A 71843-nucleotide genomic window follows, 5' to 3' on the forward strand; every position below is an offset into this window, starting at 1 on the left:
CCTTTACTGGCTTTCCTGTGAGTGAACCGAATACAGTGGAAGAGAAGAGGTTTGTGCTTCTATGGAAGGTATCCATTTGCCCATTCTGGACTTCTTTTTTTTTTACTTCCTTTGCCGTTTTAATAGCTTACATTCCTTACAGTCTTTAATTATTGCACATTTCTCATTCCAAACCAGCTGCCATCCATAAAGTGGTCTAGCAATTATTTCTCTGGCTTCAGAAAATGGCTATCATGAATTCAACGGCACTAGGAACAGGTGGACTGCAGAATGCCTGTTTGATTTTTGGTAAACAGCATTACAAAATTGGCACTTTGACTCAGTCCCTCTAACAGACTAGTTGTACAGCTTCTGTTAATAAGATACTGCATATTTTCCGTTGTCACAGCATACGTTATTTGTCGTTGCAAGACATTCACTGCTTTTTTTTTTTTCTTTCAGAAACATGTGTAAAGTTAATAATGTGTATGAAATACCCATGGGATGGAAATCTTTCCAAAACGCACAGTGGTTCTTGGTTGGAGAGAACCCTTTGGGAATAAGGGAGGGTGCAGATGAGCAGGCAGAGTCAGAGCAGGCTGAGCCCAGCATATGGAGCCAGCACAGATGCTCTGCTCTGTGCAGTTCCTGTTCTGTGCCCAAAAATTGTGCTCCGAGACACTTTGCGCTTGTCGGACAGTTTAGCCTAATAGAGAGCTGGTAACTTGGCACATCAGAATCCTGTGGTCTGTTCTTGGCTCTGTGCAGCCCTCCTGGGTGAGCTTATAGAAGATGCGATAACAACCTCAGTCCTCTGCAAAATGGGGTTTCTAATCTTCTGGTCCTGTACACAGGCTGTGCAAGCTACAGAGGAAATTCACAGAATCATTTGAATTGGAAGGGGCCCTTAAAGGCCATCTAGTCCAACTACCCTGCAATGAACAGGGGCATCTACAGCTCCATCACGTGCTTAGAGCCCATCCAGCCTGACCTTGGATATCTCTGTGGATGGGGCCTCCACCACCTCTCTGGGAACCTACGCCAGCACCTTATTGCTGTTACTGTAAAATACTTCTCCTTATATCCAGTCTAAATTTCCCATTTTAGTTTGAAACCATTTCTCCTTGTCCTGTCACTGTAGACCCTGCTGCAAAGTCTGCCCCTTTCCTTCTTATAGCGGATCTTCTGCTACTACCTGCCCAAGGACGCAGAAGATGTAGCGTGCCTTAGTTACTTTGCTGCCTTCTCCGTGTCACCTGGCAGAGCAAGGAGTAGGCAGAAGAGCAGCCTTCATGTCTGTAGGGCAGCTCCTTGAGAGCACTGTGCAGAACTCATTCTTCATTTCGGGTTCAAAGGAGCAGTAAATAGGCTCCTTTCTTACAGCACCTCAGGAATGGCTGCTTAGTGGTGACAGGGGAGATGATGCTATGGCACTGCTCCACGTACATGCAGGGAGCCTGTTCCTTGAGTAGTAAGGAAGGGAAAGATGCAAACTATTCTTCTTTTCCAGGAAGCTAGAGATTTGCTTCTTGCGTGTTAGCAGCTCTTCCTAGGACAGCAAGCTGATGGTTCTTTATCTTAAGGGCAAGCTGGGTGACAAAGGTGGGCTGATAGCAGCTTTTTGCAATGTCTGATAGATATTACATGGAAGAAAGTACTGTTCCTGCCCACTGGGACACCTGAGAAGCCTGTTCTCTGCTCCACGTGCTAGCAGTGCAGCTGTACAAACTCTGGAACATTTTTGGACAAAGAGCGCTATGTTCCTATGAGACTTTAAACATGAATTAATAGAACATTGATTTAACTTACTGGCTTTTTGCAGTGCCTTTGTTTCCAGGCACTAAAAATCTGCTTGCCAGTTGTCCAGTCAGAAGCCAATATCTATGAAAACCTGCCCCAGGCTGTTTGTGGAGGGCCGCAGTTAATTAAGATATGCATTCTCATCCCTGCTCAGGGTTGCGTGTGAGAGAATGTAAAAAGCACAACTAGACAACTGTCTGTTCCTCCTGTTTTGAGACTCATTCTTGATCCCACAGTGATTGCCAGCAGCAGACAAGGAACAGAGCCAGAAGAGTGAAAATTAATAGCAGTGGCATCTGAAATCCCCATTTGTGAACTTAAAAAGTGCCTGCTTCAGATTTGGACTTTATTTGCAGGGGGGACGTCTCATTCCCTCCAGTATGAGTGCTGGAGAAATCAAAAAGTACTGTTTAAAGACGCCTGCTGCCATGCTGCACAAAGCTTCAGACAGCACATGAGCTTCTTTGTGATCAAATGGGATATGTCCTGTTGTTTGCATGGCTGTGTCTATTCAGCCATATGCCTTTTATAAACTGATTGTGTTCTTAATAGTCAAGGGTAAAATGGCATCTTGAAGGGTTTCTCCTCACATATTAAAGCCTTTTGGTTATTGATATGCAGCCTTTGTGAATTGGAAAGCATCAGCACTTTGTTTTCAGTGTCTACATCTTCTCACTTTGTTGCCATCTTCTTCTTCCTAAATGATGCGTGTTGGCTTGAGTTCTTACAAGGAACGTGCTACAGATGGAAGGCTGGTGAAGGAAGCAGGACTGTGGAATGGAGCAGGGTGTATGCTGATGGTACAAATCCTCTGGGTACCACTTGGTCAGGGAACTCATGGGCTTGTGTCCTTGAAGAAAAGGCAGACTGGGGAAGGTCAGTGAGGGGATGTGGCTGTGGTAAGGTGTCCACCACCCCTCATTGACCATCAGAAGCTTCTCTGGAAGTATGTTCCTTGAGCTGTTATGGTTCAGTGTAACTGAAAGGCAGTTGAGGAGAACTCTGAAGGCATTCAGCAGCTCCGGAGCCATCCATTCCCCAAGGAGGAAGGTAAGCTCCTAAGTCCTGGATAAAATGCTCATCACTTAGACAAATGAACAGAGATCCTCAAAGCCTCCCTGGAAATAGGGGATTGTAATATTAAACATAATTATGAACTGTCTGCAGAGCTGCAGCTACAGATGGAGCTTTACGACTGGTTTGCAGTGATGCTGCACCAGCATCAATTATCTCCAGCAAATGTGCAGAGATATTTTTGGGGGTGGTATTTTCATTTTATGGCGTCACTCAGTCACTTGCAGCCACTGGCCAGGTGCCTCTCCATTAGCACCCAAGCATGCAGCGTTCTCTCAGCAATGCAAGGTCTGTCCTGTCCTGTTGCCTCAATAATCAGCAGCTCAGATGAACAGCTCAGGTGCCCTACTTAGGCACGTACACTGTCAAAACTACTGTGAATGAGAGTCCCTGCCTATTGCTACTGCAGCTGTGAATATTAGCTACAGAGTAGCACTAAATCTTGTTTAAGCTACAGTCATTCCACCCAGTGATGAATGTCACTACCTGAATAATTTGGGTAATTTCCTGCAGCTCTAGTGTACTAGCAGAGAAATGAAAGTTAATTTACTGCTAATTTAGTGTACTAACCCTTAATTAGCGACGAGCAAGTCTGAAATATTGGATTCTGAAAGCTCATCAAACTTTTACCAAAAAAAAAGGAAAAAAAAAAAAGAAAAAAAATCACCCCTCCCAGCTGAACTCTTCACTCTATTTGAGGTTATTAGCAAAATGCTCTGGGAGTGCTGTTCATTACCTCTCACTAGGATATATGTAGCTGGGAACACCCCCATTTACCACTCTTGCTGCAGAAATCCATTAGGAAGATTCTTGCTCTCACGCAGTATATTCAGCCGCTGTATTGCCATGTGCAGGTATGTGCTGCAGCTTCAGTGACAGGCAGAATTAATGGCACAGATTATCAATGACTGGTGGCTAGAAAGGTGAAAGAAGGGCTGAGTGAGTCTAATGGGCTGGGTCATTGCTACAGGAGGCAGCACATGTCTACATAAAAAAGCTGAATGTGACATGACTACATCATCCTCTACTTTCTTCTGTGGACTGAGTCACATTTAGTCTGTCCTGCTTGAGAGCCCCACTGATCTTTGGTTTGATAACTTGCATAGTAAGGCAGAATGCAGCCTGGCTAGGGGTCTGTGTGTCCAGAGTGGGGCACCTCACGAAGCCCTTTGGTGAATGGGGTATGTGTGTGCAATGGGATAAATGATGGAGAGTTGGGGGGGCAGTGGGAGAAGGGATGCTGGAGAAACGGAGGGGCTGCCAAAGGAGAATTGAAGAAAGATGTGTGTGTCAGCTGAACTGCTGGAGCCAAACCAAACACTAGGCTGGGCAGTGGGCCAGCACATGACTTATCCATGCCTCCGTGTCAGTGCTACAGTATTTTTGCACAGGAAAGTACAAACCATCAGGTGAGTCTTGGTGATGGTGGAAATGGGGTGGGGTAAAGTCCCATAACTCTAGAGAGCTCTGCTGATGTCCAGTGCTATTTCACCTGCTGCACAGGATTGTTCAAGTATCACGTGGCTGAATAGTTTTGTAATGAATAGAAGGACTTCTAATGGTAAAGAAAGGATTCACCTTCCTTGTCCCCCACCCAAAATACAGACCTGTCTCAGAGTAGAGACAGGGTGGGAGCCAGCTGTGTTGCCACACACTGGGAGAGGTTACCAAGTTTCCCACATCCATGAAATAATGAATTTTCCTGTTTCCATCTCTTCGGTCTTGTCCTTTTTGTGCATTTGCTGAGTCTTTCTTCCACAGGCTTTAGTTTTCTTGGGGAAAACTTTTCCATTCTCAAAAGAGACATTTTGTAAAGTACAGAAGTGTAAAGTGTAGCTGTGATCTTCTCCTCCCCCCTTGGCAGAAAGGGGATGAGATGTTGATATTCATCTTCTACTCTCATTTTGTGGTGCTGACCACATTGTAGAACGGAATGACCATCTGTGTGCCTCTTTTTGGAAGGAGCTTATTCCATCAAGCTATTCATTGCAGAGAGCTGGGAGAGCCTCTTACTCCCTCTTGTCTTGTTGCACACATGTAAGAGCAGAATCTGACATCAAAATTAGCTCTTAAAATCCATAATTCAAAGAAGTATGCACTTCCATATTTATGTGGTGGTGTTTTGCTGCTGGAGGACTTTAATAAGGGCATACATGTTGTACTGTATCTATATGCAGTGTATCATTTAGACTCATCTAACCTGATGTAGCTGTGTTTGGACACTTCAGCTTCTCCTGCAGTCAGTGGAAGGAAATGGGCACTTCATGGTGCCGTCCAAAAATAGGTATCTATGGCAGTGAACGTGAAAGGAACCTTAAGAGCCCCCTTGATCACTAAGGGCACTGAAGGTGCCAGACAAAGGGGGCACAGTAAGGTTGAGTACCATCATGCACCACAGCCTTCTGCAGAACTCCGGGAAGGAAAGGGTCCTAATGAACTGGGGGAACAAAATGCTAGATTTTAAGATGTGAGAATCATAGATTCATAGGATTGTTAAGGTTGCAAAGATCAGTAAGATCATCCAGTGTAACCATCAACCCATGCCTGTTGCTCTAGACTACGGCACTCGGTGCAGTGTGTGTGCATTTGTAGTTACTGTTTTGCGTAACAGATATCTTCACTTTAAGATCTGTTTTACTATGGCCAAGCAGAAATCAGTAGTCAAGCTCACAGAGTGGGAATTGCTGATCCTGGAAACGGTGATTAAAGCAGGACTTGGAGCATAGTTTGGGTAATCCGTGAGATGGGAGAAGTCTGACATGACATGAAGGGATACTGCAGCGCATTGCATGTATTGACATAGCTGTCAGAAGGATGCTGCTGCCCCAGTTTTGGCATTGGGAGCAACTATGTCCCAAGCTTGAGAAGCATGCTTTGCTTTGCTTTGCTAGATGAGCTGCTGTAGTTCCAAGAAGGATTAATTCAGGAAAGTTTGTGCTGTTCAGTAGGTCAATACAGCTGATCACAACAGACTCCATGGGAAAAACGACTGTGTTTCCATAAATCACGGCTGTGGTTTTGTCCACATGGTTTGGATGTGGGCTCTTGTTTGCTAATCTTGTCTTGTAAAGTCTTTAAGCAGAAATTTAAATTTTCTTTCTGGAAGCTCTTTAAAATTGATTCCCCAGTAAACCCAGCTTCAGGAAATCCAGGACAATGCCAGTTAATTAATTAAGGCGCTTAACAAGTAAACTGGTGCTTCCTTCCACTGTGGGCGAGCAGTTGGCATTTTAGCAAACTTTGCCTCATAATAATAGCAATATTTCTTGGGGCTGTCACACTGTCCTCCTCCACCTCCACCCTTTCCCAATTATAATTCTCTTCTTTTGATCTGGGAAATGTTTTTTTTATTATTATTATTTTATCTAAAATATGCTGCTTAGAGATGGCATTTCATGTAATGCTCATTTTAATTATACTGGGATGGTTATCACTGCAGGGATGTTGGCATTGGCTTTCAATGCAAAATCCTTATTTTCTGCTGATTATATCTAGGAAAGCTCTTCAAGCCTTAGGCACCTGGAAATTGTAATGCATCATTGTTCACTGCTGCGAATGGCAGGAAACAGAAATTAAAGCAGAAGTGGAGAGCAGTGATGGTTGAGATGGTTGGTATGCAGATGTGCTGCTCTTGACCCAGAGTGGGACCCATGGCTATGTCCTGTGCACATACTGAGGGATGAGGGAGGTGGTAATAGCCAAGCTACTCTGCTGGTTGCTAAGTGGGGAGGTGGAGAAAGGCAGCAAGGAATGGCTTCCAGATGGGAGAACACAGATACTAGCCTCCCTGCATATCTAATTCTACTTGAGGCTTTTATTTTTCTCAGTGGGACTGCCTGAATATGTAAGAGCTCCTTGATACAGGTAAAGATGTAGCAATCTAAGAACCCAGTGCTTAGCTTCAGCGCTGTCATCAGGAGGTATGGATAAAGCTGCTGCACAGCTGCTACTCCATGTTACCTTTCATCCTGTCCCACTGGATAATACTGTGCGTGGTGGGGATGGGTTGATGGTTGGACAAATGATCTTAGTGGTCCTTTCCAACCTTAACTGACTCTATGATATGATTCTGTGATAGTATACTAAGAAGTTGTGCCCAGGCGTTGACCATACAACACTATTGCAGCTTGGAGAGATTCCCAGTGCTGTCAGGTGAAGTTTCCTGTTGCTGTGCCCTGGTTTTAAATTTGGCCCAGAGCATCTAGATCAGCATTTCTGCTCTTATGCCTACCTGTAAGGGTTGTCTGGTGAACCCCACAGCTGTAAGACCTCCTTGGAGCCAATATGGTACTTGGTACAGAGATCTAAGATTGGAACTCTTGCAGAACAAACACGTGACTGATGATATTCCTTCCCTAAGGATCCTCTGTTAGATTCCTCTGAGGATTATCAAAAAACTTCTGGTTTCCTACTGGGGTGAAGACAGAGTGAGCAGATGTGGATATTCTAGATCAGTACTAGAAACAAAGAATTGGCTAGGTAGGATGAACAGTGGTGGTTTAGTGGCCAAAAAGAGATGCTCCATACTCAGTACTTAGTTGTGCTTCTTTAATTTTTAAAACTGTCCTGTCTTTTGAAAACCCAGCTCAATATTTAATTTCAGAATGGCATTTAAAAATTAATGGTGTTGACAGTTTGTTTCCTTTTTGGGGCTAGAGGAAGGGGAAGGGATGACAGAAACCACTCATTACGAATCATTTTGGTTCTTTCATTTCTGTTTTTCAAGAAATTTCTTGTTCAGAAAAATTAATAGATCTCCAGTGAAATAAATAAGATAAAATTAGGCCTGTCTGTCTAATGCTGCCCAGCTGTTTTGCTGCCATGGAAATGATATAATGAGTTTCATTCATAAATTCAAAAAGAATGTGAGAGCAGGGCCTAAGTTGCTGCTGTTGCAGCACAGGCAAACTTGGATGCAACCAAACAACGACTGCATCAAGGCAATCATCACTGAAAGATTAGCTGAGACTTTTCTTTATTATTAAGAAAAAACTGTTTTCAAGTGTTAAAAGGCTTTGAGCATCTTTAAGAAGCAAAGCATGTATCACTTGGAGAAGAAAGCTGTCGATCGGAAAGTTCAGCTTTAAACCCCTTTTGTCTCAACACAAAAGCACATTCCTAAGAAAAAGAAAAAGCCCTCCGTTTCTTCTGCAGTAGTGCTTTCTGCCTAATTTGGTGTGTTCTAGGAGCAGAAGAGCATGCGTTGCAGGGGGTAAATACACAGGGCAGTTGCTTTCTTCTGTCTGGAGCAGGGGTGCAGGCATCCTTTAAGGCTTTCAAGGCAGCATAATGGGATAGCATGGGAGGAGGATGGATGTTGGGAAAGAATTCTTCTCCGAGAGAGTGACTGAGCACTGGCACAGGCTGCCCAGGTAGTGGTGGAGTCACCTGGAGGTGTCACAGAAATGCGTGGATGTGGTACTTAGGGACATGGGATTAGCAGGCAATATTGGTGGTAGGTGGATGGTTGGACTAGATGATCCTTGAGGGCTTTTCCAACCTTAATGATTCTATGAGGAGGTGTTAAAATTCAGGACTGCCCGACAGCCCTTCCAGCAGAGTGTCCTCACCTGCAGCTCCACAGCTCGTGCACTGCTTGCTTGTTATAAAATTGAAAAGAACTATTAGCTAACTACCTGGAAAACTAATTAACCTCTTGTAGCACTAATCCCGGATTTACTGTTAATCTTACTGAAGGAGTCCTTCTGGCAGGGTTTGTCCCAGAGCTTAGCACTGGGAGCAGGGGGAGCTGGAAGCGTTCGGCACCTTTGAAATGGAGACCGCATGCGGGCAGCCCGCATTAGCGGTGGCTGGAGAGTAATCCCCTGGCACATTAGCTCATGGATGTGTGTGTTGGCAGAGATCACGTCTGTGAATCATGCTGAGCCGCTGAGGTCACCACAAAACCCACTTTCTGTAAAATCACACCGGCTTTTTTTTAAATCCATGTTTATTTCCTGCTTTCGGGCACTTTCGTGTGTATTGATCTGATCAATGCGAGTAACTTTTTTGACAAACAGGCTCCTTTAAATGCCTTAAAAGCTTCATTATTAAGATAATGGAACTGAAGTCAAAAACAAATCAAACAATGCACGTGTAAAAGGTTTCCCCCAGACAGCTTGAAAATAAATTGAAAACAAATTCAATTAAAATAACAATCAACCTTTTTGTTCCTTCAGTGGTATGATTTCTCTGAGGCAGGTACGCAATGATAAGAGGTTTCTTTGAAATGCTTGGGATAGCGCACCCATAGGCAGAGCTAGGAGAGATCAAAGCAGTGTTTTTCCTAAAGAACAGCCTGCTACTATTAAGTTACTACTTTAAGGTGTGAAACGTTTATTTTTTTCCTCCTTTTGTGGATTTTTTTTGTGTGTGTTTTTTTTTTTTTCCTTGGGGGGCGGGGGGGGTTTTTGTTTTGGTTTGGTTTTTTTTTGGCTTTGGTTTCTTGGTTTATTTATTTATTTTGGTCCCAGATCCTCTTGTATCTGTTTCTTCTCTTTCCTCTCGCCTTTTACCTTTCTAAACTAGATCCTAAAATCTTGACCCAAAGGAAATGTCTATTAAAATATATTTTGGACAGTATTGCTTTCTCCCTGGTCTCTGTAATCAATAGTTTTCTATGGTGCTGGGGCACTGAAACACGCTTTCAGGGCCTTCCATGGTCCCCTTGAGAATATTTTGTTGCTCTAAGTACAATTACAGGTGGGTGGAGTATTAGCTTCTCCATTATTTGGCATCGTGCTTGTGGCCCCCCACCTCTGCAGCAAAGGTAAAAGTAATGAAGGCTACTCCTAATGGGCTGTTTGCAAATGATTGTGCTGTATTGGCTCACAGTGATAAAGACATCTAGTTACTTACTGATTGCTTTCTGTGTGCTACAAAGCACCTCAACCTTGCAGCGCTCTGAAAAAGGCATATTTTCTGTTTCAGCCAAGATCTTGTAGTGCAGGAACCATCCCCGTGTTATCCATTGATTAGGGGCCTCTCAGGACTGCCTGTGCACGGGCTCTTGTGAAATAGGAGCCTCTCAGGCTAGCGATGCTCTGGATAGATTACAGCCCTATCTACAGACAGCATGTGGTGGTGTTTGCAAAAAGACTTGCTGCTTTGTTCAGAGTTCTTGCTGCACATTTTCTCAATGGCTGCTCTTCACTGCTAAAGCACCTTTTATTCCCTGAGGAAGCTGATGAGCTTTCTGTTGTGAAGATCCACTGAAATAAGATATGAACTTCTTCCCTCTGTCATCTACTGTGTGCTTGAATGTGATGTTCCTGGACCTTTAGTTGGAATTGTTTTGGATTGCTGCTCGATAACACTTGAGTGTTTGGCTATGTCTTGCTTGGTTTGAAGGGATGGTGTCACACTAGTGTGTTACTGGTCAAAGGAAGAGTTTGTCTTGTTCTGAATGTGAAGTGTATCCTTGTTATTCTCGGCATTGTCGCTTCCACACTCACAGACTGTCTTTTGAGTCATCAGAATTGATTTTCATGCCCCACTAATTACTGCCATGCCTGTTCCTTGGAAACCATGGGTAGCAAAGGCGTTCATGGGCGTTGAACTAGTACAGTTTATTCTGAGATGAGTTAATATCTTACTTGAATCATATTTGATCTTAAATAGCTGGAGAGATCTTTGAAGGTTTCTTGCTGCTTTAGGAAGTGATTAGCTTACAGTTGCCTTTCTGCAGTTCTTCTGTTTGCTCTTCTCTTCATTACATAGTTCAGACAAACTGCAAATCAGCTGGCATCATCTGCTGTTATGCAGGCCCTGTGTGTTACTGGTTTCATTAAGGACTCCCAGTAACACGGTGTTTTTAAGATAAGTTTATGAAGATGTTTCCTCTCTGTCAACTCTTGTCAGTAGATCTGCCAGAATATTAATAAGAAATTGGACCAGTTATAGTTTTAGAGCTATGCTTGAATACATCGAGGAAGAGTCAGAATAATACACTGGCAGGAAAAAAACAAACAAACAAACAACAACGTTGTATTCTTCTGCAAACGCAGCCACATCTGCCTCATAGTCCAAGCTGGGAGTATGTGGTTGCCAGAGCAAGTTCTGCGAATGGGGAGGTCTGGGGAATTAAATTGATGGTGTTGGACAAGAATACAGTGGGGATATCATGTGAGCTAAATGGGTGGTCTTAATACATGTCACTGCAGCAAATCAAACAGAAACACAGTTCTTGGATTTATTTATCTTTTAAACAAGCATGATTTTTAGTACGACTTTATTTACAGGGTTTTTTGGGACACTGTGCTACTTTCACCATTTACCAGGCCTTGCTTTTTTTAAGCATTTGGATTGTAAGTTTATATGGAATTGAAATGAAGCTACTGGTTTTCAGCACGTATGATTAGGAGAGAAACTGAAGCAAGCCAGCTCTTAACAAGTTCTTCTCCGTGGATAACTCAAATCTTTGGCCAAATTTGAAAGCTGAACTTGAATCTAAATTTTACAAATAACCTTCACCTTTTCAAGTGGCTGAACCAATGTTTCAGGCCGTGCAAGCACTGGCTCTGAATGTTACAGCTCGACCCCATCTATGGCAATGTAAAGGAATCTGTTTATCTCTCCACAGAGTGCAGTCATTCCTCAGTGAAATGGCTGGAAGCCCTTCTTAGCAGCATAAAGTACAATTTTAGGTAGGAAAGCAAATGATTCTGCAGCCTACTCTGAAAGTAATTAACAGAAGCAGGGTGTAAACACTGGCTTCTGTGCTCTCTGAAGTAAACAAAATAAGAATTTATGCTACTGACCTTGTTAAGTAACTAACGTTTTCCCTCCTCTGCAATAGCTTTTGCTTTCTCCCTCAGTTCAAAAGCCCCCTGAGCCCAGGGCTGCGTGCTACACTGAAACGTTCAATCCTGCATTTGAATAAGCTGAATCAAGCCAGCCATACTGCTAAACATATGGTAAGTAATAGCATCATTAACAATAGCATAGTGCACGTTTGACAGCCGAAGGGATTTGGCTGCGGTTTGCTGCGGGAGTGGCAGCAGAGGAGCAGAGCTGGTGCCCCTGCCAGGATGCCAGCCTCCCTCCGCCCCTGCTCTGACCTTCTGGAAATCTGAAAGGCTGCCCGTCTTCCTGCCTCCTCTTCAGGCTCTTATCTTCTGCTGGCAGCTCCAGGGCTGGGTAGCACCAGTTGTGTTTCGCCATTAAAAGCTGCGATTCGTTCTCCTTGGGGTGAGCTCCTGGTGGAGAGGAGAGAGACCCGAAGCCAGGAGATCAGCAGACCAGGGGGACACATTTCAGTTTTGAATTTGTTCTGAGGAAAGCACACCATTCTGTTTCTATGCTCCCTGGCCTATCCCAAAGGCACAAGGGCTGTGGTCGCTGCCCAGTGCTGGGGACAGGCACCATGTCCTGCCCATCCATGTGCTCCTAGTCCTTAGGGTGCCTTGGCCCCAAGTGCGTCATTCTTTAGACCACCAGTATGGGGTCACAGCTGACTGACTTTTTGTTGCTCCTGTTGCAGTCACAAACACCTTGTAACTCCTTCCCCTTATGCCCCTGCTGCCCTTCTTTCCTTGCAGTCTCCATCTTTGCTTCCCCTCCAGGCTGTCCTTCCCCCATTCTCCTTATCAGATGTGAAATCCATCAACCTGCTGTGGATGAAACTTGTCCCATGTTGATAGCCAGTTTTGTACTCTTTTTTTTTTTTTTTTGTACTCAGTATTCTTTTTGTCTCTTGCCCATGGAAACAGCGGAGATGGCTCCTGATCAAGGACTCTCTATCAGTATAATGCTCAATGCTAGGGAGAAGTGTTAATATTGCTGCTTTACTATGCATCCTGGGTGCATAGAGTTCACTTAATCACTTTCAGGTTTGAAAGCATCCGTGAGCATTAAGTTTAAGGAACAAAGTCCCACCGTTTAGATATTGTACTCAGCCTCTGCTAGTCAGTGGGTTAAAAAAAACATCTCCATAAATGATTTTTTTTCTTTATTTTCAGCATGGAGACTTCCTACATAAATGAACGTTGCCCTGAAGCACTTGTAGTCCAGTTGTTACTGCTTTGTGCTGATAGTGAAAGACCCCAAAGAGAATGGAGTATAAGGTAATGATATCCTAAAATGAAAACAAACCCAGGAAGTTTCTGTATTTCTTACTGGCTGAGCTCGTAGAAATGCAGGAATAAAACAGAGGATCAGAAACAGGGAATGAAATGCAAGTGCTGCTTTTTTTTTTTTTTAATTTGAATCATTGAGTATGCTCTGAAAAAACACTTGAGGCAATGACTATTTTTCTTAAGTAGGAAATTTTAAAGACGTTATTCTGATGCAAAACTGTGTAATGTTGCTAGAGAAAGACACCACTTCAGTGATCTTACCTGTGCTTTTTTTAAAGGGATGTGTCTGGGGGGCAGAGGTGCTCCTGGCCTGTTTTGCAAAGATCAAAAGCTAATAAGCTGTATGGTTTTGGCTGTGCCTTTGGTTTGGTTTTTTTTCTATGTAGCTGTCTGAGAAGCTGGAAGAGAGAGCAATGGGCGAGAGTCATTAGTAAGAAAACTGTTTAGTGCTGTGAGCTGAAAATAAGGAAAAGATTTATCTGTAAACAGGGAATGGTGTTTTAACCAAAAGGGATGGTTGGAAAATGTGTTGTTAGACGGGGGGCTGCGATTTGTACCTGCAGTGTAGGCTGTACATCTGGAGCAGCAGCGGAGGTGTGTGCATTTGCATGGAGCCTTGCATAGGAGTTGGGGATGACAGCGTGCTATGGATATTTGGGTCCTTCTATTTACGAGGCCATGGTTTGTGTCCCAGTGCGTGCTACAAGGACAGCATGTGTTCAGCCAGCGTGCATTTGCCTGACTTTACAGATTTAATGCTATAACGTCAGCCATCAGTCTGCCTCTGATGTATGGCTCCCGGTGAATATTCCAGCCCTGTCCGTCGTGCGGGAGCCCAGCAGATGGAGCAGTGTTCCTGTGCATGAGGAGGTGTGGGGCCGCATCCGGAGCTGCGCTGTGCAGTCGAGCCGATCTGCCCCAGTGCATCTATGAAGCACGGAATAAAAGGCTCACTGTAAGAAATATATGTGAGATTGCCACTTTCTGCATGCGTGGTGTTTTGTGATATATGTGTAAGATTAGTGGAATGGTTTATGTAGAAATATATCAGCTTTTCTAAACTTTGTATGCTCTACTGTAGATTGTTTTTATCTGAGCCCTAATTTACAGCTAAAATTCAGACAAGGGCATGTGAAAGTAATCCTTCTGATCACATTGCTATTTTATGATAACAATATGCTTTATTATTTTTAATAAACCAGTGATAGCTTCTGTTGCCGTGTTCCCACAGCAGCAGCCATGAACAGTGGCACAAACAAGAACAGAAAATCCTTCTCCATCTCTTTTTCTTTTTTTCTCCTTAATAAATAATTGAAGGAGAAAACAAGAAAAATATGGTGTAGGATCTAAACAATAAACAAAAACCAGGGTCAGAGCACAGGGCACATGCTTTCTTCTCCTTTAAACCCGACTGCTCATATTTTTTTTCCTTGCTGTGACAGAGAAATGTACTCAACTCTTTTTGTACTGAATTGTATCTCAGAAAAACATTTTTATATATGGAGGGCTGAGTGGTGTAACATTTTTAATGGCACATTTTCATCTGCTTTGCAGTGATGGAACTGAGCTCTGCTGCTGTGCAAGCACAGCCTGGCCAGGTTATGTGCTCTGTCTGCCCTTAACCACCTGCCGTGAATCTCAGCTGGTGCACTCAGGTAAGTCTAGAATAAAGGGGGTCAGTGCCTGGAACCTTAAAGCTAATGAGAATTAAGCCACTTCATAGGCTTTCTCATCTCTTTCTTAATTTCAATGGAGCGACAACACCATTTCCGCTCTGCCTACAGACGTTGTGCTGGTGTCCATGCATCTTCTACTATATGTCCCTTGGGCATTTAGTTTCTCCCTGTGAGGCCACACTGCTGTGATATCCCTCCATAGCATCTTGCGGTCCACCAGTCTGTCTCTGTGGCCAGGGCACCCAGTGTTCAGTGATAAGGCAGCATTTCAAACGCTGTAAAGTATTCAACTCTAAAGCAAACCTAACAGGAATGTAAATAGCTTTCTCTGAATATGGGTATTTTGCATCACTGAGGAATGTCTTTTTGGCAAGCTTCCCTCTGTTTCAAGAGGTCTAAATTTGGCTACTGTTCAGCCATCCCACCTAGTTACATGAGATAAGCAATAGAAATGAACTGGGGGTTGCTGTGTTAACCACTCTGCCTGTATTCTATTCACCGTGTGTCTGTATTTTCTAGAGTTGTGCTTGAAGCAGGAACAGTAGCCTCTATCTCATTGTTTTAGCTCCTTTAGCTCCTTTTAAAAAAAACTAATGGGAATGGCTAAAAAGTGCTAGCTAACAAATAGATTTAAACTTCAGCTTGACCTCCTTAGCCAAGCAAAACAAAAACTGAGAAGGGATTAATTTGCTTCCTATGAGCACATCAGTGAGGAAGAGCTGAGGATAATGATAGCAAGACAACAAAGGGGGATAGATTTGTCATGAATTAATTTAGGATGCTGAAAGCTTCCTTATGTCTGGTCAGGAGAGTTCTGGGACATCACCTTGGTGGAAGCAGTCGAGCAAAACAACACAGCTGTCTTTTCAGCAGAGCATCCTCAGGGCATGAGAGAGATTAGGATGAGTCCTGTGGGGCCTGGACACTGCCCAGGGAGCTCTTCACAGCCCTTTGCTTACTCCTGCATTAAGGCCATTTAATGCTCTAGTTAGAATAACTCCAAGGTACAGAAGTATGCTTGGTTAAAACTGATTTCTGTGTCTTGCTATGTGCAGTTGTAGTACTCAAAGTACTTTTTACCAAGGGCTCTGGTTTACATTGGGTACAGAGAAGGAACTTAAATCATGGCATGCCGAGGATTATGTGTGTATTTTCTGTGAGGAGTGATTCAGTTTTAGTATTGGTTCTTTCTAAGAGAATATCTCTTGGATGCTTAACCTTGGGCCATGTATGGAAGCCATCATGCATTGTTCTGTGTTCTACACTGGGATTTGGTGCTGACATGGAAGTGGCACTTCTTGCTGACCCCTCACTGCTAGCAGGTACTGCTGTGATCCCCTGGGACAGATCATTGCTGCCCACAGAGCCGTGGTGGCACTTTCCAGGTAGGAGGGCTGCTGTAAGCCAGGCACTGCAGCGATTCAGCACGCACCGCAGCAATGTATTCCAGCTTTGTACTGCCAGGACAGAGGTCCAATCTATCTGATCCATCTGTTGTCAAATTAATGTCCAAGCTGGCTTTTGGATTCAGGTCTTTCACAGGGAACAGTGTGAGTGACAGCCAGGGGAAAGAACAGAGAGATGTGAATGTCCTGTGCTATAACTCTTGAAGACTGAAGTAGTTGGTATTCATGGTTCAGCTCAGCTTTGGCACGGCTCTCTGAAATCATAAGTTACACAGAAGAAGAACCATGTGTGCTCAGATACCCTAGATCTTTTTTTATTGTTATTGTACTAACTCTTCATTTCTAAGTAGCTACGTGCCAGATGCATGACATTTCCCATCTTGCTTACAACAGAATTTTAAATTATGAAAACACTTCTTGCCTGAACTTTGCTGAAAGGACGTTGAAAGCTCTGTGATCATTTTGCGTCTCCCAGAGAGGTAGTCCATAAACTCCCAGCACTTTGCAAATACCGCAAGATCATATTTTACTAGATTATGAAGTTTGTGCACTTCACATTAGTAGTACTAATACCTCAGAGGAACAAAAGAACATTTTTAGCATTTCATTTGCATAATGGCTGAAGTGAGAATTTGTTCCTTGTTGAATAGGTACCTGGGGGTCCTTTGATTTGCTGTAGCACTCTGTGCAGCAGGGAAATAACACAGAAGTTAGTAGCACCGATGGAATTTAGGTACTTTCCGGCTTGTTGATGTCTACTACTCAAACTCCATTAACTTGCCACCTGCAGACTTGGTAGCTTCATGTATTTGTTTATAGCAATTCTGATTAGCCAACCGTTAAACACAGTGAAACCTGTGATTTCAAATAAGTGTCATCTGAAAAGCAGATTTAAGTTGCACCAGGGGAGGTTCAGGTTGGACATTAGGAACAATTTCTCCTCAAAAAGAGCAGTGATGCACTGGCACAGGCTGCCCAGGAAGGGGAATGGAGTCACCATCCATGCAGGTGTTCAAGAAAAGGGTAGATGTGGCACTGAGTGACATGGTTTAGTGGGCATGGTGGGGATGGGTTGATGGTTGGACTTGATGAACTTAGTAGTCTTTCTAACCTATGATCTCAACTTAAATAAAAATACTTATTTGCTATATCTGAGGATGTGCACACAAAGATTTGTACAAAGGTCAGTTCTTACTGACAGCATAAGGGAAGGCTGCAGACAGCAGTGTGTTTGGGAGAAGGGTGCTGAGAGACCTGGGGCACCCTGCCCTTACCTGGGGTTATTTTACCTGTGTTTGAATGGGCAGGCAGAGCTGGTGCCTGTGCTGTGCATGGCCACACCTAAAGATCGTGAGGCAATGACTCTGGACAGAAGTCTTACGGGGGAGATGCAGAGGACTGGGGAACTGGAGGGAGTTTCTGCATCATGCAAGGCGGCACAGCAAGTGAGTGAGCCCTCCAGCCAGAAGCTGTTTAGCACAACAGCTGTCAGTGCAGGATCCCAGCGAGGCTGATGCTGACAGCCCGGCCCTGCCCTCAGCTATCACATACCCTCCAGGCTTATCCATTGTGGCAGAGAGCTCTCCTTGCAAGTGAGAATCTGAAAGCGTTTGCTTGATGCAGTAGAGAGACCACAAGCTATCCTTGTCCTAAAACATGTGTTGGCAACTGCTTCTAGCATGATAACAGTGGACTCAAATTGCTAACCCTTGTGCAAAAAAAAATCCCGTAAACTTACTCAAGAACTTCTTGCTCCACTCAGGAATGCAGCATCTGACCTATCTGTATATCTACTGAGCAATCTGTTATTGCTTAGTATTGTGCTTATTGTTTGATACTTGCAAACCCAAAGAAGGGGGAGAAGATATTGTGGTGACACAAAGGGAAAGTAATGAAAATTAAGTAGATGCATTTAAAGAGAATTAGTTAAACTGTGTTTAACCTAAGTGTGAACGATCATTCAGAATTAGTGAAGTATTCATTTGCTATGATTTACTTTGAAGGTGGATTAAGGTAAATTGAATTAAGGCCTCTTTAATTCTAAATAGAAACATCTACATAGGAATGCAATTTAACTAATCTGTTCTGAGAGTTAATTTGAATAATATATCCAGGCCTGCAAAAGCAATATGGGGCAGGGTCTCAGTTTGAAGGATCAGATTTGCTGGTAAGTGTTGAAAGATTGTTAGAAAGAGTTCCCCTTCCCCAGCCATGCAGGGCACTCAGACATCATGGAGTATTTACAAGCAGCTCTGCCTGGGCACTGCAGCTTCTGGCACAGCTTTCAGAGCCGTGGCTCAGTGGCGTTGGTAAGGACTAACATGGCAATGGCTGCTAGTCCATGGGACTGTCACTTAAAATCTCAGTTGGAACTTCAGAAAAGAGGCTTTCTAGAGTTGTTAAAAAAAAAATCAGCGGTGTTTTAATGAATAAATTGCAAAGAGGTTATCATTAACCCTTTCTGGTTCCAGATCACAGTGTAAATGCTTGCTTTTTTTGGCCAAAATTTTCTGTGCATTCCAACCCAAGAAGGAGCATGCAGGTGTAGTGTCTGTGCTGCTGCAGATTGATATATTCCTCCGTTCCAGCCTCCCCACCCCCCAAAGATACACTTGTCTTAATTTCCTCTCAATTACACTCAGGCATTAACTAATACTGACTAACTACAGCCCAAAATAATTATTGCTATCTGTTCCCTTTGTAAATATAACTTCAGCACTGAGCTAGAAGAATAATGGCATATTTACAGAAGGCAGCTAATTAAATTGAGCTTCAATTGCTTTCAGTTTGCCAGAAGGAGCCATTTTCACAGCAAAAAATGTGTGCAAGCCTGCATGCTTACCAGGAACAACTTGGTATAACATAATTCAGAGTTCCCAAGACAAAAATTCAGTTCAAGACAAATTTACACTGGCAATAAAAATCTCATTAAGGAAGATATGAAGATCTCTCTACTACACCACGACAGTTAAAAGAGGTTATCATTTTTTTCAGTTTATTTAAGGAACAGTATATATTTCATTGTTCCAGAGCAGCTGTAATTGCAAGTGTCTTTCAAATGCTGCTTGCAGTAATGCATTTGTCTTCTGTCTGTAACTTCAGAACCAGCCTCTTGATGGTCTTCATTAGGAAGAACTCCAGCAGAAGATGCTGGAGTTTCCAAGCTCTTCAGTGTTCAGTTTTTCCTAATTTTTCCAGCTTTAGCTCCTGCACTTTGAAAATTCTCTCTTGCCCCCATGATTCAACCAAATGCAAAGATTTCCTGTGATCACAATTTGTCTCCAAATGTTTACACCCTCTTTTATTCCTTTGAGATGAAACCATTCACTATAATTACAGAGCAGCAGTCCTTGACAAATCAAAGTTTGAAGGAACGATTCTTGTCAGAGCTCTTACCAGTTTCCAGGGCCCTTTCTGTTTTGGGGAAAAAAAAAAAAAACAACAAACAAACCAAAAATAAGGGGATTGTTTCAGCTGTTTTTTGTCCCACTGTTCAAACAAAGCCTGGTGCAGAAATTATTTACAGTCTTCTCCATTGCAATAGTTCACTGAGCTGGATTGAAAGCTGATTTTGTTCCCTTGTCTGCATATCATTCCTGAATTTGTTTTAATCTGTTGGAAGCAATAGTTTGGCAGATATCAGCACTTTTTCCATGTTTAATTAATTCCTTTAATTTTCTGGTAAATGAGAATAATAGGGCTTAATTTTGCTTTTTATGTAAAATTGATTGGTAATTATGGAGATCAGAGGAGATTTGGCTTTACAAACCAAAATTAAGTGACCTCTCAGTGAGGATGACTTGGCATGTCTCCTTCACTTGTCCTGTGAAAGCAGAGATGGCGTGGAAGCAGATGTCACCAAGCTGCCTCTAGGTTACAAGAAGATGAAATATGGAAATATGTTACTTAAGAATATATTACCTGAATGGAAACTAGTACAAATTTCAATAATTAAACATAGCCCACTGTACAAAGACCGTTTCTACCAGTTCCTTGTGGGATATGATGCTGTTTTCTTATCAAGATGTGACACTGCCATGTCTCGGAGGGCTGAGGAGAAATCAGATAAATCAATTATAAGAACACTTGAGCTTGAAAAGCAGAGTTGGGGTTGAGGCTACGTGGCTTCAGCTTCTGTTTCCGCCACAGATGACTTCTTTGTACTCTAACGAATTACTTGTTTCTTCCTCTTCCTGCAACATCAAGTTTATAGTATTCTTGGTCTGCTTTGGCTCATTTGAGTGTCAATGCTCAGTGGAAAATGGTGTAACAGAGCCAGGCTGGAAACCTCTGTGTGCTGCTGAAACACAGATGGTGAATTGTATCATAAGACATGAACCAGCATCTGGTGGCTTGTGGTTGTCTCTAGCGGCCCCAGGAGCTGATGGGACAGAGATACCTCGGGTGACCTCTTTCTGTTCCATTTTTTATGAAATTGGGTTGAATATTAGGAAAAATTTCTCAGAAAATGAGGGGCGAGGTTGCCCAGGGAGGTGGTGGAGTCACTGTCCGTGGCGGCGTTCAAGGAAAGGGTGGATGTGGCACTGAGGGACATTGTTTAGTGGTACAGTGCTGATGGGTTGATGACTGGACCAGGTGATCCTAGTGGTCTTTCCAACCTTAATGATACTGCGATTATAAATCCGGGCTTAAGTTTGGATAGTAAACAAATGGGAGCAGAACTGCACCTTCCTCTCTACGGAGAGCCCAGGACTGGGCTGGCCTCCACTGGCCCCCAGATGCCACCTGAGTTGATGCAGCCCCATACTGTCCCCTAGTTGAGGGTGTTTGGTTGTATCAAGGCTGAGGGGATGAGGTAGGGCAGGCTGAGCACATAGAAAGAGCTTTTTTTTGACCTCTGTCGGAAATGCCATGTGTATTTATGGGGATGGGACAAGCTGCAGGGACTTCTTTGAATTTAGCTTCAAAATCTAATTTCAAAGGCAACTACTTGCAAATTTCCAACTTCTTTTAGTCTTAATGTTGAAAGCCCCTCACATTCCCCCTGTGGCAGTGCTCAGCAGGCCTTGAAATTATTTCTAGAATGGATCTTAAGTTTCAAAAGAGGAGAAACATGAGGAAAAAAACAATCTAGATTCTCCTCAGCGATGCTACATCAATACTTGGCTGATCTGTATAATGCTAAGCACAGTGAAGCAGAGTTGAGCTACCAGTTGCTAGCTAACGAGAGGATTAGCTATGCCTGTGGATGGGCTGGCATAACTTAAGCAAGAGGGCAAACGTACAGAAAGTCAAACTCTGACTCTGAGGGAGGGAGATGCTGCTTTTCCCATGAAGAGCGTTGGCTGCACAGTGGGCAGGAAAGCAGAGGCAAAGCTGAGGCTTCAGGAGAGTTTTTATAGTGAGTCAGTGCAGCTTTGCTTAATATTTGTTACTACTAATAATTGTATTTATACTCTTGGCCAGCCCAAGTACTTAGAGGTGTATGTCTGATATTGAAATTCAATCAGAACGTATTCACAAGCTCTCAAGTAGGATCCATTTACCAAATCACATCCTCCAAGGAGAGCTGGAGAACAGGGAAATCAAAGGCAGTGACAACAAAGAGCTTTCAAAGCCAGGAAACAGTGCCTTCTATTGATCTGGGAAGGGGCTGGGTGAGAGCCCTGCCTGGGTGCGGGAGGGGACAGGAGCAGTGGTAGAGCAGTCACCTGTCATGACCTGCATTTCATGGTTTTGCCCACAGTCAGCATTGGCCAACAAGACAGGGTCATCTTGTGAACTCTTCATAGACGTATAGAGTGTCTTAGATTGGAGGGACCCTAAAGATCATCCATTTCCAACCTCCTTGCTAAGGGCAAGGCTGCCCCCCACCAGCTCAGGCTGTCCAGGGCCCCATCCATGGCCTCGAGCACTCCAGGGATGGGCACCCACAGCTCTGAGCAGCTGTGCCACTGCCTCACTGCCCTCTGAGTACAGAATTTCCCCCTTTCATCTAACCTGTATCTCCCCTCTTTTAGTTTAAAGCCATTCCTCTTAACCCTTCTCTGTACCAGTACAATCCTGTATTTCCTGTGGCTTACTGGGATTTCATATGACTCAAAAGAAGAGCAACTATTTTGGAGGGATCTTAGTTGTTACAATAGCTGGGAGAACAAATTACTTAATCCTGTGCTTAAATGTTTACATTTAACATTTGTTTAAGAATTTTCTGTTTATGTTGAAATACAAAGCATTGCCATGCTACCATAGAAGATGAGCAATAGTTCCATCTTTTTAAATACGGAACAAATATGTTTGCTGGTTCTTTCTGCATTTTCTGCATGGTGTTTGACAATTTTTCCATCCTTATCTAATATGAAATCTGCAAACTTGCTAGAATTTAATGTCATGCTATTATATTAAATTTCCATATTTTTATTATTCTACAAGTCATAGAACTTCCATTGATTCCTTTTGGTTCCTTTTTGAAATAGTCTGCTCTCCCTTGTTGCTGATTTATGCTCTTTGAGATCAGAGCTGCTATTTTTCCCTTTGTGATTGAATTTTTAAATTGTTTTTACAGCTCTCATTAAACTGCATGTATTTTCCTCTTTAACGGAAGAAGCCTTCTTTCATGATTGTGGGCCTTTATTTATTTATTTATTTGTGCCTCCCAGACATTATTTGCTCACGCTTTTTTTGCCTCAGTAGCATTCTGGGTTGGTGTTTTGTTGGGTCTCTTTTTTCAGAGCACCAGCAGTCAACGTTAATGGTTGAGATTGTATCTGCGCAAAAGGAATGAAATGTGGTTGTGAAGCTGCGATGAATATTTAGGTTGGCGATTTGTTCTTTTTATCTATTTTTTCACCCAGGGAGATTGACTGCTGAACCACCCTCATGCAACTGCTATATTTTTTGGTTAGAAAATCCCAGCTTCTAAAGCATTTCCCGAAGTTGGGCCCCTGTGGTCATGTAACTCCTTCAGCATATTATGGGAGGTGTATTTTAGCGGGTCTGGAGGGCTGTCAGAGTGATGACTCTTAATGCACTGTGGTAGCCTATGCTAAGTGGGTCTTAAATTTATAGACAAGTCTATTATTCTGTTTTCTTTGTGTTCAGGAGGCTAACACAGCAGTTTGAGTCAGGAAAGAACAGCAACTGTGGCTATGGGTGTATTGATACAGATGTGAAAGATGCGCGTTCAGTAGAAGACCTAAGCAAGCTAGGAAAGGAGGATTGTCTGAAAGCACACTGAGATACTTAGCTGCTTTCTGATGTTGGCAGGTCTTCCTTAGTAGATCATCAGCTGCTCCAGAGAAACGAGCAGAGCCTGAAGCTTCAAATACCAAAATGTGGTGAGCTGAGACCTGGGATACTGCTGCCTGGAGGGGATGGGTTGGGGCTGTGCAGAACACAGCTGGATTGGCTCTGCTCCTTTCTCACAGCAACACGAGCTATGAATCACAGAATCATTAAGGTTGGAAAAGAGCACTAAGATGATCATCAAGTCCAACCATCAGCTCATCACCACCATGCCCAAGAAGCTGTGTACCTCAATGCTGCATTGACTGTTTTCTTGATTGGCTGTGATTTAAAGGTCTTCTCTGTGGAGTGGTGGGCTCTGGTTTAAGCATGTAGGTATTTATCAACGGTGGGAGCTGGTGGTGATTCCTCAAGGCAATCATACCCCTTCACCTGAGGAGTCAGTGGAACAATCAGATTTTGGCTTCAGAGAAATCTTCAATGGCTTGAACAAGTGAGACATCCACGTTGCTTATTCTGTGCTTTTCATGTGCTTATTGGCTGTTAATTTAGCATTTGACAATGAAGCTGGGAAGAGATTATATTATTTTCCCTTTTCACATTTTTTTCTATAAATTTATTCTTCATGGCCCTGCAGAAACCAAGTTTCCCCCCTATTGTTCTTGTTATTGGCATTATACATAGATAAAACAATCTAAGAGAGTATTTTTCCTAGTTAGAGCAGAGATACGATGTACCATGGGCGCATCTGTCAACATGATGCCCCTGCCTGTCTTTATTTTTGCAGTTTGCTTGTGGTCCATTTAAAATTAGATTACAACTGATTGGTTCCTGCATTCAAACTACTTCACACAACACTCCATCCACTGGCATATAAAGCAAAGCTGAGGCGACTGGAAAGCCTTGAGGGATCAATTCCAAATATCACTGTGTAATAAAAACCGTATTTCCTTAATTTTTTATTGATTCAGCACTCATTCTCCTGTAATGTTGCTGTGGTAATATTAAAACTCAGTGACTGACAGCGGCATCACATGGAAGTGATTTAACTAGCAATGCAAGAGAAGAAAGCAGGCTTTGTTTTTGCAACCATTTGGTTCAAACTGGCCCAGAGGATCTCCCTTGCAGGGAGAGAAGACACTCTGCACCTTTTACCCTTTGAAATAAATCCTCTGTATTTCTGTCAGCCCTCTACCTGTCTGTGAAGTCAACAGGTTTCTTGCTGCTGGCTCTGCTGGGTGCAGCCTGAAGACCTCAAAAGCGAGCATGAATATTTGGTTTGTACTTGGAAGCAGGGCTATTTGTGTAGGGGGAGGGTCCTGATGTTTGCTCATATGCAGACCCTGTGTGATACACAATGTAAAATACATGAGAATGAGCAGTCCTGTGAATTGCTAGGAGTTTGGTAATTAATAATTGCAAAATGTGTGCTCCTTGCAGAGGATCTCATGAGGTTTGGAAGCACAGAGCCTGTCAGCGAGGTGGGAGCTGAGTGTTGAGCTCCCTGGAGGGCCTGGAAATCCTGGCCTGCCTTTGGGGAGTGGGTTGAAATTGTGTTATGTGTTGTGAACCTCCAGAGCCTGCAGTGCTGTGCTGATGAGAGACATTGCTCAGCTTCTGCTGCCCGTGAGGCTTGTGACTAGGGAAGCACAAATGAAGGAAGTGGCTAAAAATGAAATAAAACTGGTAAGAAGATGTATGGGGGCTCCAGAGGCTGAATGCTAACTGGTTTCTCTGTCAAGACAAGTTAATCTGCTCTCATACACATCCCCAAACCATAAAGAAGCCGTGGCCTAGGGTCCGTGTCTGGCCTGGGAAATAGTAATGGAGCAGCCAGCTGAGAGGTCTGGCAGATGGTATTTCATGTTGGAGGAAGCATGAATCTGCAGTGTTTATGTCCAAAACTTGAAAACAAAACCCAGGGCAAGTTTGATCAAAATTACCCAGGCTGCCATGTGCCCAAAACAGCCACAAAAACTGAATTTGGATTAATGTGCACGTGGCTCCAAACTGCTCAGTGCCATTTATGGCAGATATGAAGGCAGCCCACGTTGACACCAAATGACCATTTCATTGAGTGTGCACACTCTGTGCTCGCTGTCAATGCCAGATGCTGACTACAAGTGACAAAAGGTGGCTCAGCCCTCGGCTCACGACGTCCCACAGCTGGGAGCTGCTTCTCATCCACAGCTCTGGACTTGTGTTGGTTCTATTGATACTGAATGAATATTGAGTGGGCCTCTAAGATAAAGTCATTATTTAGGAGCTCATTAAAGTACTGGCCTTGAAAAAAATTTCCCACTGCTAATAACCTCTTCCATCACTGTGTCAAGGATTGCAGCTTCCTCCTTCCCCTAGAAGGCAGCTCAGGCAAGAACAAGTCGTTGGGTTCCTGGTGAAGGATCTTGGAGCTGTGGCTTTGCTGGCAACCAGGTTTTCCACTCCTCCCCCTGGGAGCTCACCTTCCCTCCAGCTGCTATATAAAGACCCGCTGCAGCTTAAATAAATACTAATTTGCACTAATGGCATTTAATCCTCTTCGAACTGTAATTTACAGTATCAGATTATTATCATAATATCTGATATACAGTTCTTAATGCTTTATTGTTATCCCATTACAGGGAGGTTCTGCTGGCACTGCATATTGTCTATTTCTCTTACAAATGTTCTACAGAAACCTTATTAATTATTAGTCTCATAAAACACCTGTTAATGTTACCGTTTTAATAAATCTCTTTCTTAATTAAATTAGGTGGTTCTGATAGTAATCCTCTAATGTCCACTGCCTTTCTGCTCTCTTCACAGTCTGATTGTACAGTGGGAAGCAGTGCTCAATTATAATTGATGTAGGCCATAATTCAGAACCAAATTATAACATATAAAGCCATATGATCTTTGAGGAATATAATAGATCTCCACAAGAAAGTGTCATTTGGATTGATTAGTGCTGTTTCTAGAGCCTTGTTAGAGGTGAGAAAAAGCTGAATTCAATAGGATCTTTTTTTCATTTTTTTCTTTTTCTTAAATTCACGCACTCTATTCCCTCCTTGATGCACAGCCTCTAACTCAGATGCTGTGCTCACAGCACTTTCCCACTTGCGTGTATCAATTCTACAGCTGACTTCTTTTTTTTTTTAATTTCATAAAGGCAGACTACATGATGATTTTATTTAATGATTTAGTAAAACTTTTCCTCCTGAGATAGGTGCAAAAAATCTTGCTGTTCTGCTGCTACCCAAGCATGAAAGTATGGTTATATATGATCCAGCAATACTGAAGCTATAAGCAGAAAAATTAAAAGTGCATCAGAACGAAGACTTTACCCTGGTTGGAAGGTGACTGGGCACCAGGAAGAGTTCCAACCCCAGAGCAAACATGCTGCTCTGTTGGGTCTAGGTCAGTTCCTCTCTGTTAGGGTGTGCTGTGAGGGAAACCTGTGCTGGGCACTGTGCTGGTTCTCACCCCACTCACATTCCCTTGTGTCTGAGTGCCTCAGGGCCTTGACTGCTTCTTCTCAGCTTTGTGAATGGGGATGTGCTATAGGATTAGTGAGGGTTGCTTATCCTCGGGATACCCTCAATCAAAGAGCTGGGGACATCCTTTTTCCAGATTTATTTTGTGACTGGGGAAAGCTTCTTTACACTGTTTTGCTGCCAGGCTCCCCTCCCATCACACTCCTTTGCTTTCCCCACAGCAGCTAGAGTCATTTATTGCCCGGAAAAGCAACACAGCAAAATGTTATGAGTGGTTTTAGTTGATTTTAGTATAACTCATTAGCTTGCATTTGCAGCAGTTCCTCCTCAGGGCCTCCCTGGCCCTGCTCCCTCCTTTTCCAGTTCTCCCGCTTGTTGTGGGCTTCAGTACTTGGCCCCAGAAAGCCACTGCTGGCTGCTCCTTGGCCCATTTCATCAGATGGGTCCCATCTCTTCCATTAACAAATAGAATCCCATGGCTGCAATTTCTGAATCATGTAGGAACAAACAAAAAAGGTCGTATGGCTTCTTTCCTAGGTGATGTGACACTGTTAAAATGGAAACCTGTTACTTTCTTCTTTTTAAAACTGAGTTACATACCAAAACTATTTTGAAGAGAAAAAGCTGCGAGTTTCATGTGGAAGATGTGGAAGTGAAATGTTTTGATTTTTTTAAAATGGATTTGGATTATTTGCTTAATGTATTCTCCTCAGTGGGATCTTTTATTGGTCCCCACGTGATGTGATGATAGCTTGTTGGTAGCATGTACTTTTGATGACATGATATAGTGGACATGGTGATGATGGGTTGATGGTTGTACTGGATGATCTTAGTGGTCTTTTTCAACCTTAATTATTGTATGATCAGCTTTGATTGCTTGTTTGCTCAACTACAGATCTGTTGGATTGGCAGTTCCCCCTCCTGCCTCTAGTGAGATGTACAGCCAGGCAGAGACTGAGGGACAGATAACACTGAGAGCTTCAGTCTCATGTCACTGTAAACCAGAAAGAGTTGGAAATCTACTGAAAACATCTGTGGAAAATGGGCTTCTAAGGGGCAGGTGTGACACGAGTAATTTGCAAGTCCTTGAAAACTCCATGAACAAAATGAAGACCTGCTTTGTCCATATAACCAAACTGTGAGCTTTTTGATAGCGCTTTACCAGTGCTTGATCTGCAGCCATTTCTTGTGATGGGGCTGCAGGAACTGGGAGGAACAGATCCTGCAGCCGTGGAGTGCTTTGGAGCCTTTGCTCTTGGTGCCCACACTTGATCTTCCTGTGGGAAAGAGACGATGCCCTTTTCTTCATCCCCTCCTGGCCCTGAGCGGAAGATCTCCCATTCACATGCACACAATGTGATAATTGACAGCAGTTTCCTGGAGCTGAATGCTGCCTGCCCTGGGTCAGCGTCAGCTCTTCCATCTTGCCTTTGCTATGTGATAGGAACTTCCAGTGTGGCACTGGGAGGGATGTGGTTCTTCAGATGATGAGCCTGTGTTGCTAAGAGACGGCTTCTGGAGGAGCAACAGTCATTAACTTGTTGGGAATGGATGAGAAACCGTGAATTAAAGTAATTTGAAAACACTTCTACCTTCATACATTAATTGCAAGCAGAGTGAAGTTATGCTGAGATTTGGGTTGTTCTGGTTGCTCTTGCAGTGCAGCTGTCCTGATGGGTTTTGCAGATATTTTACAGTGGGCTGCAGTAGTGGGAGAGTACTTTTGTCCTCACTGCCTCTCTGGGTGCATTTAACCTGTGCAGAGTGTGTGCAGAGCCAAGTGTGAACTCAGTGCTGCCTCTGCTCTATCCACAGAGAGGCATGGGACTATTAAACAATTAAATGTGGTGATGCTTACAAGTAGCGCGTGGCCCAGCCTTACCAAACTTTGGGAGGTGATGAGGCGTGTCTGTACTTGGTAGAGAGAGATGATGCAATAGGAGATAATTCATTAGTTATTTTGGTTTCAGAGCATTTTGTGGGAAGTTGCATGTCTCTGCAGGGAGAGGACAGCAGGGAACAGAGTCAGCCCTGTCCCAGGCACGCTCTACTTTGTGTCAACAATAATTCTTTGGACCGTTTAACAGCACAGAGTCACAAGAAGCAGCATCTGCCTTGGGAGCGCTGATCCTGCCCAGTAGCATCTTCCTGACCAGGAGAACCTTTCTCCCTCTGCTTCATTCCAGGGTGCTGTGATGGGATGTAGCAGAAAGTCTGTGTGATTTCTTTCCACTTAGGCCGAAAGAGCAGAAAGAGCAGTCTGTGGGAGAAGTGGGCCTCAGCAGAACTGAATGGCTCAAAGAATGGGTCCTATCAAGGCTGATAATCTTCCCCAGCGATAGCGCAGTGGATTATACAGCGATTGAATGTGGAGAGAGTGCAGACCTTAATCTCCCTTAACTCTGGTTTTCTCTCCCATCAGATAATAATAGAGAAATTACAACATGTGCCATAGAAGATTACACTTTGCAGATGGCTGATACAAAAATCAGAGACAATGCTAAAACAATTTAAAAACCCACAAATAAACCAGTGCATTCAGCTTCTTTGTGAGGCTGTGGCTAAGGAAACTGAGCCAGCCGGCCTAAAATACACAGTATCAATGTAAGCAGATCTAATTAAGATTCTGTGTGGCTGTTAAAGCATCCTCAGCCATTGCTTCCAGCTTAGCATTGCTGCTAATGGGGAAGAGAGGGAGGGATTAGTTTAGACTACTTTGAGGCAGCACAGATACATGCAGGAAGCATCCTCTCTTGCTTGAACTTGTTTTTTGCTGACCTGCTACACGATGAGAAGAGTGCCAAAAATACAGAAGAGTTGGCACGTAAAATCCGTGTCTATCTACAGTGTCAAGGCTAAAAAAAAGTCCTGAATGAGCCTTAGAGAGTCAACAAATCACTGAAATAGCAGCTAAAGAAGGAAGTTCAGCATGAGTTCAGCTCATTAAAATTCCCTCTAATGTATGCTCCTGAAAACCGGTGGGCTGAGTGTGATCCTGGCGAGAGAGGAATGATGCGTGTGAACTTGTACACAAGTAGAAAATGGACAAGGTTGATGTAACCGACCTTTAGCACTGAAGCCTTATTTTTGCTGCCATCTGAGATGGCCATGTGGAAAGAAAAGGTCAGTGGTGCTACTCTTAGCTGGAGGTGGTAAGAAATCAGAGCTCTGCACAGCTTGCCTGCGCAAATCCGCACCTGTATGCAGGAGTGTGTGGCATTCCATACAATCACAGAATCATTAAGGTTGTAAAAGACCACTGACATCACTTAGTCCAACTAGACCACTAATATTGCCCACTAAACCATGTTTGTACCACATGCCCACGTTTCTTGAACACATCCAGGGATGATGATAGTACTGCTTCCCTGGGCAGCCTGTTCCAGTGCCTAGCCACTCTTTTGGAGAGGATTTTCCTAATATCCAAGCCAAACCTTCCCTGGCACAAATTACGGCCATTCCCTCTCTTCCATATTGATGATGTGGGCTAGTATTAATATGAGGCCCCAGGGGGATGACAACTGGGTGAAAGAGTGGCCATGATGGAGTGTGAATGTGATGGTTCATTTAGAAAGCATGCTTTATAAATGGCAGTATTTGGTTAAAAAGTTGATGATGCCTATGAATGGCAACATTTGTTTTCCATTCTTCCATGCAGACAATGTGGGAAAAAGAAGACTTGAGCCTCCTGTGTGTACCTTATGCACATTTCTCATCAACTCCAGTGGGAGCTCTGCTGAGGAAGTGCAAAACAGGTCTGGTGACTTGATTTCCATTTATTCAATAGTTCTGAGATTGAAAACGATAGAGACTGGGCAGAATAAATAACAGGGGCATCTCATATCTATGCATCGCTTCATTAAACATCTGAAAAAGGCAATGAGAAAGCAGAGATCGTAGAATAAGATTTTCAGACAGCAGAATGATAGCATAAAAGACTCTGTCCTCTGCTTGTACAATGCACATGGTCACAGAAATAAGGGCAGCAAACTGTCTTACTGTGTAATAGACAAGAATTTTCATAGTTGCTATTTTGAATGCACAGAAAGTAGAAAACTGCTTTACACAAGAGAGTCACTTGTTAACTTTGGATGTGTGATATGTGAATGTGTAACTGAGATAAAAAATCACGTGGTCTTATCCTTCTCCTTGACATGAAGTATTTGCATTCAGAAGCTCAAGAAGTTACACTGAGCAGCTAAAAAATATACATCAACATATTGTAATGCTAACTGACATTGTGTGCAAGAAAATTAGTCTTTGCAAAACTTATTTGCATTTGTTCCAGTTTTAAGTAGAAAATACTTGATCAAGCTTTGCCCCCTGAAATAGTAAAATAAAAATGACGAGACCACAGATTTCTGCAAAACTCCTGGAAAGTGTGATGGTTCCCAAAGGCAGGGATTGCTTTTCTGACCTTGCAGAGAGGTGGCCATGGAAAGCAGACAGGTCCTCTCATTTTCGGACCCGCCTTTTGGAAGTGGTGTAATTCAGCCTCTCATTCCTCCTTTCTGATTCTGAGTGGTGGTGATGGTGCAGTCCTGTGGTTCATTAAATCTAAAGAGCCCAAGTCTGAGGGGTTTCTGTTTCTCCTTGATGATTGCTCTTTTTGCTTGTGAAGAGGTTGATGTAGAAAGCTTCCTTTGTGTGTGGGTGATTTGTCTTTTAGCTCAGCTCCAGTACCACCTGGATGGTCCCTAGGTATGATGGGGATACTCTAAATACTTTCCTGATGGTTTGTAACACTAACTTGTACTTCAACACCATGGTGACTGGTTGGTTTGTTAGTTTTTGAGGTGTGTCTTTTTGTTGTAGGAAAAAAAGAGGGTGTGTTGTGACTTGTGCTAGCTAAGTGCCACCAGGTCCTGCAGCAGGCAGTGGGTACAGTGATTCCAACTGTCTGCACATCAGGCCAGCCGCTTTCTCCTGCCCACCTGTTATCTGCTGGCACAGATCTGCTGAGACAGGTCAAGCACATTGGGACTGGAGAGGGATTCCCTGGGTGCTCCCAGCCTTGTAGTGGGTCCCTGCTGGTGGTGCTTCTGGGTATCTGGCTAAGGAAGTGATGAGCATATCTCAGTCCCTGCACTGGTGTCCAACCTCATGGCCCAGTGCTGCTACTAGAAAGCAGCACATATCACAGCCACAGCGAGGCTGCAGCCTCCACAATCCAGATGCATTACAGCTGAAAGAGGGAGCTGTGCTCCCTAATGGACACACGCCAGGTTTTTGAGCATCTACCATCTTCTCCTGATTATCATTGTGTCAAGGAGCACTGTGCTCACTGCTGAACACCAGCAGAGGCTCTTCTGAACTGTGGTGTGATTTTGTCTGTGCCCATTGCTTGGTGCTTGCAGGATGAAATGGAAAGCAGCAAGAGGGATGGAGAGTAAATGAGCAGTGTGAGGAGCCTGAGCTGAATTTTGGGATGGCAATTAGTGGTGCTGGTGGCTCTGAGAAGTGTAAGGAGATGTGCTTTCTTCTTTTATCTGTGTGATGCTGGGGGAACACCAGGCAACTCCCTCTTGATCCTTCTCTCACTGAAATGTTTCTGGGGAAGGAGTGATTCTTTATCAAGAAGAAGCGGTAAACTGAATATTGCGAGGTAGGACAGCCAAGTCCTATGTTTCCTGCTAATGTGGGGGAGAGGAAGGCAAGGGCACTGCAGGAAGATATCATAGCCCCTCAGGTACTGTAGCCCATATGTGAGGGTACCCCATAGGGGCATGACCTGGGGATACAACCCCTACTCCCAGCTGGGCTTCCTAGCATATAACCCATCACTAACACTAATTGCACAGACATGGAAGGGAAATGTTTCAGGTTCTTTCTAAAAGGATACTAATGTTTTTGGGTTTTTTTTTTTGTTTTTTTTTTAATATTGTCTAAAACATCAGTATCTAATATCTCTTTTTTTCTTTAATGAGCTTGGTTAAAACCAAATGGAAAAGGGTGGCTCTTTTCCTGTGGTACAAAGTCAGTTTTTAAAAGATGCAGTTACAAGCGATTTTGCTTTAAAATTAGATTTCAAATGGTGTCCCCCAAATGTTAAGAGAATGACAAAAATTTTATGTATATATGAACGTATGTATGTCTGACTTGGACAACGCAACTGTTCAATAGCATTTCAAAATACTTATCTGAATCCAGATCTGCATATTCTAGAAGAAAAGATTCCTTTCTAAAAAAAAAGATAATAGTTACTGAGCTCTCCATTGGCATCACCTGTGGGTTTGCTCTCGTGGCAGGAGGTTGGCTCCTGTCCTCCCAATAGATTTATTTATTTATTTATTTCTATTTTAATAAGTGAAACTTATGCATAGTGTAAACACACCAAAAAGCACATGCCCTATTGAATTTTCAGAGATAAGCATTTTAAATCCAGTCTTTCTCAAACCTCCAGACATGCATTATTTACAACGGAGAATAATAATGTAACAAAGCTGTATTATATTAAAATTGTTCCATAAAATATTACGATTATCATTTTTTGTGGCTTGACTTAAGGTGCACAGTTTATATAAAACAATATGAATTATTTTATGTTACAAAAAGTTATTCAGTGTGGCTCTGTGTATTACAGTTATTAATCTTTCTATTTAAATGCAAATTTTTCCTTTCAACGGAGAGCTAAAGATACTTTTTATATAACTAATAAAACACAACTTTGATCTTCTGATCCCTTATCAGGGAGATGGTTTTCTCAGTTGTGCTTGGGACGTCTTTGCCTGAACATGGTGTTCTGTTACAGCAAGAATGCTTTCTTCATAAATACAGTGAAAAATGTTTTCTGGTGGTAAAAATGAAATATTTGTACAGCAAGGTATTACTTGGAAAAATCCTCAATTGCTTTGTTTTTGTAATGAGAGAGGAGAGCCAAAACAGTAATGTCCTTTTTGTTGGGAGATGTGATGAAGGAGGGTGGTTTATCCTTAGAAAGTCTTTGAGTCCGAGTGGATTTGCTCCTTTGAGAAGCTTTATATAAGGCTTCTTTGAATAGATTGGTGTCAGCCTTAATGGGACCTGGTAGAAAGGTTCAGTCCTGGGAGTCAGACTGGGTGGTCAGAGCTCATCCTCATCCAGCCATGGTTGAAGAACCATCAGGCTTCTCCATTGCCAAAATATCTGTGCTAGTGAGCTTCACGTTGGCTGCACAATACTGTACTGTTTGAGGGACATAAATGCAGTTTGCTCTCTGTGAGGGTTGTAGACTTCTGGTTGGTCTCCTCGATGCTTTCCATGGCTGCAGAAGGTGGGAGAAATGGCGTAGTCAAACTAGAAGGAGGCTTCCAGGGTTTGATCCCCAGGAGCTGCCACAAGCAGGTGTTTGCACAGGTCTTACCATACGTGCAAAAATGCAGTGATGTTCAAGGAGAGAATTAACTCAAGGGCCTGACTTCCAGCTACCAGTGCTACCAAAGGATGTTGAAAGCAGTGGGGCACCTCCATCTTCCAGCCTTGCCTAAGCATAGACTGCCTGTTGCATGTCCTGAGGAATGCTGTGTCCTACAGCTGGGATCTTTCTCATTTTCTCCCAGGTTCTGTGTGGGCATGTTGTCCTCTGTCCGCTGAACACCCCCAGTCTCCTTGTTAGTCTTGGTCTGAGTAACCCAAAGTGGGAGCTTGGCTGCTTCAGCCAGTGGAAAATACATGTAATTGAAGAGGCTAAAGCAGGGAGCAGTGTTATAATTAGCTGGCCATATTAGGCATTTTACAATTCTGACACCTCACAAGAGTGGAAGTTTAATGAGGATGGAGAGAGGCTCAAAAGCAATCCATTTTCCTGGTAAAGAGTGTAATGAAGGTGTGAAATGATGCACAGCTAACTAAACCTGCCTGTAATAGCCTCTCTGTTATAATGTAGTGATCTGACAGACATTAGAAGAAACAGGAGAGTGTGCATGTATGTGTGTGTGTGTATATATTATGTATATTCCTTTCCTTACAGTGGCAGGTATAATACAGCTTCGCATGCAGGTCAGATGTGAAAATATGTAAAAAGCTACTTAGGAACCAAAGTGTTCATTTACAGTGAACACAGTCCAAGGAATGTGCTGCAGAACTATGTCTTACAGAGGATGTTTGGGGGATACATGGCTCAGAAACAGCCTAGGCTGGGCCAGCTCTGCTGTGGCACAGTGTGGGTCTGTGACCCACTTGCAGTGCCTGCAGAAAACCATAGTGCATTCCCTGCAGATCTGCCAATATGGAGAATTAGCATAAAGGTGTTTTCTGATTATTTGCTTAAGGTGCTGCTGCATCTCGGATCGTTAGTTTGAAATTAAGTGGTAGCAGCTGTAAGCAGTGTACTTTGTACAGGTGAAACCCTGTGGCATGTCACTGTGGTCACATCTCTTTGCCTTCATTTGTTAGTAAAGCATCAGATTAAGGTGGGTGCAGAGGGAACTGGAATGATCAGGGTACCTATGCAGCTTCTGATGGCATGTGGGAGAGAGCAGCCCTCTGAGGGGCCATTTGCACCTGGTGGTGCTTTGCTGTGCAGCAGGAGGTATTGGAACAGGCTGTCTCAGGAATGGTGGAGTCACTGTCTCTGGAGGCAGTCAGGGACTGTGGAGATGTTGGACTTGGTGATCTTAGAGGTATTTTCCAACCTCAGTGATTCTATGATTCCATTCTAGGAGCCCATCTGCTGGTGGGAGCAGCAGCCTGCTGAGCAGGGGGCTGATGGCCAGAGCTCTTGTAAACATCAAGCATGGAGGTGAAGTATGAAAATTGAATCATAGAATCATAGAATCACAAGGTTGGAAATGACCTACAAAATCATCCAGTCCAACAGTCTTCTCATTTCCACTGCCACCACAAGCACTAAACCACATCACGCAGCTCCTCATCCAGACGCCTCTTGAACACTGCGAGGGACAGCGAGTCCACCACTTCTCTGGGCAGCCATTCCAGTGCCTGACCACTCTCTGAGAGAGGAAGTTTTTCCTCAAGTCCAACCTAAACCTCCTCTGGTACAACTTGTGGCCAGCCAGTTCCTTACCCAAAGAAGTGTATACCTGTCCCGGGCATGGGCAGCCAGTTTCCCCAGAAGAAGCCTGTGAGAGACCATGTCAAAGGCTTCGCTGAAGTCTAGGTAGACTACATCAACAGCCCTTCCCTCATCTACCAGACTGGTCACTCAGTCGTAGAAGGAGATGAGGTTGGTCAGGCACGACCTGCCTTTCATGAACCCGTGCTGGATGGGCCTGATCCCCTGGGCACCATGCACGTGCAGAGCGATCTCACCCGAGATGATTTGCTCCATTACTTTCCCTGGTATCAAGGTCAAGCTAACAGGCCTATAGTTCCCCCGATCCCCCTTATGGCCCTTCTTGAAGATGGGAGTCACATCAGCAAGCCTCCAATCCTCCGGGACCTCACCAGTTAACCAGGAGCGCTGATAGATGGCTGAGAGGGGCTCAGCAGTAACACCTGCCATCTCCCTCAGCACCCGAGGGTGCAGCCTATCTGTTCCCATGGGCTTGTGACAGTCCAGACGGAGGAGAAGCTCTCTGACTGCCTCCACCTGAATCGCCGGGGATATATTCTGACTTCCAGATCAGGGCATAAAATGCCCAGCTGATAACTGGTCTGGCTATTAAAGGCAGATGTAAAGAAGGCATTGAGGACTTCAGCCTTCTCCTTGTCCTCGGTGGCTGCATTCCCTGCTGCATCAAGTATAGGATGAGAATTATCCTTGGTTCTTCTTTTGCCATTGATACATTTATAAAAGGATTTTTTATTGTCTTTTACATTTTGGGATAAACACATGGTTAATTGTGATCAGGATATAAATTCCTGAGCCAGTAAATTCTATCTCACACAATTAGTTCTATGCTGTTTCCTCTACTTGTCAGCACTTGCACGATATGGCTGAGCTTCCATATAGCTGCCTGTAGCAGATGGTAGAGGTTTGTCAAGTGCAATGGCAGAGCATCAGCACTCTGGCCCTCCTGCAGGGAGCACTGCATCGTGATGGGTGGCTCCTCTCAGGAACACCCAAATTCTATAGGAAAGAGACTTCCTGTAAAGATCTCCATCACGTTATTTATGGAAAACTACACTTGTGTTTCCCTACTGTGTGTATGCTCTAGAGGCTTGCCGTTGCTTGTGCTCAAATTTGTTTTTGTTTAGTGTTTCACGGGACTTGGAGCAATGCAGTTTTGGCAAAATATGTGGGAAGACTGTAAACACCACATAAGCTTTCTTATGTACTCCGCATCTTCTCCAATATATTTAAATGATCCAGCTATGCAGTTACAGCACATCTATTAATACAAGATAATACAAAGATGTAATTGTTTTATGGGCTCGGTTAAGTTATATTTTTATGAAGAGAACAAGAAGATCCCCTGGGACACTGTTGTACAAATAACAAAGACAGGAGCTCAATTAGGGAAAGAAGAGAAAGGAAAGGTGAGGCATGAATAATGTAAAATAGAGCATAACTCAGCAGGCATATTAGTTTGTATAATATACTGTTTCTTATACATTAAAAGGCTGCGCTGAGGAGTGAAGCTTTCCCTATGGCAGTTTTCTAAACTGAGGTTGTCAGAATTTTTTTTGCAGTTTTCTGACTCGAGACAAGAAAAGTCGATTCCCTAATTCTAAATTGATGGAGATGTCACTTTGATACTTCTACTTACTTTTTTCATTTCAGAAAGAGCAGAAATTGTCCAGAATTATTTCTTCATTTCGTGTGCCCTTGAGATTCCAACAAGGAGTGTTATTTTTTGCCCGTATGATTTTGGATTAGTATTTTTCAGGTGGGGATATATAAAAGTATGAGCTTCGACAGTTGACCAGAAAGTAAAGAAAATCAAGAAGTGAGTCTACAGAAATAAACCTAATCCCTATCCTTTTTCCTTAGAAGCCAACAGCATGTTTCCAACAAGGTGAGACTGGATAACAAAATGCTGCACTCTGGCCCGTGCCTGCAGAGCTCTTTGGTATTGTGACTTCTGAAACCCTCGATGCCTTTGCTAGAACAAAGCCCTGGTTTCCTTTCTGATCTCCTGAGAAAGCCTAAGGGCTAGCAGGGCCGTTTGTGGTGCGTGCGATACGGGCTCTGCACTGAGTTCAGAGACTTGAGAGCTGATTTCATGCAGCTTCGCAGGCTTTAATCCTGCTCTGGTGGTAGTTCTCTCTCAGGGACTGCCAAGTGTCCACACTGGCCGGCGGTCCCATGAGGAAAGTGCATCTCTGGGGAGCACAGTGAATAATCCCCTGAAAAGTGGTGCCTAAGAAGAAAGGAAATTATCAGTATGTGTGTCGTTCCCATCAAAAGAGCTTCTCCATCAGCTGGTTCAAAGTGGTTGTCACTGTAACCTCTGTCAGTCACTGTTCCCATGTATTATGTAGGGCTTAGTGGTGAAACTACTTCAGAGCAAGTGTGAAAATACATCTTCTGCAAATTGACTTTTCACCAGCTCTGTGAGAAAACTGAGGAAGATGCTGACAGAAGCTGAGTGGGGTTTGTAAAGGACCTTTTCCAGGGCGGAGTCAGCGTGGTCAGCACCAGCTCATGGCCTAGGGGAAGGCATGGGGCGGTGGGATTCAGATGAATTCAGCAGAGTTTCATTGCAGTCTCAGCATCCTGCTGCCATGGGAAGAGAAAAGATATTTTCAAAGCAAAGGTTATCTTCATATAGTGTCTTGAAAGAATCCATCAACATGTCTCATTCTGAAACAGTGGTTTGTTTCTCAATTATCTTTATGCTCTTGCATGGAATTGGAAATTATGCAATTCCTTTGACCTCCTAAATTGCTATTATATTGCTAAATGTGTCAAAGCTGGAGTTGCTTTTTTTTCTTTTTTCTGTCACCAAAAATTGACATTGCCCCTGCTGCAAAGATGCTGTGAGCCAGGGTTTGGAATGGGTTTATTTTGATTAGAGTTGGTAAACAATTCTAGTATTTTTATCAGTATTTTGCCAACGTTGCCGTTGGGTTTGCAGGCACAAGAACACAGCCCTGTTCTCTGTTTGAACAATAATTGCGTTGGCTCCCTGTGCGGGCAGACCCAGAAAGCAGTCTTGAAACTTCGTTTTGGAACATTATATGCTGCTTGTCTGAAGTCGGCACGCAGAAGGGAACCAACAGAAGCAGCCTTCCTTCGTTTAATAGTGTGAGAGCCTCACAATGTTTCAGTTTATATTATTCCAGAGATAAAAATCTTTAAATACTGAAGGAGCATACAGCATACAAGCATTCTTTTGACAGTTTTCTGTGCTATCATAACCATGGATTCATCTGCTTGTCCTTATGTTAGCAATTTAATTTTAATCCATGGCAATAATGAAAAATTGCATTACTAAAGAAAAACAAACTCTCCATAGCCTGCCTGCATTCCTGATAGTTTTAGGGAAGGGAGCTGCATTTTGTGTTGAAAATAATAGACTATCTTTAGGTCTTATGTGAACATCTATGAGCAAGAAAAATAGGTTTGCTGATGTATTGTCAACCAGAGGAAAATGGACGGTTTGTAGCTCTTGTGTCCCAGTGCATATCTGGACCGTCTGTGCCCTCGGTGCTTTTTCCCTGCAATTTGCCACAAGGAAGGCTGCTCGAGGTTGTTGTCCTCTGTGGGGCAGCTGATATGGCTGAACGGTAGGGCATAGAGTGGACAGGGAAGAGCATTCGGCAAAGGTGGCTTGGGTAATTTGTAGCTCAAATGGTATTCCTTGACCCATGGGAAAACGTGCTTCTTTTGGGGGCCTGGCGTGGGTGCCTTCCGAGGAGCAAAGGCACATTCAGAGGCTCTATCGCAGATTTTCACCATCACAGTGCCACTGTAGGCACAGACTTGTTGAAAACTGGGAACAATTCAAAATCTGAAGCTATTCAGATAAGAGACCAGCCTTGAGTAAGTGCTCAAGAGTATTATAAAAGAATAATTTGGATTCCATTTTTTCATAATTTCATCTCTCTATATATACACTACTCAAAAACCCTACAAAATGGAACACAGAATGAGATTTCTTTCCCTAGTTTATTTTTTTCTCAACTCTTGCAAAGAATCTTCTATTACAATTTTCAGGTTTATTAGAAATAATAATAATCCTAGGGGAAATGTGTACTCTTCTTTATTAAACTACATAGGACACATTCTTGAAAGATGCTCACACTACTCCCACACACACCTTCCTACATATGAGGTAAATTAAGAATGTCACTATCTTTAATGCCAGAAGTATTTTCATCTTCCACTGCAAATACGTGGTGATGTATCTGGAATAGCACTATCAGGGGAAGAAATCTTTACTTGAACAGGGTTTAGCAGTTAGAGTTCCTTTTCTACATACATTTAGTGTTTTGTCCAGAAGGGGTATTTTTCATCAGTGAGATCATGTTGGCTGCAGGTAAAAAGAGGAAGAAAATTTACTGTACAATCATAAAGATTGGGAAATACCTCTAAGATCATCTAGTCCTACCATCCACCTGCCACCAATATTACTTACTAAACCATATCCCTAATTACTACATATCCCCTTTCCTTTAAGACATCCAGGGATGGTGACTCCAGTGCTTCCCAGGGCAGCCTGTTCCAGTGCCTCACCGCTCTTTCTGAGAGTAAAAGGTTTCTTTATATCTAAAAATGTTCTGGGTCCATGCTGGTGGCCTGGTTCAGAGCCTTGCAGAGTTCAAGAGATGCCAGCCATAGCCACTGCGCTTGCTGGCGTGATGGTGGGTGCTGGGAACTCATCCATCACATAAACTTTGCCTTCACCAATTGGGTCTGTGCGAAACTGCTGGCTGCAGCGGGACAGCAGAAGGGAGGAGAGACTTGGAAGCCAACCTTGTGTCTGTGCCCCTGCCTCCATGACTAATTGCTCTGAAATTTGCAGGTGTAAAGCTCTTGCTTTTCCTAATACCACTTACTGGGTTAGCATTTAAAAAGGATGTCTTTTCTTGTCAAAAGTACTGGATGCAAATGGAGAAGCAGATAGCTATGCCTTGCTTAATAATTAAAATAGTGCCACAAATTTCAAGGAGTGAAGTCAGGCTCCAGAGACTGCCTGATCCCATGTCCAACTTGCAGCACAGGACAGAAATTCACCCAGTGCACCACTCTTCTGTGGGAACATACAAATTAGAAATTTCAAGGGCTGTTGAACATTGTGAATTTCCACTGTGGATCAGCACAAAGTTATTTGGCATGGGAGATTTGGTAACTGTGATGCATTGGGGAAGTTCATATTGTGCAATGGCCCTAAAATTCACCCTTCCTCCTCTGGTATGCAGAGACCCGGTGTTGAGATGTATTTAATATAAAGCAGGTAGGATAGCAGCTGATGCGAGCAGTTTTTTTTGTCTCTTGTTGCTTTTTCATTATTCATCTTAGGATCATCTCCTTTGCTATTTATATTCACCATAAATAATAATTAAACATGGGGGCAGAGGTGTGATGGTGTGAACGTGAAGGAAAAACTCCACGTCCCTGAAGGGGAACCAAGCCACAAAGCTAACCAGAGGAGTCTGGGAAACATGGTTCATTGCAAGAGCTTGCTGGAGAGCAGGAAGGCATTAACGCATAAGTGCTACTCTTAAGTGGCCAGAATATAGTGATTAAAGTGCTCTCGCTGCGTGATCTTGGGCTTCTTGCTCTTTCTGCTCCTTAATTAATTTCCTCTTTCATTTATGTATTAATAAAAACAAATCACCTACTTCATAGGAGGTGAGGGGTTTAATTCATTTATGTTTGCAAACGGCTTGGAGATCAGAGGAAGGAGGAAGAGGCTACAGGAGCCTGTATGTAGTGCATGAAAGGTATATGACAAGATTTTATTCCTTGGTATTCTGATAAATGGGCGTTTTTGTAAGGCTTTTTCCTTTTTTTGCTAAGTTTCTTTTTTCTGATGCTGTCCAATAAGGCACAACTTTTGGCTCCAGTTGATGTGTAATCGAATGGCTACACTTTGATTTTGGAACAGTCAGTACCTTTGTTTCAGCCTTCTTTCTTACATGGGTGTGTATGGGGAAGAATGCTGGTCAGTGCCCACAGTGTTGTCTGTCAGCAGGTCATATGTTTAGAACTGTGCTGCTGTTAAAAATTGTTCAATTGTTCCATTTTTATGGAACAAACATGGATTTATTTCCTGGAACGAAGATCTGCTTTCTTTTGTTTCCAGTAAGATAGCTGCTGCAGAGCTTATCCTGTGTGAGATCAAGTTGTACAGATAGGGAGTTTCCTGATAGATACGTAGAGTTGGTTGATTCTTCAATCAAAAATAATATTTTGCTCTCAAATTCAGATTTTTAATGTTTTCCTATGAAAAAGAACTTGATCAAGATCTTGCAGTCTAGAGAGCTGACAGACAGTAGCTGGCCAGATGTTTCCTATGTGCCCATATGTTGTCTGAAGTTTTGTCTGGTATTCAGTGAAGGCTGACACACACACTTGAGAGGAAAAAAATGTGCTATCAGTGGATAGCACTGACATCTTCTCAGTGAGTAATGCAAACAAAAATGACTTTCCTTCCTACCTGTACAAACCAGTCCCAGGATGGAAGCAACGTTAAAAGCCAGAATCTCTCCTCTTGTAATGTCTAATAGCAGTGTCTAATTCAGGATGTTCAAAGCTATTTCCCTTAAGGTTACCCTGTGATGTGGAACATGTTTTGCACAGGCGATGCTATGAGAGCAGCTCAGCACACTTCGGTATGCGGTGAGTTCCTCGGTCAGGGTTCCCCTTGGAGTTCCTCAGCAGGCAGTGAGTAAGTGTCGTGCTTTGAGTCATCTCTTACCTTTAAAGCAGCATTCCTTCATGAAAGACGTTTTGTTTTCAGTTCTTAAAACTCTACACAGAGCATTGCATTTCACAGTCCCATTATATGCATTTTTGAAGGGGGAGTGGGGTTGAAGGAAGAAGATGAGAGCTGCCTGTGGGTCTATCTGTGGTGTGCAGGTTCAAGCCTCGTTTGTGGTATTACTTTCTCATCAGCGGTTTTCTCTGTGCCCTTCTCCAGTTTGCTTCTCCCAGGGATTTTTAGATGCAGTCACTGCCCTCTCAGACTGAGCAGACAAGTGGGAGCTTACATTTTTCATGGGTATTTGCACCTTGCCTCTTTTAAATCCCTTCTCAGATTATGCCTCTTTTAAATCCCTTCTCAGATTATGCCTCTCACCCCCATTTCTCACCTTGGACTAAAGATCAGGGTTGTGATCTTGTCTCACTTTTGAATACTGGGGCTTCATGTTTCCCTTGTGCTTCTCCTGGCCTCCCCCTGAGGTGGAAACCTTCAAGAGCTCAGGGAAATGAGGAACCATCTGCCTTTGTAGCTTGGCAGCTCATTCTGGGGGGGGATTTCCATGTTTTCTTAGCAGCTGGCATTGAAATCTTACTGGACGCTGCCATTACCAAGTCCCTGGATATCCCAAAGTGGTGGGGCCATCAGGGCCCAGGTCCAGTGAATGCTTTGTGTAAGGACCTCCTGCTGATGAGGGCCATCCATGCAGTTCCAGAAATTCTGAGCTAATTGCACAAGAGGTGAAGCTCCTGTATGGCAATGATCGATTTGGCTTCAAGCCCTGCAGAGCAGACAGCAGCTGATGAAAACCAAAGCCCAGGCATGTGATTGTAGATCCTTAATCCAGCTAAAATACCATGATGCTTGACCTCATTAGAAAAAAGGCCATCAAACATCTCTCTCTGGGTTATTCCTTGCTGTGTCCAGTGAAATACTGGGATTTTGGCCAAATATTGCTCTTTCTCTGGTGGAAGGCTGTGTTTTCTTTTCTGTCTTGGAAACACTCATAGACTCAGAATGAACTCCAGGACTGGCTATTTGAGGTCTCTGTACTGAAAGCTCTCATTAAAATTTGTCTATAAGGAGAGGTGAGAAAATGCCATCATTTCTATGCACGTGGCTTAATTTTCTCTGCTAGTTGTCTGCACCCTATGGGTACTGAATGAAGCGTTCCTGCAGGGTGACTTGGTTTTTACAGAGATATCTCTATCCCAGCACTCTTCTCTTTCTTGTCCTTCTCAGTTCAGTGTAGATACCAGCAGAACAGAGTAATCTTGTCTTTCACAGCTGCACTTCAGGCAGGGGATGGGGTAAAAGGGGTTTGGTTGGCATTTGCAGACTAGAGATGACTGATGTTTCCCTGTAGGTGACAATACTGCCTCTTGTTTCACCAAGGAACATCAGAGCAACTCGGTGAAAACCAGCCGAGTGTCATCAGTGATTTGTTGTGGTCATTAGCACAGCATGCAGTCCTGCAGCCGGGGGCTCCTGATGGTGTGCAGCACTGAGGGGTGCTGCCTGCAGGGATCTGGGCTCCCCTGGGGCACCCACCTACAGTGGCTCTGTCTGCACCAATCACTGTTAAATGTCAATAAGAGCCTATGAAGGAGAGACCACGGGAAATGGAAATGGCAGCTCAGTGGGCAGTGACAGATAGTGTGCTGGGGCACGCGGGAGAATGACTGATGGATTTATTTAGGGCTCAGTTCAGTAAAGATTCAGTTGCATGGAGCTTTGGCTTAGCGTGGGATGGGAGAGATGCTAGGAATCCAGTACTCCAAGCCTTTCCCAACAAAGCACTATTAATCCCTTGCATAGCATCACAGCCAGCCCCATGCTGGCCCTCTGCCTTGCCACCGAGCTCAGTTGCTGTGAGATTTTTAGATGCTGCAGCAACACAGAGGAGATTTTGGTATACAGGGTTTGGTGGCTCTGGACCCAACCCAACCTCATGGTAAGGATTTTGGGGAGCTGCAGGCTTGCAGTGTAAGCTCTGCTTACTTTCCAGCTTTTGCTGGCAGCAGCAGGGGTGGAGTGGTTCTGGGGCCACTCACGTAGGACCTGTACCTCATTACAAATCTAGGGAACCTCTTTTGCCCCACTGCTAATAGAGACAGCAAGACAAAAGCTGACCACACCTTGCAAGCATCTGCTGTGATGTAGCCCATACTCCATGCCCATCCTTTGCTATGCATCCTCTGCATCCAGAATGCATGTCTGCTGTGGTCCATCACAGTAGGAATTGCCAGGCTTAATCAAACAAGTGCGCCCTCTGGGAGCCTTTCTCGGGTGTGGGTTGGTACCAGCTGCTTCCCACGGAGGTGTGAAAGGGTCCAGGCAGAGAGCTCTGCAATGTCTGCAGGGATGTCGTGCCCTGGCATTGGTGCTTGGCTGGGGGATCAGCCTTGTCTCATGTGAAAATACAGCAAAGCAAACTCAGACACAATGGGGACTCTGCTGTCCCTCAGGGCTTCCTACTCCTTCCTCTGCCAACACATTTGCTGGGTGAACTCCACACTGCATGAGTCCTTGTAGCTGAGAGAGGCAGACAGAGGCCATCTGAGGGGTCATGGCTTCCCTACAGCCTCCTGGTCCTGAAGCAGACCTGGCCAAGCAGCCCTCCTCCCTGCTTGTCTTCAACAGGCCAGGCACTGAGGCCGGGCGTTGGCACAAACTGGTGATGCTAGTTCACAAAGTGAATATATGGTATCCCAAGAAAATATGTCCCTTTTTCTAAAGATTGTGTGAGGGAGAGCAGCAACTTTAACATTACTTATTTTGCAGGCTGATTTTCGCCCCTTGCTGTGGCATGCTGCCTGCTCACCGAGCACGCTTTGTTCACTGCTCAGCTGCTTTAAGGTCCTACTCACCAGCTAGGCTTTGGAGAGATTAATAATGTCTCTTTTTTTTCCCCATACAATGTCCTTGACAAGCCAGAAATCCGCCCATTTGCTGTTTCAAGCAATTAAAATGATGACACTGCCATCAACCCCCACGCAACCGGTTGGCGAAAGCACTGTGCGACGGAAACTCCAGTGAATTCGTATGTAACTTGGCAGAGACCAGCCCCGCTGACTTCCCAGGCTTTGTTGCTCAAATACAAACATGTAAAACCAGTGTTAGGCTCTGAGAGCTGTGCCAAAGTCGACTGCCGCTGCGTACAATAAAACAGCATGTGGAGGGTTGCTGTTCTAATTGGGCAGCCAGGAACCCCGGCGGATGGCAGGGCTTATTTATTGATTGCTCTTCAGATCAGGAACTGGACGGCACCACAGGGAGCTAGTAAAGGAGGAAAAGTGTTTTAAATACATTGTAAATGCTCCTTTGCAGGATTAATGAGCGGGAAACTGTAACGTGTTAACAGGATGCACAGAAAAGTAAAAGCTGGTAAACCTGTGTGGCTTTGCCTTGCACAGGAGAATTCTGCTTCAGTGGAGGTGGAGAAATACGGGTGGTGTAATGTTACTGTACTTGAGGGCCCTTGCAGTTGAAGAGAATCTATTCTTTTACTGAACTTCTCGCAGAATTGGAAACTATTAGAAAATACAATGGGAAAATAAATGTATGAATGGAAGGGGAAGCATAAGAGAAAGTGGAAAACTCTGCTCTTGTCTCCTTATTCCCTCAGGGCTAGCGTGCAAATGGCACAAAATGGGTGTTATGCTCTATCTCCTGTGGAACAATAAGAGCTGAAGGTGTCCAGTGGGGCCCATGCTGGGGCAGAGTGGGCTGTCATGCCATTTATCTCTTTGCTGAGAGTTTGGATCTTCACCCAAGGGCTTTGCACAGCTCCACTGTACATTCAAAATGCTGAGGTGGGGGGGAGTGAGACACTGATGCACAGATGTGCAGTGCAAGTATTAAAGCCTGTGCTGTCATTTTAGGAGCGTGTGCTGTTCCCACAGTTTGCCAAAGTCTTGTAATTATCTGAACACCTGCAGCTTGCCTGCAATTCAGTCCTTCGTGCTCTTTTTCCTGCTGGATCAGCTCATTTCTAGCTGCCTGTCGTATGGGAGACACTCTCTTCAGTGCTGCAGTTATTGATAATGGAACAGTTTCTGCACGTTGGCAGAAGTGGAGGTGCAATTGCTTCCTTGTGGTCATGGCTGAAGGAGGCAAATGGCAGGCCCAGCCTGGGAATAGCACAAGTTTTGAGGAATTTGACAAAGTCTGATGTCTTGGCATTGATCTGATTAGTTGTAGGACTGCTTATAAGTGAAGCATAAAGAAAATTAAGTAAACCAGAGAGAAGTGCGAATTTATCTGTATAAAGGGCTAACTTCTGCGTGAGAAATGAATGTGTCTATGAATCTCATGTTGTTTTAAAGTGCTTTCCCTTCCTTTTTGTCCACCTGTCACATCCAGTTTGAAACGCGAGCAGCTTGCCACGTGAGATGTTTTGGGCTTAGAAATCTCGAGCTGTGGTGGAAAGGGGCCTGGATAGACTCTGGTGGATCTAGATCTGATCCTGCACTGATGGACTACCACCAAGACCAATGGGTCAGGCATTCAGCCTTCTGCAGCTTCAGACTTCTGCTGTTCTTTGACGTGTAAGCTGGGGTTGGCAGTGTCCTCTGGGAGAGCTGTTGGATGCACAAACATGCCTGCCTGTGGGTATCTCCCGGGCTATCCACCCAGGAGGCAGCTGCCCAAAAACCACTACATGCTCAGAGATGTGCTTACAGGGCATCTTGGCAGGCTTGAATAGAATGGGCTGGGATGTCTCCACAGGGCTTGAATACTTCAGTGTTGATGTGAGTGCTTCATTGCTGGAGCTCTCTGTTCAGTGCTGCTTAAGAGATCTCCACTTGTACTTAGACCACTGAGGGCTTTTTCAAATGAGAGGGCTCTTGTTTTTATCCAGTCCTTCTCTGTGCGGAGAGAGGGATTTCTTAAGCACACAGAGGTTTGTGTTGCAAGTACTCATTATCCACCACAGTTTGTTACAAATGAATCATAAAGTAAACTTAATGAAACAAAGCACACAAAAGTAGATTGATATTTGACTTGGCTGGGCTTGATGTTTTCTCTTCTATATTTTTTGTCAGTTTGGCAAATACTCTAGGATTTTATCCAGCTTTGTTCCCTCCATGTCATCCCTGTAGAGGTTTTCACAGATGACTGCAAATGAAGGATGAACCGTATGAAATGTGTGACAGACAACAGAGAGGTAAAAGCAGAGGAAAGGTATTAGGGTGTATTTTTATTTTGGTCAAAGTCTGTTTAACCTCTATGAAACATCCTGGTGAAGTTTTCTCTCTAAAGTTGTGTATCGTATTTTCGGGTATCTCCTCTCCAAACTGTCAGTTACAGGTATGCATTTTGCAAGGATTAATGTGTTTGTGGACAGTCACTGCTTCTGACGCTAACTTCATGGGTTAGGTGGAAAAGTCAAGTAAAGCTTGTAGTAATAGCTATGGAAAAAGTGCATCTTATGATATTTAGCTGGGTCCCAGGGCCACTTTCAACTTGTTGTTTTAGGTTCATCATCAAGAAGATGGTAGCTGTTGAGAGAAGAGAGCTAGTCTAAGGAGGATTTAAGGATATAAGACATATCTTATTTTCATTTTTTTCTTCACATGTCATTAAGGAATTCAAATACTTTGTGTAGTGAAAATGGGGCGTGATGGATAGTGGTGAGCAACATCCCTCTTACAGGGCACACCAGGAGCTGAGAGCCCTTGTGCCTCCCAGTGCAGCCAGGCTTCCCTCTTCCTTTCTGAGAGGAAAGGGGAAGGAGGGATCTTACTGGGTGGAGAAAAGCAGAAATAAAAGCTATTAGGAAGAGGAATGGAGGATTATTTTCAGGTCATGTCTGCACTAGCCAACAGTTTTGTTTCCTCTTAAAAGCCAAAAGCTCACTGGAGGCAGTCTTCTGGCAGCAGGAAGGGAGCTTTGGTGAGGCTTTCTCTCCAGTTCTCTATCAAAGCAAATCTATTCAGAGCATATCTCACTCCATGGGAAAGGGAACAAGTAAATAAATCCAACCCAGCTCATCTATGGGTTGTTTTCAATACCTTTTAGCAGCAACCTACACATCTAGAACATCACTGCTTCCCTGCTGAGTGCAGAAGTGCTGACTGCCTGGTGCAGACACAGCTCTGCTTTGTGTCCATCTATCCTCGGGGGTTGTGGAATGGCTTGAAATAATGTAGAAGTTCAGTTCTGCAGGGGTGCTGGGGGCTGTGTGCTTGCTTGAAGCTTTGGGAGGGCTTAGCCCCAATCTTGAGCGCTATGCACCTCAGAAAACAATATTTGAAGTCCAAACATATCACCCTTGAAATGTACAGAAAAGCCAGCATTGATTTCAGAGGATGACTGTGATTATATTTGATGCTGGTTTGGGTACATCCAGTCCAAATGTCAAAGGCTGGCTCCACTGTCTCCTAGATGGCTGTTTTGCAGGCAGAGCATTAGTTTGGTGAAACCAAACCTTTAGGACCAAATCCTCAACAGGCTGAAGCAGATGCAGTTGTTAGTGCTTTTGGAAAGCCAGGCCATTAATTATGAATGAAGCATGTGTACTTGCTTACTTGCAGGGGACATGGAGCATAAGGGTGTCTGCCTTTGTACAAGATGTGCAGGCACACAGTGAAATACAGCAGTAGTTAAATGTTAATGCTCATGATCAGATTTTGGCTGTCTTCCTGCATGACTGTTTGCAGATGTTGGGTTTTGTGTGCTGGTTTTATTTTTTGTGGGCTTTTTTTGTGTGTGTATGTGTGCATTTGTTTGGTTTTTGGTTTGGTTTGATTTTTAAAGTCTTGAAGAACAATGATACTGAGAGCTCTCACTGTGACATTTGAAAGCTCTCCAGATCAGAAAGGAGGGGGAATCATTCAGAAACAAGCCAAATAAAACTCTGTCACCAATTAAAAACTAGAAAACTGATATTTGGAGTGGTCTCTTGCATCAGTGGACACCTTCCAGTTCATGCATTTGAGATCACTTTTAGTGGCTGGTGGCTCAGACCAAAGTGTTTCCTCAGTGCATTCCCACAGGTGAGCTGGATGTGGCCGCTGAGCAGCCAGTATGTGGAAACCACAGCCCAGCAGGTGTGGAGATACTGCATAGCCCTCTGGGGAAGAGCAGGGCTGGGACACAGAGTGGACATGCTCAGCCTCCATCCGTCTGTGTACAGATGGTTTTCTTCTGCTCTGCTCATTTCTGAGCAGCAAATTGGCAGAAAGCAGGGTCTGAACACACTGCTGGGCTGCCCTGTGAGGCTCTGGGGACATTTGATGAGATGTGTTGTTTTTTCCAAATTTTTCTCACTTCTGTGTTTTTTCTTCCCCCTTTGTATTTGTATCTAGTGACTGCTATCGCTGGCTGTGAAAGAACTCCTGTTCTGGGCTCAGTATATAGAAGCAAACCCCAACAGCACACAGAGGCAACATTCCTGTATGACACCCCCATCATCAAGCCCAGATGCTCTGGTGGAGTGCAGATGTCCCACAGAGGTCCAATCTAATGCACTGAAGTGACAGAGAATCTGCTGCATCCTCAGGTAAATTGTTCCAGTGCTTAGTTAATTGCCTTAACTGTTCTGCACCAAGAACGATTTTATGTCTCTGTAGAAATGCCTTTAGTTTCCAGCCACTGGATCTCAAGATGCCTTTGTGTCAGATTAAAGAGCCTCATCCTATTACTCCTGTCTCTAGTTGGGCACTTGTTGACCACTTTCAAGTCACCTCTTCACCTTCCTGGGGACAGACCAAATGGACTGAATGTCTCTGGCTCCCCACTATTTATCAGCCTCCTCCCATTCTTCTTGCTTCTGCTGGCTGAATCATCTTCAGTCTCCTCTCAGCTTCCTCTACAGCTGATGCAGCAGGGCTGATGTAGTTGTTAATGTCTTGTACTGTTACTTAAAGAGCTCCTGACTGGTTGCTGAGCCTTGCCTCATTCTGTGCATCCCAAGGCCAAGCTTGTCCTGGGGTTGTCCTGTGCCCTTGGTCCTGCTCTGATGACTCCGTGAGAGCGAGATGGGGAGTATGGAGAGGGATGCCTTGAGCTCAGGATCAGCCTCTGGTTGGACACCTGTCCAACCTGGAAAAGGAAAAGAAAGGTTCTGATATAGGCAGCTGTGCTGGGTGGGGGGAAAGGGACGGGGGAGCAGGGTGCTGTTTGGACTCTGCTCATGCAATGCAGTTCACTTAACTCCAAGTGAGCATAATTGTAGAGACAAAGTAGGAGCAGCCTGAAAATCACAGGGATGGCATAACTTCCAGCTAGAGAGAAAGGGGACTTTATGAGGTCCTGAACCAGTGTCCTTACCTGCTTTGTGCTGTGCTGCAGTGTGTGAGTGCTCAGCCACTCCAGCCCTGGTTAGAAATGAGAAATTTCAAGGGCTATTGAGCACTCTGTGAATTTTCACAGTGGCTCAGCGCAAAGTTATTTAGCACAGGTGTTTTGGTAATTGTGATGCATTGGGAAAATTCACAGTGCTCAATGGCCCTCAAACTTCCACCTGCTTGGTGTGGTGGTTAAGTATTAGCTCAGTGGATTATAAGATAAAATATGCAGAAGAGAGTTGCTGGCTGCAGGACTTTTTCTGGTGCTGGTGATATTTCTTTGTTATTCTACGAGTGGTTTGTTTATCTGGCATATATTAGAAGGACAGAAAGTTGACTTCAGCTGCACTTAGAGAAGAGTGTTTCACATGTAGCAAACCTTAAAGGCCCACATTCCCACTCAGACTGGACAGATGACCCAAGCCACCACCTCCAGCATCCTTGGAGCTTCTGGTCCAGGCTGTGTTGCATGACAAAATGCCCAACCCTGTGCTCTGGGAAGGGAGAGAGGGAGGAGGGACCCCTACCCACACCACTCTAAATGTGTGACTGCAGAGGGCCTGAGAGTTTTCTTTTAATTATCGCTTTCCAAGTCACCTCTGCTCTCACGCTGGCAGTGCTGGGAGGGCCCTATGGGGAAGGACGTGCTGTCTGTCCTTTCATGCACAAATGAATAGGCTGGGCTCCTTTGCAATGATGTGATGTGGCCAAGTACAGAGTTAAAAGAAAAAAACTTAAGGTTTTAGCTTGAGCCCTGACCACGCAACATCATGGTAAGCACATGCGTTGAGCTGATGAGATTGGCCAGTGTTATCGAGTATTTTAAATACAGAAAAAAACATTTTCTGCTGCAGGTCTGCTGTCTCCTAAGCTGATTTTTCATACTGCTCTTGCAAGCTTTGCTGGCTTTTACTGTGCTGTGGGGTGGAAGCTTAAAGCACAAAGACCTGCAACACTGTGGATGAGCTTTTTGGCTGCTGCCATTTGCAGAAGGAAGTGATTTTATTAATTTATTAGGGTTGTGGGTTTTTTTTTAGGTGATGAATGGGTATTAGCGAGGATGCTAGTAGTGTGATTTCCCTCCTTCTGCAGCTTTCCTCCCAGATAAGCACACATAGCTGCCCAGCCTTGTTCCACCCACATCTCTCCCTATGTTCACCCAGTTATCATGGGAATGTGCCCAAACACAACCACTGAATTGAAGTTTTCGAAGAAGTGAGAGTTCAGTATCTGAAAGCAAAAGGTGATAAACAAGAATACTTTGAAAATCCCAAATCTATGCTGGGAAAGGAAGAGAGCTGCTGGGTCAGCAGAGAGCCCGTGGCTGTGCTCATGCATAGTGATCTCAGTGCAGGGGAGGAGGAGGAAAGCACACCTTCCTTAATGCAAGCAGGGATACAGGTTGAGTGAGAGCTGCTGGCAAGGCAATGGAGTCCCAGCACTGAGCTTTGCTCCTGTGGGCACAAGTGGGACTTCGGCGATAAAAAGGCTGTCAGGAGCAAAATGCAGCCACTTGCAAGAGCCTCCCAAAGAGAAGAATTAGACCTGCAGGAAGATTAACGGGAGGATTTTGTTTTGAGCGTATTGGAAAAAATTCAAAATTCCCAATTCTGAAAGATTTTAAATAGAAATTTCAAACTCTCTCCCTCTCACACCATGGTTTTTGGTGTTACTAACATGTAAATTAAGTTCCTTTATAGAAAACAGCATCTCAAGAAGCTGACAAGCATTGCATAGGATGGGATCAGGAGGTGATCCCATTTCTAATATCACTGCTGTTCACTGGGATGGATGTGCAGCGGTGGTTGGGGTGCCTAAGGGCTGCATACTCCCACAGTTCAATGCTGGGCACAGAGCTGGGATATAGAGGTACTGTATGTGGGGTCCCTCTGGGTCCTACCTGAGCCAGCAGGTGATTTGCACTGTTGCCATCCCTGGAATCAGGTTGGGACCTGCACTGCATAGCAACCTTGAAGTATTTTAAGAACCCTCAAAAGGGTATTAACACTGTTCATGAATAATTAGTTTGTCTTGCTGCTGTTTGTGAGTTTTATGCCATTTTGCCATCAGCCAAATAAAGGCTTTTGTTCTTCCCAAATAATTAAACTCAAGTTATTGCTAGAAGACTGGTAGCTCCCGCTTGGTGGCACGGAGGCAGTAATTAGGCTTTTCCTTGGATTTCGCTTTAAGGAGGACTTCAACTTGTTGCTCGCTGCTCACTGCTGTTCAGGCTCAGCTCCATTTTGCAAAATGGTTTCTCTGTTTTAGTGGAGGTTTCTGTTTCAGGTGTGGGTGTTTCATGGGTGGACTCATTCCCAGATGGAAAGTGTTTGCAGCTTGTGTGTCTTCGTTGTTTCTAGGAAGAGCCATTCCTGAAAGCAAGGGATGCATTGTGCCTTTTTCTCCTACTCTTTGAAAGCTGTCAGTACTAATTTAATTAGTTGTTGCATAATCACAGTTTAGCATTTCCAAGTCTAATGTATTGTAATGTTGTTTATACTGATTTGGTGATTAAGGGCTTTGTCAGAGTCTTTGTTTTTCTGCAAAAGGAAAATGCATTTATCACCCTTATGAAAAGAAAAAAACCCAAAGCCTTTCTTGCTATGCAAATGGAACACAGCAGATTAAAGAGGCTGATTTCACCTGAAAAGGTATTTACAAGGTTTTTCCATAGAGTTGCTGTAATTTTTACTGTCTACAGCAGCCATGTGGCACTGGGGCTGTACCCAGCCATGGCCTGGTGAGATGAGTAAGAGGAGCAAGTCTCTTCTGCTCAGCCAGGGCACCATGTAACCTCTTCTGTTTTGGGGATCACTCTGTGCTACTTTATAAGTGTAGCATCCTATGCAAGACAGCTATGGCTGCAGGCTGTGTTTCTGGTCCTCAAAGAAAACAATATGTTTCCTCCACCCTCCTGCTGGAACCTTAGTTGCAGTTTTCCACAGCTGGGTGAATGACCATGTTTGTGTCTGTCACCAATTCCGAAGTCTGTTATTTAAATTACAAAGCTCATTCTTTGCATCAGTGTATGCACAGCAAGTTAGCAATCTCTGCATAAAGTCCCAGCAGGCAGTGATTGTCTCCTAAGGAAGGCAGAAGGAAAGACAGCCCACTGGATTGACAGACATATTGCTGAATTCAGGTGTGTTCCTGGAGCAGTTGGGTTTGTTTTGAAGAAAGTTGCTGTTTAATACTGTTGCAAAGGAGCAGAGGTGAGCAAGGTGTTGGAAATCAGGCTGAATTGCCAGCACAGTTAGAGTGTGGTGTAATAAAATCCAGTGTCATCAGCTTGTTTATGATCTCAGTAAAAACAAACCCAAACCTGAACAGTTATGGTAATTCTGTTTTGGTTTACAGCAATGATAAATAGCAGATACATGAGCTGCCTAGCAGAGGAGCAGACAACTCTCCTGGGACTGACTGCATTGTCAATGTTCCTTGATGGGTCATTGGGGTTTGGGTTCTGGTTAACATCCCGCCCTCTTCAAGCATCTCCTCTGGCTGCAGGTAAGGGTGATGTGGTCCCACTGATTGCTATTTGGTAAATGGTGGGGAAAGGGGGTGTGGGGAGCTGCACCCAGAGTCAGAAATCACAGGATAGAGTAACAAAGTCATGGTGGTGTTTCAGTTGCAAGGCACCTTGAAAGGTCATGTAGTCCAACCACCCTGCAATGAACAGAGACATCTACAGCTGGATCAGTGTGCTCAGAGCGTGGTCCAGCCGAATGAGACAGGAAAAAGAGGGGTTTTATAATAATTATTATTATTTTATTTATTATTGCTAAGATTTTTTTCCTTCCCTCTTCCATTCCCTTCCCCAGGGATAAATTCACAGCAATCAGTACAATGGTTTTGGTTTTCTGGGATTCTACAACACAAAATCTGGCTCCTGCAGAAGTAAAAGTTGCTGGTTTCTCATACACTTCTCCAAGGAGCCTCTGAGCAAGAGGCATGTCTTAGCATAATGAGTTTAAGCATAAACAGTTATTATTTCTAAATAAGTACATGCTATTAAGTGCTATCAAACTTCTATAGAAAATATGAAAATGTTGGGTGAAAAACATTATAAAAGGCTGAACTCTCACCTGGGAAGTAGCACATAATGTAAATCAATAGAGTTGCATTTCTTTACTGCTTTATTGACTCACAAAGACACAGCTTGTAAGAGCCCTTCAGGATCCTTCCCCCTTCCCAACCCTATTTTATTTCCAAATACTGCTAAAGAAATGTTTTTCCTCTAAGGTAATTGCATAACTTCCTTCTGTTTCACACTCAAAAAGCACCCATGTGAGTCAATGAAGCACAGAGCATGTTTAGATTATCTCTTACCCTTCTCTAATGATGTTCAGCAGATCAATCAGTGAGAGTCATTTCTTTTTTTTTCTTTTTTTTCTTCCCCCCCTCCCCCCTTATAAAGGATCTTGATCTTTCTCTTAGGAGAATGACCTTGATTTGGTAGCGCAGCTAAACTGGAAAAGCTGTTTTGCTATTCAAACTGAATTTAGGAAAGCTAAATAAATAGTAGACATAAGAACAAATCTCCTCCCTTAAATGAATGTAGATATTAAGACCTGGCTTTGTCATGATTACAGTCTAATACACAGCTTGCTGAGATGCATTATTTTTTGTTTAGCCTGTGTCTCTAACCTTGACCATTCATCTCTGTGGAATTGCTTCTTTTTTGTATATGTTTTGAGCACACAAAGAATTTAAACTTACATGGCGTGGTCAATCAGAGATACCTAACTGGCTCTTTGGAAAACATGAATCGTGCATTTATTTTTTTTTAATACAAACACAAAACAAGTCAGTGGCACCACATTAATCATTCAAGCCAACTGGAAAGCCTCCAAGCACCAGCTGAGTTTAAAAAAAAAAGAAAAAAAATCAACTGAAAAGCCACACACACTTTGATAAGAACCAACCGGGAATGAGATTTCTTTTTTTCCCTAAGTTTCAAAAAGAACAGCAACAACAACAACAACAACAAAAAACAATTTGAAGAATTGGCAAGAAAACAAATTGAACTATCATGGCCGGTTGTAAGGGCCCTGCTTCGGCTCTGGAGAAAAGATTCATAAATATTCATTTACCTGGGGAAACATGAAAAACAGGATTAGACTTATTCATGGGAGTTCATCTTTAGGGTCAATGCTAGGGTGAGAGAGCCAAGACAGGCAAATTGCAGTTTTATAATGTGTTTCCTGGGACAGGCAAGATGTGCAATCTCTCTTAAAAACGAAAAGGAACAAAAAGGACAAAAGAAAACCCAACCCTCAGAAGACAATGAAAAAGGATTTTCATTGCTTTACACAACAGAGGTGCTGCATACAGATGCATCCCATGGGCAATGCTCATCCACTTGCTTCCTAGCAGCTGTGTCATGGGCAGGGCTAGCTCTGGCCATGTGTCCCCTGATGGGCACCAGGCTGTCCCCATAGACTGCAGAACTGCTCCCTGTGATGTTTTTACCCTTTGTCTGGACCTGCTCACCTGGGACATGGGACTGTCCCCTCCTCAATGCTGGCAGCATCCCACAAACAGCTGCATGTTGGTGAGATCAGTGCCACAATCCAGCCCTGGGCTGCAGTGGGGTTTTTACTGTAGGAAAACATCCTGTGGTTTGGGAGCTGGCAGCTTCTTCCTGGAGTCCTTCCCCTTCATGTCAGTGCACAGCGGAGAGCTAATGCAGTCACAAGTCTGCATAGCTGCAGATAGGATGGGAAGAGTCCACGATGCTTCCAGGACCCCCATTTTAGCAGGGGAAAAGAAAGGGCTGTGACCTCTGGCAAAGCAGCCAGGAGCACGAAGACTTCCATATGTCAGCTACCAACCAGTGAGATGAACAGAAGGGAGCCTTAAGGAAATGTAGCCAGGTCCAGATGATAACTCAATATCTGGGGCTTGGAGTCGCTCCCATCTGCTTCTTCCAGGGGAGGGCTGTCCTGTGCTTGCTCCTGCATCCTTCGATTGCCTGTTTAGAAGGTGACCCTGGCACTGTCTTCTGCCAAAGGGCTGTGTAATACCTTAGGACAGGGGTGCGACCCTCAGAAGCTGTGACACCAACCCAGCCTCACTGCCACCACATCTGTGTGCTGTGGCCAGGAGATAGGCTGCAAAGTGTGGTGGGGAAGTGTGTCTGGAGAGTCTTGCTGGGACCTGCATGGGTTTTTTTGGACAAATCTGGCAAAAATGAAGCTGAATTTAAGAAAAAAAAATAATAGGTATAAACATTTTCTGCTTTGCTGTAAGCAACAAAACCACAGAAGCAAATCGGTTTGTCTGCAGGACCCAGCTGTTAAATGTCAGCTTTCCCAGCTCTAGTGCAAAATGCTTTGCCTTGTGGTTGTGGAAGTGCTCTAACACTGCTTTGTTTTTGTGGTCTCTTCTATGTCTGTAGAGCCACTCCCTCGACCTTCTCAGTTACCGCTGTCATCTCTGGGGTCTTTAATTGTGCCTGAGTAAGTAGCCCTTAGCATAAGTACCAGTGGCTGAGGGGAAATTGGACTTTCTCTGCCTGAACCTTCTGAGCATGGCTCTCTGTTTGCTGATTGTTATCTAGAGCAAGCAGGATTCTGACAAACAAAGGCAGGAAAAGATGCTCTCTCATTTCCGGAGCTTTTGTGCCTTCTGTGTTGTGTCTACAGTGGGCTGGCTTGCAAAGATTTAATCACAACGCTTTAATACAGTGAGTGGGGAATTTCAGCCCCCTCTTTCAGAAGGCCAGATTTCACTGAACAGCTCTGAACTTGATGCCGGGGGAAGGCAGAGGTGTGGGATAGGCTGTGCTGTGGCTTTGCTCCCTTGCCGTGGGCACTCACAATGCTGGAAAGTCCAACCAGCTCCAGCCAGACAGTGCCAAACAGTTTAGGGCCCTTTTGTTGTTAGAGGACTTAAAGCTCTGCTCTGCACTGGCTAACCCTGAACCTCCCTTTATTTCAGCCCCCGCATCCCATGGCTCAGATGTTTTGGTACCAGCAATGAGCAGACTGTGGGGCCTTCCCTCCCCACTCTGTGCTCACTGCAGTCTCGTGCAGTTCTCTTTTTCTTGCTTCTTGATCACCAGCAGCCAGGGCAGCGCAGCTGTCTATCGCAGTGATGAACAGTGAGTGGCATCTCCTCTCCCAGCAGCGGCTGCCTTGCTTTCTTCCCCTCTCTTTCGATAAAAAGTGACAAGTGCTCCTTCACGGAGCGCTGCAATCAAAGGCGCTGCTCGAAGGGAGCTGACAGTCGGCTGCGAGCTGGTTTACCCGGGGACTGCTTAAATAGAGTTCACATCCTGCCCAGCTCTCCCTCGTGTGACAGTGTTTTGCACCCTTTCTGATGGTACCAGAGCTTATCTCATCGTGCCTTTATCTGAATAATCAGCTCAAGGGCTTCTAATTCTCTCAGAGGGATTGCTGTAGCTCTGCAAAGCTTCCTAAAATGTGGCACAAGGTGTGCCATAGGGCTTAGCGCTGTGATCTGCCCCCCAGTACCCGCTAATGGCCAGGATCATGCCTAAGTGGATTTTCCAGCCATTTCAGGCTGCACTGGTGTTGATTTAGTCCTGGTTGAGACAACCACAGCCACCCTTAGCAGGAGGATTGCACCTCGAAGTTTGTGCTTGGGGCATCTCCACTGGAACTGCTGCCTCTCCTGGCAGCAAGGTGCCAGTGAGCTCCTTTCTCTCTGTAGCGGCTGCTTTTCAGCACAGCAGCTAATCCAGCAGGTATCTGTGTTAGGGGATAACGGATGCTCTATTTCTATCTTCTGCAGCTTTTTTTTTTTCTTTTTTTCAGTGGGGTATCAGCTTCAATGCTAATGTGCATGGGTAAGAGGATGAGGAAAGCTACTTTGCGAGGATTCTCCTTTTGCTGCTCTGCAATGAAACAGAGGTACTATTCCTTGCAGTGGTCTGTGTGAGATAGCCAGACTTTTAACATTTCATAATTATTTTCTGGATAATTATCCATTAATACTGTCATGCTTGATTCCATACCAATGTCTGCTTTTGGCCAAGGTCTCTTTCCGCTGTCCTGTTTTGCAAATTTGGACTAAGCCACCAGAGAAAACTGCTCTTGCTGAAGTCAGGGAAGCACATTTGCTAAGCAGGCCAGGGTAGCAATTTGGTAACTTCAGTAATTAGTCACTCGTTTCTAGAAGGCTGCTTTATGCAGCACATAAATGGGAACTAACCTTTAGGAATCCTCCACAGCGCTGACACCTAGCATCAAACTTACACTTCGCAACAGGAAGGGGAATGCATAATTTATGAGCTGGTGAAGTATCTTTAATTAAACCAGTATTTTCTAAATTTTGACTTAATTTAATTTTAATCTAGCAGAAAGAAGCAATCTGAGTCCGGCCAAGGTTTTCCTTAAATACCAACCTTGCTATGTGGGAGGCTCTGAATCAAGTAAGACAGATGATTTTAATTTCCATGTTCTCAGTGTAACACTTGGGGTCAATGTTTGCATACTTTTCATAGGCAGTTTGCAATTGACAACCACTGTAATTGTTAAACTTTGGTGGAGACCTGATTGACTATTGTGCACTGTCACCTTCCTGCCTTTCCCTGCCTGTCCCTCCCTTGGCCTCCCTTCCCCTTCCTCCCTTCCCTTCCTTCCAGCAGCAGAGGTGGCATCACACCAGGCTCCGCTGCAGTGACAACTCCTCCCTGTTGGCTTTCTGGATGTTCTAGCTCTGTTTTTTTCCTGCCTCCATCTTTCTGCAAGTCTGCATAAGGCGAATAACTCACTTTTCTGCAGCACGAGGAATACTAATTCCTCAGCCTGTGTTATTTTCTCCTATGTCTCCATTTCCCCACTATCCGTCTTTGGAGTGCCAATGATTGCTCTGCTCTGTCTATATAATTAGACCAGTTGGCTTGAGTAATTACTTTTTGCTTCCTTCAGTTTGCTCCTCTGCACTAGTTGGTTTTTTTTTCCTTCATTTTAGTCCCTTCAGAGGAAAATTCAAAGCAAGGTGTGTGGCTTTTAACTCCCTACAGCCCATTGAATCAGAGGCCACCGACTGCTCAAGTCTGTGAAACTTGAGTTTGCTCAATACTCAGCTGATAACTCTCTCATACTCTCTCTCTCTTATCCATGTTAAGTGAAATTTTATGTGATATACCTGCAAGTGCCTGTGTATCTCCTGCTGGGAAGGGACCATGCCAACCCCTTACTCTCACATCCCTTCAGGGAAACTGTGGCTGTTAGGGGCAAAACACCCCTTCACTCCATGAGCAAGGAAAGGAAAAGTCTCATTGGCTGAGTCAATATATGTGAAGAAACCCACTATGGTGACTAGGGAAGTTCCTGCTCGCCTCTTGAAGGATTTCCTTTCCCACCTAAGCATCTGTTTAATTACAGCTATTGCAAAGACAGTTAATAGCTGACGAACATGCCAGTATATTTTAATTGAATATATTGAGCGCACTGAACAAAACCACAGCTCTTGACCTTTCCCATAAGTGAAATGTTAGGACAATTTTTTTCTGCATCAAGAGCCCAGGGAAAGTGTAGAGGGGACCACCCACTACTGCTAATGGGAGTCACCCATGTAAATCCCTCTCATGTCAGCATAGTAATAGGCTGCTTAGCATCCAATTAGTTTCATTTCATACAGTTGTTGTTCATGTTACAAGGGAAAGAAAGTGGGAGCAATGATCTGGCCAAAGCACAGTGCTTTTCCTCCTCCAGCCACTCCAACTGTGGTCATCCCACACTCACACTTTATCACCATCGTGAAAGGCTGGAATGATTTAATGGCAGTGGCTACAGTTTGTCATTGCAATGGGACAGATCTGTGAATCAACCAGCCCCTCCTGCTCTCTGGGATCATGATGGGACAGAGCAAGATTTATTCTGAATGCTGGGAATTGTTAGCCCTTTGCCTGTGCAAGTGCAAACCCACACCCCCCTCAAAAAAAAAGGGGCACTTAAAGCTGTTGCTTAAGTCTTTATTGATTTCTAAGGAGCAGGAGCTTGTGATTAAAGTTTGCTCGTGCTTAGGTTCTTTCCTGAATTGGTTCTTAGGTCCTTACCCCAGCAAAACTCTCATTGATTTGTGCAGGAGCACGGGCTGGCTGAGCCCTCAGGGAATGGCTGTGTATTTATTTGCACACACATGACAATTTCAGAGCAATTTTGTAACGTTACAGCTGCATTACTGGTGTGTTTTAACTGGCCATCAACAGAAAACTGGACTTATCTATTGTGGTTTGATATTCCAAGCTAGGTAGGAACATTCAGTCCTGGCTTGCAAACCATTTTGTCATGTAAAATAAATTTTGTAGGTTAGATAAGTCAAGAGCTTACTCTAGCAAAATATCAGCCTGTGTCTGAAAGCTGCGGTTAGGCTGCATCGAATATTCAAGTACAGGGAGGAAAGGGAAAGCTCTTCTTAAGGCTCATTAGAGATAGCAAAAAGATACAAAAAGACCCACCACCATTTTACACTTGTAAAAAATATCCCTAGTAGGTTCATATTTTTAATCTTCAGTACAAAAGCTTCGTAACTACAGCAAGGCATTATTTTCTGATGACTAGCTACCTTTTTTCTATAGCCTCTGGCATTGAAGCTCTCAGTGAAAAGACACTTTAGAGCTAGTTCAGGCAGTTCATTTTCTGTCAATCAACTCTCAGGCTCTAAGTAGAAAGGCAGTAACATGACAAGATTTCTATTTTAATATCTTTACTCCTGATAAGATAATCCTAGAGGAATGGCAGTGATCAAATATTTACAGGCAGTGCTCACTGGCACAGTCTATTGTAAAATTAAATACACAAAATTATGTGGGGATAATGTTAATGTTGTGATATGAGGACAAAAGGCAGAATACCTGAAATGAAGGTTGACTATTGTTAATAAATCCTCCTCTGCAGTGGGGATTTCTGCTGCTGGAGCAGAGAATGGAGGAACAGCTTCCATTTTGTGATGTGTGACTTTCTGCTGCTTTTCAATGGGTTGTTTGCTATTTCAACATATTTAATTATGTAAGAAGCTTGAGTTTCAAGCATGCTTTTGTGTGTGTGTGTACTGTGTATATCTCCCATGGTGTGACTAAAAATGGGCACTGATGAGGACCCCGGGGGCCCTGACTGGACCATCCTCTCAGAGTACAGGCAGTAGGCCATACGCTGAGGAGCAGCTGAGTACAGGACAGGTTTACCCTTCCAACTCTTGCCTTCCCCCAGAGGACAGAGTCACAGAATCATGGAGGTCTTTTCCACTCTTAATGACTCTAACCTCATCTCCTCCAACCATCATCCCATCCCCACCAATCCACGTCACTCACTTCTTAGCGACATTTCCATGTTTCCTGAACACCTCCAGGGACAGTGATTCTACCATCTCGCTGGGCAACCTGTTCCAATACCTTACCACCTCTTTCTGAGAAGAAATTTTACTTTTAATATTCAAGATGAAGCATCTTGGTACAAACATGAGGGCCATTACCTCATGTTTGTGGTTACGAAGCTGCTCAATAGCTCTTCAAGACAGGAGACTGAGTAGCAGTAGTAAAAAGTGCAGGTCTTAGAGCACATCACCCAGAAGTACCGCCTTGAGAAGGTGGCAGCAGGTCGGTGCATGTCCTGCAGCAAGACTCCCAACCTTGGAGCTAACAGGAGTTCATCAGTAGGCCACTTGAAAGGAGATTTTTATTTTCCTGGAGTTGACTTCCAAAAAAAGTGGGGTGGGGAGGAATGAGCACAGAGAACAGAGGAGGGTGCTGGAGGGAACAGTAGATGACATCTTCATCCTGAAATGCAAAGCTAGAAAGACTCTTGTCCCAGTAAACTCTTTTTTTTCCCTAAGAAGAAAAATTGCATTTTCCAGCCAGCTCTGTTCATGAGTGTGCAGAGCTCTGTTAATAGGTTGTGCCAGGCTGTGGTCACCCTACAGAGCTATTGGCAGGAGAGGTGGCAAGTTAGAGAGGACTATAAGGGAACTCTGCATGGTATTTTTTGATGAGCTGATTATTCAGGAATTTCACAACAGCTGAAATACATCACTCTGTTCCAAATCTCACAGCTCTGCCAACACTCAGGACAGCTTACATGAGCAGCAGCATTTCCTCCTTCCCAGCGCTGCTGGTCTGTATGTTCAGAACTAGATGCAGGAGCAGGACAAGGCTTTTCAACAGCCATCGACTATGGTGACAGTAAAGATGGGAAATGGAGAGGAAACAGAGACCTGAGATTGAAGTGAATTAGGTACTTCCATGGCTGTCACAGTCTGTGTAGTTAGGATTAAAAGTTTTCCTTTAGCTCTAGGGGTAGTGGAGCACTGATTTTTGTTGCTTCACAGACCATGCGTGACTTTTTTAGAATTTATTTTAGGGCATGTTTAGTCCTCAACTGCCCTTCAGGGTGCTGTCACAAGCCAAAGCTGACCTCAGCTCACCAGGAGTGACGTGCAGAAGAAAGGTATCTGTAACCTTGCATAGCATGACACAGGCCCAGGCCAAAGCCTTTGGAGCTGATTCCTAATATTTTTGCCCAGCCTTAAAAATCTTTGTGTGAGCAGATGGTGCCAGGTGGCTTTCAGATGGGACTGTATGCCAGGCCTGCCTGGTGTGGCAGGACCCAAGTCCATGGACCAACAGTGTCTCCAATGGATCGGTGCTCTCAGACAGGCGGCTCTGCACACTTCCAGTAAGCTGGCCGTACTCCTGCTTACAGGACTAATGGTGCAAGAGACAGCTTTTCTGCAATTTCTGTTTCAAAGCAAGCAGGGATAAGAGGGCAGCTGGAGCCACGTCTTTCTCCCAGCCTGTTCCTACAAAGTCAATGAAGAGCAACGCAGCTGAAACACAGCTATTCTGCTAATGAAAACAGAGGCATGCAGGCATAGTCATCAGATCCCCTTGGAGGAACTGCTCACTTCAACAAAGTAAACTTTTACTAATGGAAAAAGCATAGAAAATTTGCCTGTGTATAAAGACAGGAACGAGGTCCCAAGCCATTAACAGCAACCACAATCAGCTCTGCCTTTCGTTAGGAAGCCACAGCACTGAGACTGTTCTATTTGCACCATGTCCACCTAAGCCCTGCACAGCAAAATGCTCTTCACCTTTCTGATTTTTCCTATGTTTTCTCTTTGCAGTGGAAGAGCTCAGTAACTTGCAGCATTGCCCAGTTAAAGGAGAGCCCTGGGCATGCTGCATGCTGGATGCTGGACATGACCCAAGTCCCAGCATAAGTACAAGTGAATGAGGCTGGAAACAAAAAGCTTGGGTTACAAAGACCAGCAGTGCCTTCAGCAGAGGGTCTCCTTGCACTTTCAGCAACTTGTATCATTGTATAGAATGCCCTGGGTGAAGAAAAGTTTACAGGAAGGATATAAATGACCCAGACTGCCAACCTTAAAGCTCAGGTCTTAAAAATGGGCAGGGGAGTTGACTCTACATACTGCTGGAGGATGTCATGTACTTCATGATTTGCCTTTTCTAATCTCTTCTTATCTCTCACTCCAATCCTTTCTCATGTCCCTCATCTTTTGCAAATTCCCTTTTAAAGCTGGAGCTCAGCACATAAATATTTTCTTGCAGCATAAATAGGTTGTTTTGTGCATAATGCCACAGGAGGCTTTTTTTAAAAAACAGGACCTTTAGTGCTGTGATATCAGCCTCTTCATTTACACAAATGAAATGTTCCATACAGCTCAGTACTCATCTGCTCAGCAGCCCCCATGTGAAACGGTTGGCACAGTGCCTGCTTGTCATGGGCTACAGCATTAATAGAGAATATTCCGTATTTAATAGGAAACCTCTATGGTTTGAAAATACCTTGTAAACGTAATGGATGCTCGGGTTTTCCATTTAGCATTTTCCCACTGGAGCAATCTTTGTTTTCTTTCTTCACAAAATCACAGATACTTTAAATATTTAAGTGCAAAAGGGCTACCATTCATGTTGGCCCATTTGCCAGCCTGTCTGCTCAGTTTTTCTTCTTTGTCACCTCTTGCTCCCTGATCTCATTTCCTGTTTAGTCAGCCCTTGTTCAGGATCCAAAAAGTGCAGAAACCATCAGAATGGCCTTTTCATTTACTCTGCCTGGAAAAAGAAATTGCATTACAATAGCCACAGTTTTTCAGAGGGCTAATGAAAGATATGGGTTGCCACATCACATCGTGGTAAATCTTTGAAATCAAGAAGCTATATTTTAACAGCGATGCAGTAAAATCTGGAATTAAAATCAGATCTAGTGTTTTTATTTACATTTGACCAGCAGAGATACTTCAAACCAACAGGCTGAATGTGCTGTAGAGTGCAGAGAAACTTAGGGAAAAACTTGGGGAAAACTGTGCTGCATGCACATTTGTCCATTGTGTATTTTCATGTTTCTCAGGTCAGAGTGTGACTCTACGGGGCAGACTATTTTGGAACATTTGGAACAGTGAGCACACGTGGGTGCTGCTAGGCACGCAAAGCACTGCATGGCTCTGGTTTGGACCTGACCCTAAAATCCCCAAGCGTTTAAGTTAAACCCTGCACCACATGTCCCCCTTCTGTGTGGCTCTCAGGGGACACAGAAGCTTTGGCTGCAGCTTCCCCCCAGCTCAAGAGTAAGATGGTGGGTGCTCTTTTCATGCACGTCTTGCAGACTCATTCTCTCAACTGCTGACTTCTTTTTTCTTCATTACATGCTAGCAATCAATGACTAACCTATTAGGATCCTTCGCAGGGCTCTGAACACAGCATTTCTTGCCAAAGGAGCGTTCCACACGAGTGGCTTCTGCTCACGTTGTCTGTTGCTGCAAGTGGGACTTTCATGCAGTCTAACCTTACTGCGATGACTATCACATTAGCAGCTTTACATATTCATTGATTTGCAGAAGTGTTTTGTATTGCCTTAAGCTCCGAAACCTTTGTGACAATGCATTACAAACAACAGACAAAGGAAAGATCTTAAGAAGGGCTACAAATTTCTTGTTCTGCTATCTTATCTGGCGGAATAGTACCTCTCCAAGTTTATCTTGTCTAGTCTACAACAAAGCCCTGTTTTTTATGAAATATCACACTGCTAAAGGATCTAATTTTTCTTTGATACAATAGCCTACGTACAATAACTGAATCTCAAAAAGCACAACACAGAGTAAACACTCTATAATGTATCCAAACACAGCAGCTATCCAGTTATTCTAGCACTTTATTTCAATTTAAACCAAGGGACAATTTTAAAAGATTTGCTCCCAAGTACACAATTCAGAAAAATATAACTTACTACTCAGAGCAGTACTTTGAATCAGTGCTGTTAGTTGTCTTAGCTGAAATTTATCCTTGATGATATCCAGAGGTCCAATAAAATTTTTCATTGAAGAATCCCTTATTTGTAGAACATAAAATCATTCAGCTGCAACTCCAGGACTGCTGAGAACGGCAGAACGAGGTCTTCCTTATGTCACAGGACGTTTTTCAGACACGTTACCTGAGAAATATCAAATGCACTGATTAAATATAATGGTATATTTGATGTGTGTTAGTAAGACAAAATGTAAGGCTGTTTATTGCTAACGAGTTGGGTGCTCATTAGTGTGCTCCATCAGGAAACACTGGCAGCAAAATGCAAAAGGAAATGTTCGGAGTTAAATCCACACACAGCACATTTCAGCATCTATTATAGCCTGTGCTATCGGAAGAGGAGAAAACCATCACATGCAACTACTTTAAAAATATATACCAGAGTAAGAAAGAGAAGCATGTTTGATTAGTTTTATAGATATAGTTTTTTCAATAAAGTTCACTTCCATATAATACTAATGCCTTTCTTTCACGTTGCACTTTTCATTCCTAACTCACAAAGCACTGCAAAAGAGGTTAAGATCGTTTTACAGAAAACAAACATGAAGTGAAGCACCTCTCTGATGTCACTGAGTAACACAGTGCACAGCTCTGTTGACTGCTAGTCATAGGAACAAGGGATTACAAAGGGCATCTTGTGTCATCACATCCAGCTTCTTACTCTTCAAATCAATTTTGCTATAATAATCTCATGCAAGACACTTTCTTTGGAGTGCCTGATCTCTTATATAAGCTCCTTAAAATGCTCTTTCAAAATCATCATCTCTTGTATATCCTCACCCATCTTGACCCTGTTGCGGGACTCTCTAAGTAATGCCAAAGCATTACACATCAATGATGAGGGATCATTACTCTGACTTCAGCTGTCTCTGACACTGGAGTATGAGAGGGATGCTCTTCCCGGCCTGCTCCAATTTTATGCATCTTATAGTGGGCCTTCCAAGAAAAAGACCTGTATGAGGTGCCACAACAGGCAGGTAGAAACAGAAATGCTGAGAGCCTGGCAACTGCAGCTGAATAGAGCAGTAAGCATCATGTGCTGACCCCATGCACAAAGTCATGTTATTGCATCTCTAACTGGAGGCCTCCATTTGCCCAGGATGCTAACACAAATGGGGCACATAATTGGCCTTTTGTGTACAGACTGATACCCTGGCAAACAACAGAGCCTCGAATACACTCAGTCCAATGTATTTCCAATGTCCATCACACCTCTCCTTTTTCAAACAGTTATTTACCAGAGAAATTAGAGAAATTATATTGCCTTTCCACCCTCACAGCCTCAGTACAGAAACACAAAGGCAGCTCTTAAGCTTCAAGGTCATGTTCGGGTTGCAGGTTTGAGCGCCCTTGTGAGCTGTTTCATTATGCAGCAGCTGCAGCGATAGGATAACTTGATACAAACCTTTGCTAATAATTCAGCATAAAGTAGACTTTTTGCTTGGGATCTTCAGTTTTGTGCCTTCACTTCAGACCATGCTTAGAGCTGGCTTCACTACTCAGAAAGCGGTATCAGCTTATTAAACACAAAGCTGTTCCCAAGCATTACACTGGGGCACAGCCTCTGAACTTCTTTCCCCAGGCTGCATGCAAGGCTTGGATCCTTGCTGCTGTGAGGCTGCAACTCCCCAGCCAGCCTCTTCTTTGTTTGATTGTCTTTTCTCACTGAAACATAAGCTTCCACTTTTCCATGGCATTTCAAGCAACAGTACCCATTGTATGCACCTCTTGACTGACAGCTCGGTGGCAGCCTGTGAATTACTCGGCACGAGTTTTATGAATTGGTTTCAAGAAGGGTCTGGCTGCTTAGTGAATGCATCTTTCTGCAGCTTTGAAGGGCAAGGGATTAGCACCATTTTAGTATACGTTCAGGTAGAAAAGTCCTTGACCACAGCTGGTATCACCTTTCTTTGAAGTTCGACATTGTCTTCTCCATTTTCCTCACAACAGTGCTTAACAGATCACACTAAAAATACTTGGCGTTTGACAGACAGCTCAGGTAAGCATTTAGGTTTCTGGATATGCAAGTTAAGAGAACATCTGGCCTTCTATCAGCTTCCTTTGCTAACAGTAATGCATTTGCAGCTTTGCCTTTATTGCAGCACAATCTTGCCTGTGTCTCTGGCCATGACATTGCTGCTGTAGCTGTAATTGCAGGATCCAAGCAGTGCAGTATGGAATTCATTGTACTCTTTACAGCTGAATTAAATGGCGACCTACAGGGAAATGGAAGTCCAGAGAACGAGATATACAACTTTTAGCACAGCACCACTTACATCCTCAAAACAGAGCTCTGTCCAGTGTGAGAATAACATTATGTTTATGGTGGCTTCCTGCAAGAGGAAGGCACTTAACTCATAACCACAGCTAACTCTATTGCAGCTTTGTTTCCATAAGAATAACGACATGCTTCAACTAGAAGAATTATCTGCTTTGATGCTGAAGCTGCCGTGCATTAACATACCACGTTGGCTTGGGGAAAGCCTTTGCTCTGAGCCTTCTGGGGTGGGTATTACTGCTATGCTCAGTCACTACATTTCTCCTGGCTGTTTACATCTTCCCTTGAAGAGATAATTTAACTCCTGTGCATAAACCTCCCTGCTACTGAAGTGGTGGCTGTGGATGTTTTACACTTCAAAAATACCAGCAAGGGCCCCGTTACATTTGTCTGTGGAATTTCTGTTGATATTAACCTTCCTTCCATTCCACTGAAATGATAAAAAGATTACTTTATATCTACTTGCTATAGAAAAAAAAAAAGTTTTGGGTGAAAAAGCACAGGCCCTATGATCCGATCCATCTTCTCTTTGCTATTTCCAACTACTTAAAGCATAATGTCATTCTAAAATGCACACTTGGAGTGTGGCGTTCTATTCTGACAGATTGTTATGATGTTTTCCAAGGTGACCTTCATAAAGCATGTTTCTTTTGAAGCTTATATTTCACTCTCAGGTCATAATAGTTTCACACAGACAAGCAAACTGTCAGCTTCTGCTTTCTAATTAATGGTTCTTGGATGCTGCTGAGTAGGGGATATAATTAATAGCACTTAAGGCTGGAGTGCAGCAAAATCTATAGCTGATTACTAGGATGTGTGTTTACTTCAGGATTATATGCAAACAATTCCTAAGTGCAGCCATGAACAGCTCTCAGTGATGCTCTTGGGGATGCCCCCAAGACCCGGCACACCTCAACTCTTACTCCAGTGTAAGCACTCCAAGAACTGCCATGCGTGTGAAACAAGGCTCCCACAGCTGATGGGCACTCACCTCCACTGATGCAGAATTCATGGCACGTTGTACTTTCTGTGCTGGCGTGGTGGACACACTCCAAGGCATAATCATCAGTCTGCGGTTTTATTAGTTCAAAGTGCCAGAAATAACGGGAGGGCTTTTCTTAGAGTAAAGCTGCCAAGGAGAGGTTCTTTGAGCCATCTTGTCACACTTGTCTAAATTTAAGGAAAGGGATGTGCTTGCTCTGGTGCTCGTGGTTGCACATGCAGCATGAACGATCAGATGTGCTGGAGCAAGACCAGATGCGAGTCAAATTGCCAGTTTAAATTCCCTCTGGTCAGCTGCTGCTAACGGTGGTAATTTCCCTGCTGAAGTCAATAGAAGAGCATCTTTTCATGCATGCTGATATCTTGGTACAGAAGAGAGAGTCGTGAGGCAGGATGAATGCTCTCAAAGAACGAGATCATCTCTTTCACAGTGGGGTGAAAAAAATGAATAAAATTTGTATTCTCTGACAAAGTTTAATAGACTATATTCTCCAGAAACACTGCCAGACTGGGGATGAAGGGTAAAGCTGACATTAGAAATCCTGCACCACTGTGCAGCCTGTATTATTTTTGAGAGATTTAAAAATGAATTTTGCATGTTGGATGACAAATACTCAGATGATTAAGCAATTAAAAGCTATGGGATCTTTGCAGCTCAAAAAGCACTGGGCAATGGAATATCACTGCCAATCTCCTTTATGCAAAGGGACATTTTGACATCATAGTTAAGACTGAACACTTTTCAAGCAGCATAGAAATATGACTGCAATTGCACATAAATAGGAAAACTTTTACTGACACTTGTGCAGCCTGGTTCTTTCTTCAGAAGCCACACTACACACTGAAACTGCCTTTGAAGAGAAACATTCTTCGTATCCTATCTGAAGGTTAGTAACCCTTTTAATCTTTAGCCTTTTGGCTGTCATGTGTACCATGATTTAAAATGCACAAAACAGACTATCAAAACAGCCAGCTCTAGACAGAAAGATGTTGAAGGTGCAACTGAAAACAAGCTTGCAAATTAAGATTCTGCATCAAATATTGCCCTTTGAGTGAGGACTCCTTCCTTGTGGTTCTACCTCAAAAGAGATACCAGTTAGCAAACATAACCAACACAAGTAGAAACAGCACCTGAAGAGGTCAAATCTTGGTGCCATTAAGCAAGCAAGTGGCTAACAGGAGCAATGACATTTAAAATATTCTTTCCACAGAAAGTTTTTTTTTTCTTTTTCTTGTCCTTATTCAGAGTGACACTGAACTTCAATTTGGATATCTCCAACAATTTGGGTAATGGTTCAGCCATGGCTACCCACCAAAGAGGGATCAACACCAGCATATGTAGTAGGAAAAGAATCAGGAGCTTCTTACCTTTTTCAAGTGCTTCTTATGAAAAAGAAAGTCATCTAAAAGTCCTTATTGATCAGATAATCTATAAATACAGATAAAAAAGTGTACCTGTACCTAATCAAGTCACACAGGAGTTGTGACAGTTGGTGAAGGACTTGTGATAAATGTAAGGGCAGCTAGCAAGGCTCCGAGGCACTGCTCAGTCTGTCCAGGCTAATCTAGCTGAGCTGGGATTCCTTGAACATAACACTTAAGTAGAAAAATAATGCATGAGGCCTTAAAAATTGCCATCTGTTGGCTCCAGAACACACGCATTCAGCTCTTTCTGACTTTCCCTGTTCTACATGAAAAAGCTCAAGTCAAACAGTGTCCAGGTAAACTTATAAATGGCAAAATAAATCCTCTGTAGGTGAAAAACAAAAATAGCTTTGAAGGAGAATGCATATAACCTTGCTAATTTGCCAAGAGTTTTCAATCTTCATCATTTTAGAAGCAAGGTTAAGAGAGTAGGTAAAGGTTGAGAAATTCAGAAGATGCTCAGATACACCTTTATCAGAGGTTCAGAGCTTTAAACATCAGAAGCAAAACAATGTCAGGGAGAACAGATTGACAGTGATGCCTTGCATTGGGAACCAGGGGATGGAAGGACTGTTTGTACTAAGCAAAATACTCTCATGATAATGATGCTGCTGAGATTTAATTTACCAGCCTGTTCTAGGAAAGGTAATGACCTTAATATCATGGAGAACTTATCAAGAGGTCATCCATGCAGAGACGCACTGATTTATTTTCCTAATAAATGGAAATAAAAGTCCTGCCACATGTATAAATTCATTCCTGCAAGCCAATTCCATCTATAAAGCTTTGTGTTTAGTATCAGGAGATCCTAAGAACATATTAGTAATATGTGGGTATCTGATTTCAATTCCCTTGAGAACCTTTCTGTAAAAGTACTTCAAATTCATTCCTAAACAAACCAAAAAAACCCTCCTAAATCCCAGACTTACCCACCATATTCTGAATACTATTCATGCCATGGATGAAGCACTACATAATGCCTCTGTTTGTAGAAAGGACGTATTATCTAAGGATAAGGTCTTTCTGTCCGAGTCACCCATTTTTCTGGCTCTCAGAAATGCTCATCTCCAAACAAATCCCACAGTCACAGCTGAAACTTAACTGTATAGC

General features: G+C 43.7%; 1 protein-coding gene and 2 long non-coding RNA genes across 5 annotated transcripts in view; 2 read left to right on the forward strand and 1 right to left on the reverse strand.

Moving 5' to 3' along the window:
• Positions 1–13775: 13775 nt before the first annotated feature.
• LOC122185217 lies at positions 13776–49878 on the forward strand. Its single transcript, XR_006180792.1, has 3 exons — positions 13776–13884; positions 14484–14584; positions 49756–49878. It is a non-coding gene; the product is annotated as an uncharacterized LOC122185217 (long non-coding RNA).
• A 9180-nt stretch (positions 49879–59058) lies between these two features.
• The window catches only part of LOC122185285, a 24708-nt gene continuing 11923 nt past the window's right edge, over positions 59059–71843 (forward strand). Inside the window, exon 1 of the long non-coding RNA XR_006180830.1 lies at positions 59059–59134. This is a non-coding gene — a long non-coding RNA (uncharacterized LOC122185285). The remainder of the gene's footprint in view (positions 59135–71843) is intronic.
• The window catches only part of FHIT (fragile histidine triad diadenosine triphosphatase), a 508608-nt gene continuing 502642 nt past the window's right edge, over positions 65878–71843 (reverse strand). For all 3 annotated transcript variants that reach the window (XM_042880939.1, XM_042880938.1, XM_042880940.1), the window contains one exon: positions 65878–66155. The gene's annotated coding sequence lies outside the window, so the exon portion shown is untranslated. The remainder of the gene's footprint in view (positions 66156–71843) is intronic.

Source organism: Lagopus leucura, unplaced genomic scaffold (genome assembly GCF_019238085.1).
Source record: "Lagopus leucura isolate 7727_CA_CO unplaced genomic scaffold, USGS_WTPT01 Super-Scaffold_100028, whole genome shotgun sequence".
In the NCBI taxonomy this organism is placed as follows: Eukaryota; Metazoa; Chordata; class Aves; order Galliformes; family Phasianidae; genus Lagopus; species Lagopus leucura.